General features: G+C 38.3%; 1 long non-coding RNA gene across 1 annotated transcript; it reads right to left on the bottom strand.

Moving 5' to 3' along the window:
• Positions 1–33,256: 33,256 nt before the first annotated feature.
• On the bottom strand, positions 33,257–58,116 carry LOC144333963 (uncharacterized). Its single transcript, XR_013403102.1, has 3 exons — positions 58,014–58,116; positions 44,409–44,468; positions 33,257–33,737 (listed from the first exon to the last, which is right to left on the bottom strand). It is a non-coding gene; the product is annotated as an uncharacterized LOC144333963 (long non-coding RNA).
• Between the last annotated feature and the right edge of the window lie 13,973 nt (positions 58,117–72,089).

Raw genomic sequence — 72,089 nt, 5'->3', positions numbered from 1 at the left:
TTACAAGGCCCAAGGCAGTAGTCTCCATGTTAACCCCTCTTGGGATGCTGTTAGAGTTACAACAAAATTTCTGTCTTCCTTCCTCTATGTTTTCAGCATTAGTTATAGCTGTTTACCTGATATCAGTTTAGTCTTCCTGAAGTAAACAGGAAGTCATTTTTTCTCCAATATATTCAACCATGATTAAAAAACAAGTCACACTTGTAGCTTCAGGTTCAACTAATGTCTTTTTTTTTTTTTTTTTCAGAACATGGCTGCAAAGAAAAAAAAGGATATAATAAACTATAACTAATTTGAAACATTTATAAATGTTGCTGAGGTACCAAGTACTTAGCTTGTGTATCCTCAATTATCAGCAAACCATGGTGACTGTGGCAAACTAAAACAAAGCAAAGGGAGAATTTTTGTTTTTTGTTTTTGAAACTCAGAGACCCTACTTCTGCGTTTTTCCTGTGGTCCCAGGTACTCAGAATGCTGAGTTTCTTCTTGGATTCTGAAGAAACTTTGTAAATAAGGACACATTTATAAAGGTCCTTAGGAATGAAGCCCCTGGGTGTGATTCAGGAGAAGCACAGACCAGCCCTGCTGTGAACGTTGTCTTGTGGGAGGTTCTGAGCACTCTGTCCTCAGGAATGGTCAAATGCCTCTGCTGGGAGATACGAGGATAGAGTCTGAGACAGAAGAGCTGAAAACACAGGGCGTTAAATAGCATTTACAGGTTTATAATCTCATTATAAATGTAATAGGAGAGAATTATAGGAAATTTTACTATAGAAAAATATAACAAAGAAAATAAAAGCCAGGAGTCAACATGGCACCCAACATCAAATATTAATATTCTCATCGGCTTTTTCTAAAAATACGTATACATGCTTACATATGTAGAGTAGTTTTTAAAGTACGATTATAATGTAAATATTTTGTACACTGTTGTTTCTCACTTCCATATACAATAGAAACTCTTCCAATCTAGAGCATTCAAAGTCAGTAACCGGCCAATTAATTTTAAAAGACTGTAAAGCAGAGTTATTTAAATAAACACTTATTGCTTAAACATTGTGTTTTCACTTAAGATACATAAATGTGCATTCATTAACTATGCTTATGATGCAAGGCCAATGCCTTTTTTATAATTTCTTTCGGTCTTTTGTTTTTGTTTTTGTTTTGAGGCAGGGTCTCACTGTGTCACCCAGGCTGGAGTACAGTGGCGCAGTCATAGCTCACCGCAACATCAAGCTCCTGGACTCAAGCGGTCCTCCCACCTCAGCATCCTGAGTACCTGGGACCACAGGTGCATACCACCAGGCTGGATATTTTTAAAACTTTTTTTTTCTGTAGAGACAGGATCTCTCTCTATTTCCCATGCTGGTCTCAAGCTCCTGGACTCAAGGGATCCTCCTGCCCTGGCCTCCCAAACTGTTGGGATTACAGGCATAAGCCACCAAGCCCAGCCAGGCCTTTTTGTTGTGCTCAGGTTCTCTGATGAGAGTTCCACAAAGTTTTCTTCCGAAAGCCACATTTATGATACATGGTCTACAATTTCATTTTTTGATGTCTTTAAATGAGAGGGAGATTGCAAAGACTATGAAGAGGTCATCACAGCTCAGAATCCTAGAATTTTACAATCTTTTTCCTTACCTTTTTTGGTTGTCTTACCAGAGTTTGACAGCAATTATTTAGCACCTCAGCTTCCCAGAAAATCTGAAACTTTTTTGCAATTAATGACTTATTGATTTCACTGATATTTATCCAGTATCAGTTCACTGAGCCATGCAATTACAGTGGCAAGGGCAACCAGCCTCAACATATTTATTGAGTCATAGTAAGGACATTACAAAAAGTGGGAGCAGTATGCACCAGAACAGGGGAGAGGAGCCTGCAGTCCATGAGACAAGAGCCCCGTGGACACTGCTCAGTAGGTTTACAGATAGAGCGTCCAACTTTTATTCTGGTGAGTTGGTTACATGAGGGCTGGTTTAGGCATAGTCTGCAATTTTCAGCTTCATCATGTTTCAGCATTGAAATTGATGCCAGACACTTAAACTAAATGTAAATGTTAAAGAGGTATTGGAAGAGACAAACCATTCCACACTTATATTAAAATTATCTCTGAGTGGTACAATTTGGTTTTAATGATACTGAAACTTAGTAGTATTCAGGTGGGAGACAGGACTTGACTCCAAAGGTGGGGCTTGGACACTGGACCAGATTGAGGACTAGCTAAACAGGGATGAGGGAGGAGGCAGTTTTCTAATCAGACACAACCATCAGTGTGCCACGTCAATTTATCATTGCCATGGCAACACCCGGGAGTTACCACCCCTTTCCATGGGAATGGCCCGATGACCCAAAGGTTACTCACTACCCCTTCCCTAGAAATTTCTGTATAAACTACTCCTTAATCTGCATGTTATTAACAGTGGGTATGAATGTGACTGCTACTTTCTGCTTACGGGGTAGCCCTGCTCTGCCAGAGCAGTCACAAAACTGTAGTAGCACTGCCTCTTCAATAAAGCTGTTTTCTTCCATCTCCAGCTCTCCCTTGAATTCTTTCCCGTAAAGTTGGGCTTAGCAGCGATGTTTAACTCACATGCAGGAATGTGTCTTTGTGGCAACAGAAGACTTTGTTTTCCCTTAAATGAAGCCATTTATTAACTCAAACCAAAAAGCCCATCTTTCAGCTTCTACCACATTTTTGTATTAATAATCAATTTATATGGATGGATTTTGCACAAAAATTCAGCAAGAAATTGATGTCATCTTGGATAAAGTTGAGCTTAAGAGTTTGTTGTTTCTGTAAATGTTCCCTAATATTTCCATTTTTTACTGCCAACATATCTTCTCACAAGAGTCAGCAGTGTTCTAAGTAATTTGCCTGGCCAACGTGCTAACAAGTAATTAACAATGCATTCATTAGTAAGGCAGTTAATGCATCTAATGATCCTTAATCACAAAATGGAATGTTTGCTATGAATGTTTTATTCCACACCCTTTTCCACACATTATTTGCTGTCAATTAGTTACTGTGGAGCAGTGATCATTATCCGAGGATAAAAAGGAATTGTACCAAAAAACTAAAAAACTACATTATTGATAATCCTGCAATTCAATACATATATTTTTAAATTCTGTGTCTGGAACCTTATTCATATGATTCCTTTTCTCACAGTGCATGCTATTTCACCTAGGATATAAATGCCACGTGTTTTAATATGGACAAGCCCAGTTCTTGCATTCATCTATTTAAAACAGAACAGCTCTAGGGCACCTTAGCCTTAGGCTATGCTTCTGCTAACCATTTAAGAAGTCAAACTCTGTGATTGGGCTTCTTTGAAAGACTGCAGAACCTCTGCTTAGCTGGCACAGTTTAAAAATGTGTATATGGTTATAAACATATATATACACACACACACACATAATAGATATATATACATATAAAGTGCATAGTTATGCATATATGTACATATATGCTTTTAGATAACTTTTAAAATAAACTCCCTTCTTTGCTAGTCATCTTTGTAAATCACTCCGCCATCTATAGAAGAACTCACGGAGGTATTCTAAATGCTTTGCTCTTTTATATGCCATATTTAATAAGTCATCATATTAGAATTTTCCCTTAGACATGTCTCTGGCATCTCTATCCTGGGCTCCAACCCCAGTACTTTTGCTCTGGAACCACCATTTCTCATGAAGATGTGTTAACATATTCAAGTTCCCTTAAGGAAAACATTTCATTGCAGCCTCTCCTCTGTCTTAACAATCTATATTTTTATCATCCCTATTTGATATTCTTTTCTGACTAACATAGGAATTAGAACAGTTGGATTGGGGATGATGGTGAGAGTAGGGAAACAGCTCCTGAAACAGGAAGTCATGTCTCAAGCCCAGTTCTTCGAGGAAAGCTGATGTGATACGGCCAATGTAGTGCAAAAAGACAGATGGGAAACCAGGTCTATACATGTTCGTCTGTTTTTTAAGAAACTATAAATGAAGCAAGTTCTAGCTTCAGAAGATCCTATCTGGAGAGGCCTAAAAGAGACCTCACCTGTCATTCAGTCTAACCATGAAGGCAGTTGTACTTTTTTAGGGCTGAGTTGTTTTCCTCATCCTCAAATTTATCTGCTGAAATCCTAACCCCTAGCACTTCAGAATGTGACTATATTTGGAGATAGGTCGTGGCTTTAAAGAGAAGATCGGGTTAAAATGAAGCTATTGTGGTAGGCCCTAATCCAATCTGACATCCTTATAAGAAGAGGAAATTAGGACATACAAAGAGCACACCAAGGAGGCACACTCACAGAAGACAGACCATGTGAGGATACAGCAAGAAGGCAACCATCTGCAAGCCAAGGAGAGAGGCCAAAGAGGGCATCAAATCTGTCGACCCCTAGATCTCAAACTCCCAGCCTCCAGAACTGTAAGAAAATAAATTTCTGAGGCCGGGCGCGGTGGCTCAAGCCTGTAATCCCAGCACTTTGGGAGGCCGAGACGGGCGGATCACGAGGTCGGGAGATCGAGACCATCCTGGCTAACACGGTGAAACCCCGTCTCTACTAAAAAATACAAAAAACTAGCCGGGCGAGGTGGCGGGCGCCTGTAGTCCCAGCTACTGGGGAGGCTGAGGCAGGAGAATGGCGTAAACCCGGGAGGCGGAGCTTGCAGTGAGCTGAGATCCGGCCACTGCACTCCAACCTGGGCGGCAGAGCGAGACTCCGTCTCAAAAAAAAAAAAAAAAAAAAAAAAAAAAAAAAGAAAATAAATTTCTGTTGTTTAAGCCTCCCAGTCTACAGTACTTTGTGATGACAGCCCTAGCAAACTAACACATATTTTCCCTTGCTCCTGGGAAGGAATGCTATTCTTTTGTATATTTCAGCACACCTGACGTTTTCAGGCAAAACAATATGGGAAAGAATAATTTTCAAACTGGAAAGCATTTAGGACTGTGTAAATCTCACAGGAAACCATGATAACAAGAGATTTGCAGCAATTAAACTTTAAAAAGCCTCACAAGATCTCCCAAATTGAATGTGCACATTTCAACGAAGCCAAATACTAACAAACATATCCCCTGAAGCAACACCACTACAATAACACCTTCTTTCCTCCCTTATGATTCTAATTGTTTATTTGATAACCTCTTATCCCAACCATTCCCAATGTGGAATCTGATAGTGGTTGGGTTGAAACTCTAATTTACTATATTGAAGATGTGAATCTAAATGTAAAAAATAAATCCAATAGTTCAAAATGACTTATATCACTGACAAGTTTAACACAAAATTTAGTAAGACAATACTCAGACAGAAAACATGTTTTTCCCCAAGCCATTTGTTCAAGATACGGAGCTCAACTCTGAATGCTATTTTCCTAAATACTTGACTAACGAATTGATTGTCCTCTGACCTTGTGTCATCGCCCTCATTGTCCTCTCATTCCTGCAACAACAGGTTCAGAGACAGAAATATGTCTTCCTGTGATGCCTATTCTGATCCCTGGCTCTGCATAGTATATAATTCAAGGTTCCCACCAGGCCTTAGTGGGCTGATAAGCCTTCAACAGAATGCACTGCACATCAATCTATAAGATTCATTGCTGACTAAAGCATCAAAGTTGGGCTACTCCTCTGTGGGCCTTTCTGATTTTTCCTTTTCAACTTTGAAATTAATTTTCAATTCCAGATAATATTTGAAGGCATTTAAACTAAAGGATTTTTGACTCCTTATGGCTATAGGTTTGCTTTATTTGAATGGTACTACAGTATATTATTTTTTAAATACATATTTATACCCATAAGTTTAAATGTTTATATGTGGATTAGGTGTAATCTCATTTGCCACCTTTTTCATGGTCCTCACTGCCCTCTGTCCTCTTCAGAAGGTATTTTCGAAATGACTCTCAAGGCATTTGAGTTTATGTGGCCCCTGAGAGAGATTTTGAGATCCTATATCCCCAATTCAATTGGAGGACCCAAAGATAAAAGTATTGTCTGTAAATACACAAATTCCAGTAAGCAAAGCAACTCCAAAATGATAATAAAACCTCAAGGGGCCTAGGGCAAGCGTCTTAGGTTTGCTCTACCACCTGGTCACCAAAAGCTGGGTGGTCTGCTAAACTTTGATTTATATTCTCTCAGTAGCAAACTGACTCCAGTGGGATTTCCACAAAGCCTCTTTCTAAAATGCAAATATGTACCCCACGAAGAGTCATAAATTAATTTATGAGATTGGGAATCTATACCATTTCCCAGGAGGAGGAATCTACATATCACCTTTTTCTAATACAGGTCAGAGAAATGCTGATTGAGAATCGAAGAGACCAGGAATAAAAATTTCATGGGAGGGATGACAGTGAACAAGAAGGTAGGAGTTAGAGTTCTTGAGTGCACAGGCAGGGAACCAGAGATAAATGATCTAATTCTATACTACACTGGCAGTTAAACCGTGTGTGTGGCAGATAAACCAACCCTATAATCTAAACTTTCCTGTTCTATCTTAGGTTTAGGCACTTATGTCCTTTTAATATATATATATGTGTGTGTGTGTGAGTATATATATGTGTGTATATATGTACATATATTTTGCTGATTGAACAAATATATACATAAATCAATTTAATTTTTATGTCTGGGATTTTCCATATAAATGGATTAATATACCAGAAAATAACACTTGGTAAAATCAGATGCTTTTATTCAGAAAATATGCTCAACATGTTCTCAGCTAGAAAATAGGCAAAAACATTCTGACCTGCTTAGTATAATTGAGAGAATATAAGGGAGCTACTTTGCATTTTACAGACTTAGAGGATTTACAATTTTATTTTTGCCATCTTGGTTTGTGAAAAGCCAACTGAATAACATGCTAGAGACTGATTAATAAGAGAACATGGGACTAATCTCAAGGAGGCATTGGGTGAGATTATAGCACTTAAGCTACTGTATAACTGCAGAGTAACATTTTTAATAATCCTGAACAATATCTGTCTGTGACACCTTAAGATGAGCAAAATCAGCCTCTTTGTAGATCTCATTAAATAGGGAAATGGTGCTGCACATGCCCCAAACTACCAGTGATTAAATATTCAAAGAAGGGATGGAAGGCTCTCTCTTCTGGAAGCTTCTGTGCTCCAACCTCATGTGGCAAGCAGATGTGCTGGCCCTGGCTACATGGCCACTGTTTGCTCTTTACTCCCTGAGATGGCACCTGTCCCCTGACCCTGTGAACCGGGAAGCAGAACTCCAACCTTCTCACTTCCTGAGATGGCATCTATCCCCTGCCCCTGTGAACCAGGAAGTAGAACTCCAACCTTCAACAGTCCTCTCAGGGAATCCAGTCACACCAGTCATATTCTGAGTTCTGTATCAAAGATCCATGAAGTCCTGGGCAGGGCTCTGCTACATGATCTGTACTCTTGCCTCAGTATCAAACACCCAGGCTGTACATGTGCTGAGGGAAGTTTCTCTTTCCATTTCTCACACATTCTTGTTTCTAGCATCTAAATTGCTATCTGGTTCTTCTCTTCTCCAGTCTGGAATTTCCCTGAATTACTGGTTTTCCCCTTTGCTGTATGTGGAGCCGTTCATCTCTGTAAATTTTGACCAGCCCTCACAGGACTGAGTGAAAGTAACCCCCTCCAAGTAGCCATCACCACTCTTCTTAGAAGCCTGTTTCATGACTGTAGTTCACTACTTGTGCCCCTCTTATTGGATATCACCGCCATTTCAAAATACTTATCAAAATGTGTTTGCAAATTCTCACAATGCTCTTCCTAAGAGGAACCAAGGTGAATAAACTAAAATATTTTAAAGTATAGACATCCTACACAATGAGAGTAGATACAGCAACTGAGAGCGAGAAGCAGAGATGACCCCATAATTGAGTGAGATGCTCACATCAACATGCCTTATAGTCCCTGCAGAATTATGCATTTGGTTAAAAAATAGTGCAAGCTCAGGAACCATGGTCCTGCAAATTGGAATACAGCAAACATGCCTATGGACTGGAATAATAAGTAGAGCTAATATACATATATAAAAGTGAAAAAGAGGCAGGACCCATCCTGAGAACCACCAGCCCAGGACAATCAAAGAATTAAAGAGCCAGCTCTGCTCTAACACCCAGTGCTCCATAGAATGAAGAGGTCTCCATGCATCAAGATTTCCTACGATGTTTACTGTCAAAGCCCAGCTTCACTCTTCACTGCCATGAATGCCAGTCCTCAGCAGCAGAGAACTTCTGTTTGGCTCTTCTAGTTTTCAACTCTTCATAACCAAGCATTAACCACAGTCTCTGAACCATACTAACCAATGTCTTCAAAAGGGCAATTTCATATTCTCCCCATTTACTGATGAGAGCAGAGGAAATGCTACTCAGGGGAAGGAGGGAGATCCTTTAGCATCAGGACTGACTCCCAAAGGCTGCCACACATTTATTCCTGCAACCCCCTCACACAGTCACAGAGCCCTATAGCAATGGTGTTGCCATGGCAACCAAGAGGCAGCCAAGAGGAGAATGGATCTTATCACCCCATAAGTGGTGCTTCAAGTCTTCCATCTCATCACTCTCTCCATATGACAAACTGCGTCATTAAGAGACCCCAGATAGTCATTAATTACTAAGTGTGTCTCCTCTACTCTAAGTTTTGTCATATGAGTATCACCTAAAGGACACAGGAAAAGCAAGTTCCAGATGCATGGTGAAAAAAATAAAAATGAGGTTAGGATGCTGGGGAGGATTCCAGGGAGAGAAGACCAAGGAGGGAGAATCCTGGAGGTCATCTTACTCAGTGACCTTATCACAACCCTCTGTGTGAGCATGGAGATGAAAAATCATGCAGTGTAACTTCTGATTGCCCTTTTCAAATTCCCAGAACAAGCACTATGAATCAGCAATGTCCCTTGGAGTGTGGGAGAAAGACTCCCAAGACTGCAGCTTAAGACTGGCCAAGGTCTCAGGAAATCTATTTATGCCCTGGGTCAGCAAAGGCAGGGTTGGAATGAGAAAACTGGGATAGCTAAGTTCTTTGGGGGCAAGTTATTTTAATAAGGAACCCATTTTGTAGAATTTAATAAATTCTAGGTTTTATCACATGCTTTTTTTCCTTTCTATTTTTTCCCTTACCGTTTTCATTTAAAAAAAAAAAAAAAAAAAAAAAAAAAAAAAAAAAAGCTTTTTTTTATTTTTAGAGGACAAATGGAAAAGTCTCTCTTTCCATGACTCAGCCAGAAAAGTTTGAAGGATTATGGTGTTTTACAAGGCCAGATGTGATGCATCAGGGATAGAAAGCTTGGTGAGGTGGGGGCTTGGGGAGGGATGCCTACTGCCTCACTTCCTTTCAGGTTAAGGAAAGAACGTATTTGGCATCCTAAGTACATGACAAATTTGTATAACTTCACATACATGTAAGCGGTAGGGACAAGAGAAGATGTATAATAGTGAGACATAAAGTCAGCAAGGTAGGCAAAACCTGGTCATAAGCATTTTTATCTAGTTAAATAAAGGATTTAGATTCTGTTTTAAAAGTTGTGCACAGACACTGATCAGATCTAGGTTTGGCTAGATTATCCAGCAAGGCTAGGAAGGCAATTGCAGCTGGGAGTGGTATTCATGAGGTCCTTAAGGGAGAGAAAAAGACATGATGTTCTAGAAAAGAGTTTGCACAAATATGTTGTTGAGAACAGGATGGAATTTTCCCCTTGTAGGTGACAACAGAGCCATTTCTTCACTGTGAAAGATCAAGTTTCAAGTGCACCACAGGGAGAAGGGTGAATGAGACCCATTGGTGGTGGAGTCACAAGAATGAGCTGGTAGGGGCAGAAGAACCACAAATGAGGGAGAAATCTGCTCATTTCCTTCTTTCTTGCCCCAAAGCAAAGCAACAGAATCTGGTCCAAAGGGCTGGTACAGATGGTGGAATAGCACAGCATATGCTCTGCAAGTACTTCCAAGAACCACCTATATCTTGGCACTTAAATACTTCATAACAGAGAAAATGTGCTGATAATTTATATATTCAATATGTGTTCATGTGTGTACATGCCCAACATTCACACACACAGAGCCAACGCTCAGCAAACTCTGCATCACTAAAACTTAGCTTATGGGTCCTGCTTCCGTTTCTTATGCTTTCCCTATTCCTAGTATCATCATACTCTCTTCTTTCGTCAGTCTTTAGCCCTGTTCTTGGGATTGTGTTCTTATATCAGTTTTAGGGAGCCCAGTTGCTAATCCCCATTACGTATAATCAAAAGCCCTTTCCTCTTTTTAGAATAATTTCATGCATAACTAAGTGTGGGAGGGAGACTCTTACTGACCTTGACCTCGTAGTATATAGTACGCTACTTAGTAATTTTAATACTTAGTTTCTGTATACCTAAAGCCAGGCATGGTCATGTGGAGGTACACTGGCATATACACACTCCACGGATACCAAGATCTGTGAGTTAAAACAGACCGACAGAAATGCCTCCTTGTATTCTCGCTCTGCTTCCGTCTTTAGTGCCCAGTGGCTCTGGTAAGTAGGACAGTGGCCGTCATTTCACCACAGCAAAGCAAACAAAGGAAGTGACACTAAGGATACCCTAGATGGGGATTGCCTGTCTTCAAGTTTTAGACTTCTGATTTGGATTACTCTCAGAGCCAGTGTTACTCAATGGACTTGAAAACAAACTCATTCTGTAGTTATTTTCAGGAGAAATCTGTATCCTGTCTCCAATATCCATGTGACTGTAAGCAGGTCACCTCTTCTCCCTATAACCTTTTCTACAAAACATCCCCAACGTCATTGTCTGCTACAAATTTACACTTATTGTAATAAAGTAGACTAGGCAGTGAGTTCATAAACCTCTGAGTGTCTCCATCCTTTGTCAGCAAATTCTTGCCAGCACAACTGTATGCATGACAACTCCCAACTCCTCCTCACACACTGATGTATAACACAATACACAGATACCCAGACCTACACATTCCCATTGTCCCCAAGACATCCAGAGCTGTGCCCAGTCCCACACGGATGCATCTGTACACAAAAATGCACACCCTGGGTGCAAACATAGTCTCCACATATATTTATGCAAGTGTTTTATAAACAGCAAAACCTTGCTAATTCACAAGCCTCTTTGGCTGGCGGATTACTGGAGTGTGCAGATTAGAATTAAAACAAATGATTACAAAGTCAAGGATAGCCCATTGCCAAACACATTCTGTTCTTTTGCTTAGTGTTGTAGTTTTGCCTTAATTTATGGTAATCCTACCCACGCTGCAAGCTAATGTATGGCTGGTTCATAAATGGAGTGCAATCTACTACTCCATTTTGGCTGGGAAGGAAGAGAAGACCGCCAGGTTTTTAAACAAGTCTTTAAAAAAACAAGAATTACAGTTCTGCCACATATTAATGTGAGAATAGATGAGATTCCTCACTGTTCATATATATGGTGTATGTGGACAAATATATACACTCATAATGAAGTCCCAGTTCTGTGAAAACTCTTAGAACAGATGTTGAGTTTAATTTCTGTCATAATATGTGATAGTTTGGTTTAATAAAAAGGAATTTACAGGCTTCAGTAGCTTCATGTGCAAGGGCTATATCTTTGTGCCAACTGTCATTTATTCCATCATGTCTCTCCCCTTCGTTTCACGTTGGATTTCAGACCCATATTGAGTCCTTGACCCTTCTACTCTATCTTGTGGTTTCTTCTTCCATGACAGGAACTGATGAAACTCTTTAATTGTGTCTATCTGACTATATATTACACACAGAATTCAATACAAACTCAAAGTAGATTTTCACCAGAACCTCACGCCAACCACTCTTTCCTTCAATTTCTAGCCAGCCTTGCTTATTCTTCAATCTAGGAACATACCATAAATTTTCTACTTTCTTCAATTTCCTGATTCATCTCCATTGAGTTCAAACATACATGAATTTTTCTTAGCCTGAGTTTTTTCCTTGACTAGAAACAGGTCATAATTTATCTTTCCCAGGCATAGAATTTCTGATAAGTAATATGTATTTCTTCCCACTGGAAAAAAATCCCTGTTATACCTGAATCCCACCCATCTTATGGAATAGCATTGTTTAAAAACTTTGGATTGAGATATAATGTATCGACATGGTACACAGATCATAAGTGTTCAGCTATTTGAATTTTCGGGATTGGAATACACTCATCTAAGTAACCCCCTAGCTCAGAAGAAAGAAAATTACTAGAACCATTGAAATCCCCCTGCTGGCCTCGCGGCCACTATCTTCTATTCCAGGAGTTGATAAAAAACTAACCTGTTGTCTATTACCACCAATTCATTTTGTCTTTTGGGGAACTTTATATAAGTGAAATAATGAGATATTTATTTTTTCATGTCTTGTTTCTTTCAGTCAATGCTGTATTTGAAAGTCAGCCATATTATTGTATGTAGTTGTAGTTCATTCATTCCCATTGCTGTGTAGCATTCCATTGTATAAATAAACCACATTTTTGCTCCTGTTGGTGGATAGTAGGGTAATTATTTTTCACAGTATTACTAATAGTTCTGCTATGTACATTGTTATGCAGGTTTTTTTGGTGAATATATATAAATTTTATAGGAAAATATAAGAAATGGAATTGCTAAGTCATGGGATGTACAGTGTATGGTATGTTCAACTGGAGTACATATACCCAACAGTATTTTAAAGTCAATGACTCTAAGAATGTAAGCCCTCATCATCACTGTCTGAGTGCCCCAAAGTCCCACATATACACCAACACACAGTGTTTAGGATCATTTTTTTAAAAAAGCAATGTTGATGATAGTGTAGTGGTATAAACACACTATTACATTTTGATTAATTCACATGTCCCTGACTGAGCACAATTTTATACATTTATTCATCATTTGATGGCCTCTATTGTGAAGTGCCTAAGGATTTAAAATTAAGCACCTTTTCATTTGTTTATTAGCTATTTGGAGATCCTCTTTCAAGGAGTTACTGTTCAAGTTTTTGCATATTTTCCTACAGAATCATCTGCTTTTGTATGTGTGTGATTGGTAGGAGTTCTTTATATTTTCTGAATAGGAGCCCTTGTTGGATAGGCGTATTGTGAATAACTTCTCCCAATTGAGGGTTGCCTTTTTTCTCTGTTAGTGGCTTCTTTTGATGATATGAAATGACATGTCAATCATAATACAATTCATTTATCATTTTAACTTTTATGATTAGTGCTTTTTCTGTCCTATTTAAGAAACTGCTATGGCCTCACTCTAAGGCAGGACATTTTTAAGTTCTTTTATATCCTGTATTTAATTTGATCCTCAGGACATACCTGTGAAGTAGGCAGAAGAGGTATCATTTTGTCCATGTTACAGAAGAAGAACATAGACTCAGAGAGAAGAATGAATAAGACAGTTATCAAAGCAAGTCTCTGACTCCACCTTCTGAATATCCTGGAAACCAAAGTATACTCCAATCTCTTATGATTCCTAAACTAGGGTCACTATTCATGCCAAAAATGAACCTCTCCATGGCATGGCCTGAAAGGATGCTGCTTGGGAAATGTAAAGCCAAGAAGAAGGTCGTGGTTATGGGAATTTATAGCAAGTGATTCACATTAAAATATGATGGTATTCCCATCACCTAAACCCGAGGCCTCTTCTCTACAAGATTAGATGTATAAGTTTTTAAGAAAAAGCCAAAGTCCACTTCTCTTTTAACCATTGAATGAGGCAGAGAGGAGTGAGATCCCTCCTGTTCTCATTACAGCTATTTATTTAATTTTTTTAAATAAGGAGATGAGGTGGTGAAGAGAGAGGGAAATGAGTGAGAGGCACAGAGAGGAGAATGAAATAAGGAAGAGTAGTACAGAAGGAGGGAAAGAGGAGGAAGAGATTAAGAAATGTGAGAGACAGTGAGTCAGAGAGAGACAAAGATGAGTAAAAATGGAGACAGCAGAGATGAAATAAGAAAGATTGAGAGAGGAAGGGAAAAGGAAAAGAGAAAAATAATTCTTAAAGAAAACTAAAGAGCAAGAGGCTTGTCATGTATTAGCACTGCGATCTTGACCATACTGTTTTATCTCTTTAGTTTTCACCTCTTTAAAATGGAGATAATAACACATACGCACTGGGGCTGCTGTTGGAATGAAAAAGAGATAATGCAGGTAAATGTATTAGCTCAATCACCCCTCTGTGATGGTGGCTTAAATGAAAAATTTGCTAGACAGAACTACTTTAAAAAGCTCCAAGACTGGCCAAATCATGAAGTCAATGATGGATGGTATGTTTACATCTACAGCCTACCAAATAGAATTCTTCGTTTTGCCATCAACAAAAATTGATTTGATGACTCCTTGTAGATAGAAATCCATGACTACATCTGGAGGTATCTGGACTCACTCCATGCTTAGCTTTAGGGATGATGAACAACTTTAAATTAAGTGCCAAAGCTCAATAAGCCACTGAGTTTCATTAACATTCTTATTAATGACGAGGTTACATGCTAAGCAGAGAGATAATTAGTTTCTTGATGACAAATAGGAAGATGTCATAATCACCAGGTATAAAAAATAATACCCCCAGAAAAAAAGATATAAAAAGGGACCAAAGTGTAGCAATTTTCCTTCATCAGACTCTTAGAAAAATTTTCAACTAAGTAAGTTTTGGCACGTGCACACACAAACACAAACAAAACATCTTATTATTCTAGGAGAAATGCCTTCTCTTACAAGGTGTTTGAAATAATTCTGGAATTTTGGAAACTTCTTAGAAACGAATAGACTCTCTATGGCTTGATCACAATTTCTGTTTCCATAAGACTAACACCTTCTCTCTAGCCCTATTTGATTTTTTCACTTTCCTGGGCTCCCTATGTATTTGTCTTTTCTATAGCTGCTATCTTTCTCCAGAATTGTTTCATTCATTTAATCACTGAATAATTATGTATTATTTAATAAATAATCCTGAGCACCCTGTTAGGATTAGAAATATAAAGTTGGAGGAGCAATGGAAAGCTATGGCAGATGTCTTTCTTGGTGCTCAGAGCCTAGCTCAGTTGTCCATTCCTGAAACTGATAAAGAGGTAGAAAAGCTTATTCAAAGAGAAAGCAAGGCCCCTTGTTGATATTTTGCAGCTCTACTCCTAATGGGGAATAGGAGGTGTTTTTTAAAAGCAATTTCAGAAGCCTGAGAAACCATATCTTGACCTCCATAAGCATTGTTGCCTGGGGCAACAAAAGTTCTCAGACTCAGTTCTCCTCTATGCTCAGGGAAATAATAATGCCCTATTATTCTGACGTACAGAACAACAAAGAAATGTCTTTGCATTTACTGTTTCTGATGCTTACAAAATCTTCCCTCTCTCCCTGCTAGTTCTATTTTCAGATGATAGAAAGAGGGATTAAAAAAAAAAATAACATATCTTTAAAAGGTCAAGGGACAACCTGAAAAACTGGAAGTCACTTGGAGACATCTAAAGTCTGCTTCTATACATGAAAGTGCATTTAAAAGAGTTTATAAAAGAAATTTTAAAAAATTAGTATATGCAGCTATTAGGAAAACATTCCATACCTTAATATTGATGTAACACTTGAAAAGGGAGACTTTTAGATGTGCTCAGGGAATACACTAGGTAAAGATGAAGAGCTGCATACACTGATCTCTAAAGCCAAACTTAGAGGAGTCATTGGGGTCCTAACCTCAATAATCCAGGTCAGAAAATGTCAGACGGGGTCATCCCAGGAAAAAGTTGTGTTCTATTTGGTGTCTAGGGAGATGATCTCTGAGGGTGCCTAGGGAGTAGTGTAACTTTAAAGGGGACCCACAGACCTACAGGGAATCCTATAAAGGTGAGGAAGGGATGGAGAGCTATGGTGAGTAGCCTTCCCCATCCAAGTTCCCAGAAGGTCCTTTGCCCAGAGAGAAGCCAGATGGAGGGTCTGACTTCACGGCCAGGCTGTCCTTAATCTTGACCATAGCCCTACCCCACACAGTGCTACCTACAGTCCTCTCTCCCAATGCAGTCCTGGCTCCCTGCTCACCTCTGTGCAGGCAGCACCAGAACATAGTACTGGCTCCATTCTATTCTCCCCAGAAATTCCCCAAATTGACTCTGATTTGCAAAGGTCTGTGAGATTGAGATTGAAGTTACCCTAGAAACATCTCGAAGGTGAGAGAAAAGGAATGAAAAGAAAGTGAGTGGAAATTTGGGGAACTTAAGCATAGCATTTGTGTAGGTATTGCTTGTCTATTTGCCTTGTGGTGTTTTGAAAGCACAGTACTCTCATTCTCAAAGCTATCAGGGGCCCATACACACAGCTGCACTCTCTTCTTGTGTATAAACACACAACACACTATTTTTCACACCAGACAAAAGCATCACATTATAAAACTTTTTAACATTGCTTGTGGTAAGTGAGTTTTCTATAACTTAACTCCTTTTTGTATACCTACTGATAATTTATTTTGATGTACCACTGCTTTTTCCTTTTTTAAGCAAAGATTATGCCTCTCGATATGGAATTGTTATCTCTTCTTCTAGTTCCACAATGAAGGACACACCATATTGTCTTAAAGGGGAACTAACATCACTTTAACACATGAAAATAAAGATCAAGTTCACAATAGAGATTAAAGGACTCGGGAAGTTCTTGAAGGGAAGTTCTTCAATGGTTTGCAAAGCCAAGCTTGGAGGCACAGAGGGTGTATTTGTGGCACTCTAAAGCTGCATTCAACTGACCACTACCTTCCAACCCTGGAGTGTGTAATTACTTCCAACTACATCCCTGAAGTAATTACACAGTACCACAACTTTCTTTCTGAGATGTTGACAGTCAAAACAACCTCCCTTTTCTCCACTATAGAGCTTCCGCTTTCCAAAGAAAATTTTCTCTGATAATTAATTCTCATTTCTCCTCTATACCAAAGAAAGGATGTGAGAATCTTCCTGGAAACATAGGCTGGGGGGTGTCAACAGGTGCAATCTAGAAAGTAAACATAGGTTAATGAAGCATAAATAGTGTTTGCAGCTAAGAATGTCCTTGGGACATTTTAAACCATATCTAAGGATTATGCTTCCTGAAAGCTCTACTGGTCTCCTATCCACACAGCTAATATCACATAGGTCATACTGCAGAGTTAATTTCACTTCCGCCAATTAAAGATCCCCAGCCCCAAACTCTAGAACCTCAGCATCATTACATCACACTTGTTTCTTCTCTGGCCCCTAATGTTAGGCCCCATGCTAGCGACCTCTCTGCTTTGATCCATTTTGAGTCCCAGTTGTATAAGTAGATACTTGCCTGGTGACTTTTATCAGAGTCTCTGCGTATAATTCTGAAAGAGGTAGGAGCTCCCTTACCTGGGCCCACTTGCCATGCTAGCCTTTCTTTATCATAGAGTATGATGTATCTTAGTGTGATTTGTCCTTTTATTTGTCCTTCTCTAGTAAAAGTCTGGTTGGGAGTTCCCCAGGTAAGAAATGGTATTTACTCATTTCTATCCTTGGCCCCCAGATTGTTTCTCGTATGGATGTAATAGTCTATTATGAATCATTTTATATATTAACTTTTAATTTATTTGACCCTACATAGCCATCAGCTTTTGAACTAATTTACAGAAGAAGTTAGATCTCACTCACTTCAACAGTAATCTTCAACTTTGTGCTGAAAATTAAGCACACTCCTATCTTATTTAGCAAAACAAAATGATAAAAGTACATACTTTAACCCACTTAGAAAATATATATGGCCAGAAATATTTGTGAAAGTTAGAAACTCGTGTGCTACTTTATTCATAACTTTATTTCGTACATATTGAGCCCCTGCTATGTGCCAGACATTGTGCATGTTATTATTTTATTTAATGTACTCACTCCTGAACCTTTCAATAATACAGTGCACTTTTTGAATACAAAATAAAGTTTTATAAGGGAAGAAAACTCCTGGATATTTTAAATACCTGGTTATCAATGGCAAATATATCAATTTAATATCAAAATTGAGGTAGGAAAAACAAACACCATTATAGAATCTCATTTTTCATTCCTTTTCCCACCAATTCCCTTGTGGCCTACTCAGGTATTCCTGACATGAATGGCGTTGGAGTGGTCACAGCTCGTAAGCGAAGCCTCTCCTATCCAGATTTCTTTTTTTTTTTTTTTTTTTTTTTTATTTTTTTATTTATTTATTATTATTATACTTTAAGTTATAGGGTACATGTGCATAACGTGCAGGTTTGTTACATATGTATACTTGTGCCTTGTTGCTGTGCTGCACCCATCAACTCGTCATTTACATCAGGTATAACTCCCAATGCAATCCCTCCCTCCTCCCCCCTCTCCCTTCCCCCCTCCCCCCTCCCCATGATAGGCCCCGGTGTGTGATGTTCCCCTTCCTGAGTCCGAGTGATCTCATTGTTCAGTTCCCACCTATGAGTGAGAACATGCGGTGTTTGGTTTTCTGTTCTTGTGATAGTTTGCTAAGAATGATGGTTTCCAGCTGCATCCATGTCCCTACAAAGGACACAAACTCATCCTTTTTGATGGCTGCATAGTATTCCATGGTGTATATGTGCCACATTTTCTTAATCCAATCTGTCACTGATGGACATTTGGGTTGATTCCAAGTCTTTGCTATTGTGAATAGTGCCGCAATAAACATACGTGTGCATGTGTCTTTATAGCAGCATAATTTATAATCCTTTGGGTATATACCCAGTAATGGGATGGCTGGGTCATATGGTACATCTAGTTCTAGATCCTTGAGGAATCGCCATACTGTTTTCCATAATGGTTGAACTAGTTTACAATCCCACCAACAGTGTAAAAGTGTTCCTATTTCTCCACATCCTCTCCAGCACCTGTTGTTTCCTGACTTTTTAATGATCGCCATTCTAACTGGTGTGAGATGGTATCTCATTGTGGTTTTGATTTGCATTTCTCTGATGGCCAGTGATGATGAGCATTTTTTCATGTGTCTGTTGGCTGTATGAATGTCTTCTTTTGAGAAATGTCTGTTCATATCCTTTGCCCACTTTTTGATGGGGTTGTTTGTTTTTTTTCTTGTAAATTTGTTTGAGTTCTTTGTAGGTTCTGGATATTAGCCCTTTGTCAGATGAGTAGATTGCAAAAATTTTCTCCCATTCTGTAGGTTGCCTGTTCACTCTGATGGTAGTGTCTTTTGCTGTGCAGAAGCTCTTTAGTTTAATGAGATCCCATTTGTCAATTTTGGCTTTTGCTGCCGTTGCTTTTGGTGTTTTAGACATGAAGTCTTTGCCCATGCCTATGTCCTGAATGGTACTACCTAGGTTTTCCTCTAGGATTTTTATGGTATTAGGTCTAACATTTAAGTCTCTAATCCATCTTGAATTAATTTTCGTATAAGGAGTAAGGAAAGGATCCAGTTTCAGCTTTCTACTTACGGCTATCCAATTTTCCCAGCACCATTTATTAAATAGGGAATCCTTTCCCCATTTCTTGTTTCTCTCAGGTTTGTCAAAGATCAGATGGCTGTAGATGTGTGGTATTATTTCTGAGGACTCTGTTCTGTTCCATTGGTCTATATCTCTGTTTTGGTACCAGTACCATGCTGTTTTGGTTACTGTAGCTTTGTAGTATAGTTTGAAGTCAGGTAGCGTGATGCCTCCAGCTTTGTTCTTTTGACTTAGGATTGTCTTGGAGATGCGGGCTCTTTTTGGTTCCATATGAACTTTAAAGCAGTTTTTTCCAATTCCGTGAAGAAACTCGTTGGTAGCTTGATGGGGATGGCATTGAATCTATAAATAACCTTGGGCAGTATGGCCATTTTCACGATATTGATTCTTCCTATCCATGAGCATGGTATGTTCTTCCATTTGTTTGTGTCCTCTTTGATTTCACTGAGCAGTGGTTTGTAGTTCTCCTTGAAGAGGTCCTTTACATCCCTTGTCAGTTGGATTCCTAGGTATTTTATTCTCTTTGAAGCAATTGTGAATGGAAGTTCATTCCTGATTTGGCTCTCTGTTTGTCTGTTACTGGTGTATAAGAATGCTTGTGATTTTTGCACATTAATTTTGTATCCTGAGACTTTGCTGAAATTGCTTATCAGCTTAAGGAGATTTTGGGCTGAGACAATGGGGTTTTCTAAATATACAATCATGTCATCTGCAAAGAGGGACAATTTGACTTCTTCTTTTCCTAACTGAATACCCTTGATTTCTTTCTCTTGCCTAATTGCCCTAGCCAGAACTTCCAACACTATGTTGAATAGGAGTGGTGAGAGAGGGCATCCCTGTCTTGTGCCAGTTTTCAAAGGGAATTTTTCCAGTTTTTGCCCATTCAGTATGATATTGGCTGTGGGTTTGTCATAGATAGCTCTTATTATTTTGAGGTACGTTCCATCAATACCGAATTTATTGAGCGTTTTTAGCATGAAGGGCTGTTGAATTTTGTCAAAAGCCTTTTCTGCATCTATTGAGATAATCATGTGGTTCTTGTCTTTGGTTCTGTTTATATGCTGGATTATGTTTATTGATTTGCGAATGTTGAACCAGCCTTGCATCCCAGGGATGAAGCCCACTTGATCATGGTGGATAAGCTTTTTGATGTGTTGCTGAACCCGGTTTGCCAGTATTTTATTGAGGATTTTTGCATCGATGTTCATCAGGGATATTGGTCTAAAATTCTCTTTTTTTGTTGTGTCTCTGCCAGGCTTTGGTATCAGAATGATGTTGGCCTCATAAAATGAGTTAGGGAGGATTCCCTCTTTTTCTATTGATTGGAATAGTTTCAGAAGGAATGGTACCAACTCCTCCTTGTACCTCTGGTAGAATTCAGCTGTGAATCCATCTGGTCCTGGACTTTTTTTGGTTGGTAGGCTATTAATTATTGCCTCAATTTCAGAGCCTACTATTGGTCTATTCAGGGATACAACTTCTTCCTGGTTTAGTCTTGGAAGAGTGTAAGTGTCCAGGAAATTATCCATTTCTTCTAGATTTTCCAGTTTATTTGCGTAGAGGTGTTTATAGTATTCTCTGATGGTAGTTTGTATTTCTGTGGGGTCGGTGGTGATATCCCCTTTATCATTTTTAATTGCGTCGATTTGATTCTTCTCTCTTTTCTTCTTTATTAGTCTGGCTAGTGGTCTGTCAATTTTGTTGATCTTTTCAAAAAACCAACTCCTAGATTCATTGATTTTTTGGAGAGTTTTTTGTGTCTCTATCTCCTTCAGTTCTGCTCTGATCTTAGTTATTTCTTGCCTTCTGCTAGCTTTCGAATGTGTTTGCTCTTGCTTCTCTAGCTCTTTTAATTGTGATGTTAGAGTGTCAATTTTAGATCTTTCCTGCTTTCTCTTGTGGGCATTTAGTGCTATAAATTTCCCTCTACACACTGCTTTAAATGTGTCCCAGAGATTCTGGTATGTTGTATCTTTGTTCTCATTGGTTTCAAAGAACATCTTTATTTCTGCCTTCATTTCGTTATGTACCCAGTAGTCATTCAGGAGCAGGTTGTTCAGTTTCCATGTAGTTGAGTGGTTTTGATTGAGTTTCTTAGTCCTGAGTTCTAGTTTGATTGCACTGTGGTCTGAGAGACAGTTTGTTATAATTTCTGTTCTTGTACATTTGCTGAGGAGTGCTTTACTTCCAATTACGTGGTCAATTTTGGAGTAAGTACGATGTGGTGCTGAGAAGAATGTATATTCTGTTGATTTGGGGTGGAGAGTTCTGTAGATGTCTATTAGGTCTGCTTGCTGCAGAGATGAGTTCAATTCCTGGATATCCTTGTTAACTTTCTGTCCCGTTGATCTGTCTAATGTTGACAGTGGAGTGTTGAAGTCTCCCATTATTATTGTATGGGAGTCTAAGTCTCTTTGTAAGTCTCTAAGGACTTGCTTTATGAATCTGGGTGCTCCTGTATTGGGTGCGTATATATTTAGGATAGTTAGCTCTTCCTGTTGAATTGATCCCTTTACCATTATGTAATGGCCTTCTTTGTCTCTTTTGATCTTTGATGGTTTAAAGTCTGTTTTATCAGAGACTAGTATAGCAACCCCCGCTTTTTTTTGTTCTCCATTTGCTTGGTAAATCTTCCTCCATCCCTTTATTTTGAGCCTATGTATGTCTCTGCGTGTGAGATGGGTCTCCTGAATACAGCAGACTGATGGGTCTTGACTCTTTATCCAGTTTGCCAGTCTGTGTCTTTTAATTGGAGCATTTAGTCCATTTACATTTAAGGTTAAGATTGTTATGTGTGAACTTGATCCTGCCATTATGATATTAACTGGTTATTTTGGTCGTTAGTTGATGCAGTTTCTTCCTAGCCTCGATGGTCTTTACATTTTGGCATGTTTTTGCAATGGCTGGTACCGGTTGTTCCTTTCCATGTTGAGTGCTTCCTTCAGGATCTCTTGTAAGGCAGGCCTAGTGGTGACAAAATCTCTAAGCATTTGCTTATCTGTAAAGGATTTTATTTCTCCTTCACTTATGAAACTTAGTTTGGCTGGATATGAAATTCTGGGTTTAAAATTCTTTTCTTTAAGAATGTTGAATATTGGCCCCCACTCTCTTCTGGCTTGGAGAGTTTCTGCCGAGAGATCTGCTGTTAGTCTGATGGGCTTCCCTTTGTGGGTAACCCGACCTTTCTCTCTGGCTGCTCTTAGGATTTTTTCCTTCATTTCAACTTTGGTGAATCTGGCAATTATATGTCTTGGAGTTGCTCTTCTCGAGGAGTATCTTTGTGGCGTTCTCTGTATTTCCTGGATTTGAATGTTGGCCTGCCCTACTAGGTTGGGGAAGTTCTCCTGGATGATATCCTGAAGAGTGTTTTCCAACTTGGTTCCATTTTCCCCCTCACTTTCAGGCACCCCAATCAGACGTAGATTTGGTCTTTTTACATAATCCCATACTTCTTGCAGGCTTTGTTCATTTCTTTTTCTTCTTTTTTCTTTTGGTTTCTCTTCTCACTTCATTTCATTCATTTGATCCTCAATCGCTGATACTCTTTCTTCCAGTTGATCGAGTCGGTTACTGAAGCTTGTGCATTTGTCACGTATTTCTCGTGTCATGGTTTTCATCTCTTTCATTTCATTTAGGACCTTCTCTGCATTAATTACTCTAGCCATCAATTCTTCCACTTTTTTTTCAAGATTTTTAGTTTCTTTGCGCTGGGTACGTAATTCCTCCTTTAGCTCTGAGAAATTTGATGGACTGAAGCCTTCTTCTCTCATCTCGTCAAAGTCATTCTCCGTCCAGCTTTGATCCGTTGCTGGCGATGAGCTGCGCTCCTTTGCCGGGGGAGATGCGCTCTTATTTTTTGAATTTCCAGCTTTTCTGCCCTGCTTTTTCCCCATCTTTGTGGTTTTATCTGCCTCTGGTCTTTGATGATGGTGATGTACTGATGGGGTTTTGGTGTAGGTGTCCTTCCTGTTTGATAGTTTTCCTTCTAACAGTCAGGACCCTCAGCTGTAGGTCTGTTGGAGATTGCTTGAGGTCCACTCCAGACCCTGTTTGCCTGGGTAGCAGCAGCAGAGGCTGCAGAAGATAGAATATTTCTGAACAGCGAGTGTACCTGTCTGATTCTTGCTTTGGAAGCTTCCTCTCAGGGGTGTACTCCACCCTGTGAGGTGTGGGGTATCAGACTGCCCCTAGTGGGGGATGTCTCCCAGTTAGCCTGCTCAGGGGTCAGGGACCCACTTGAGCAGGGAGTCTGTCCCTTCTCAGATCTCAACCTCCGTGTTGGGAGATCCACTGCTCTCTTCAAAGCTGTCAGACAGAGTCGTTTGCGTCTGCAGAGTTTTCTGCTGCTTTTGTTGTTGTATAGTTGTGCCCTGTCCCCAGAGGTGGAGTCTACAGAGACAGGCAGGTTTCCTTGAGCTGCTGTGAGCTCCACCCAGTTCGAGCTTCCCAGCGGCTATGTTTACCTACTTAAGCCTGGGCAATGGCGGGCGCCCCTCCCCCAGCTTCGCTGCTGCCTTGCCGGTAGATCACAGACTGCTGTGCTAGCAATGAGGGAGGCTCCGTGGGTGTGGGACCCTCCCGGCCAGGCGTGGGATATGATCTCCTGGTGTGCCTGTTTGCTTAAAGCGCAGTATTGGGGTGGGAGTTACCCGATTTTCCAGGTGTTGTGTGTCTCAGTTCCCCTGGCTAGGAAAAGGGATTCCCTTCCCCCTTGCGCTTCCCAGGTGAGGCAATGCCTCGCCCTGCTTCAGCTCTCGCTGGTCGGGCTGCAGCAGCTGACCAGCACCGATCGTCCCGCACTCCCCAGTGAGATGAACCCAGTACCTCAGTTGAAAATGCAGAAATCACCGGTCTTCTGTGTCGCTCGCGCTGGGAGTTGGAGACTGGAGCTGTTCCTATTCGGCCATCTTGCTCCAAGAAAAGAAAACTTTTTTTTTTTTTTTTTGAGACGGAGTCTCGCTCTGTCGCCCGTGCTGGAGTGCGGTGGCCCTCCTATCCAGATTTCACTGTCGTTAGAATTTACTCTATTGCCAACAAAGAAATACTGCTGATGGTTGGAGAAAAACAATTGCCATGGTATCCAAGTGTGGGAGAAAGCTTTGTTTGAGCCAGACTCACTTTTCAGAAGAAAGGATAAAAGGCTGCAGAGTTCAAGTGCGCAGGACGTGCCTCGATTCCTGCAAGGTAGGGTGCAGAACTCATGCACCTAGCCTGTTAAGAAGGCTCTCCTAGAACAGCCTCCCAGGAGAGTAGCCCTTTAGTGAAAAAAAGACAGCATAATATCTCTGAGTGGCCATCCCATGACATGCCAGGCTCAGAGAAACAGTTTCACAGGTTGCTAGTACAGTCAGGCACCGCCTGTAAACATTGTGGTCAATGACGGACTACATATACGATGATAGTACCATAAGATTATAATGGAACTGAAAAATTCTTATCACTTGGTGATGTAGGAGCCATCATGAAGTCATAATACAATGCATCGCTCACATGTTTGTGGTTTTCTGGTGTAAACAAACCTACTGTACTGCTAGTCATATAGAAACATAGTGTATAGAATTATGTACAGTACATAATACTTGATAATGTTAAGAAATGACCGTGTATTTACTCTACTATACTTTTTATGTTATTTTATAGTGTACTGAGTCTTTTTTTTTTTTTAAATAGCTGTAAAACAGCCTCAGGCAAGTCCTTCAGGAGGTACTCCAGAAGAAGGTGTAATTACCTGAGGAGATGACAGCTCCATGTGTGTATGGCCCCTGAAAACATTTCCGTGGACAAGATACGGAGGTGGAAGACAGTGATATTGATAATCCTGACCCTGTGTAGGCCTAGGCTAATGTGTGTTGTTTGTGTTTGAGTTTTTAACAAAAAAGTTTAAAAAGTTAAAAAAATAAACATTTTAAAAATAGAAAAATATCTTACAGAATAAGGACACAAAAATATTTTTGTACAGCTGCACAATGTGTTTGTTTCAAGCTAAATGCTATTACAAAAGAGTCAAAATTTTTTTTTAAATTAAAATATTATAAAGTTACAGCAAGCTAAAGTTAATTCATTATTGAAAAAAGAAAATAGTTTTTATAAATGTAATGTGCCTTATGTCTATAATGTTTATAAAGTCTGTGGTAGTGTGTAGTGTACAGTACTGTCCTAGGCCTTCATATTCACTCACCACTCACTAATTCTCCCAGAGCAACTTCCACCCTATACAGGCATACCATTTTTTTTTTATCTTTTATACCATATTTATATTGCACCATTTCTATGTTTAGATACACAAATACTTATCATCGTATTATAATTGCCTGTAGTATTTAGTACAGTAACATGCTGTACAGGTTTTTAGCCTAGGAGCAATCGACTGTCCCCTGCATCCTAGGTATGCAGTAGGCTACGGCATCTAAGGCTGTGTAAGTACACTCTACCATGTTCACACAACAATGTAATCGCCTAATGATGCATTTCTCAGAACATATCCCCGTCGTTAAGCAACACATGACTGTATCTCATTGATTGTGTCTAATTAAAGCCGGCTAACCAGAACTGACAGTGATTCATTCAAAATAAAGTGTCAGGAAAAATCAAAGCTTGGGCTTCTTTTTCCTGCCTCTAAGCAATACAGACTTGCCTATCATTTTTAATATATGAGAAATGGATGGAAAAGCAACCTTATCAATAACCAGTGAAAGGATGAAAGATGCCTCTCCTTAAAGTTTAGAAGTCTTCAATACTTCCCCACCCCCACCATCTAAATGGTACAGTTTTAAAACCTGCACCTTTTCTTAGTATAAGGCCCTCCACAGTCCCCACCGTCTTCCCCAAATTCAATACGAAGCAAACAAGTCATCTCCCTGGAATGTATCTCCTCTCCATTCTTTATAATTGTCTCTGTTCCACTTAACTTGCAAAGCCGATCTCAACACATACCTTCCTATTGTCACTATGCTGACCACAGTATTCACTGAGAACTCACTTTTCTAAATTGTCTAAGCCACTCTTAAACTACCAGGGCAGCCACTGCCCAACACTAGGTTCTGTAGATATGCTATCCTCTCTAAGAAGATACAAGTCTTTCAAAAGTAGAATCTTCTATTTATTCCCTACGGCTGGCATAACAAAATTCTGAAACCCAGACATCTTAAAACAACATCAATTCATTCCCTCTTCTTCCTGGAAGTTAGGAGACTAAGATCAAGATATCTACAGAGCCAGGCTCTATCTGGAGGGTCTACGGAAGGATCTGTTCCATGCCTTTCTCTTTGGTTTCTGGTATTGCTGGCAATCCTTGGCATTACTTGCTTACAACTGCATAACTCCAATTTCTACCTCCATCTTCACATGGCCAACTTCCCTCTGTGTCTATATCTTTCTAAGCCCTCTCTTTTTCTTATAAGAACACCAGTCATATTGGATTTAGGGCCCATCCTATCCAGTCTGTCCTCATCTTACCTTAAACAATTACATCTGCAAAGACCCTGTTTCCAAATAGGGTCACTTTCTGAGGTTCTAAATACACAAACATTGGGTGAGGGGTGAACACTATTCAACGCAGTACAGAGCTATACCTCATCCTGCTTTAATGCTTAGTGTCTTCCTTCCACTAGAAGAATTCAAGGACTCAGCTGCAACGATGCCACTATTTGCAGAGCACGCGTTGTATGAGATGATGTGCTGGATTCTGCAGTCGACCCTTTATGTACCAACTCTGACACAGAAGGGCAATGAAAGTACCCTTCCAGAAGCCTTGATTGTGCTAAGAAAAAGCCAATGACTTTGTTATGGTAATCGCTTTTGACCTGCTCTTCTGGGAGGCCTCTGGTAAGGTACAATGGAGTTCACTTAAGCAAAACTTCAGTAGAAGAGATCAGGAATAATTAAGGCAGGGAGGGTGGGGAGAGGAAGCAATCATGGAGAAGTCTCATCTTCAAGCATGGGAAATGTCAAGCTGGATTCACTCTGTGTAAAGGTCAGCCCTAACATGCCAACCTTTTAAATTTTTATTTGAAGGACTGTGTTTAAAATACCATGCTACAAATTTGCTAAAAAAAAAAAAAAAAAACCATTCACTCTGAGAGAACCATGTATATAGCCACAGAAGACAGAGACACTACATTAGGGCACAAAACTAAATAAGAACAATGGAAATTCCCTGAATTTTTAGGGAAGCAAATAAAAGAGCAGAGGAATTTTTTTAAACATCTAGGAGAAAATTTTGGTGAAGGAAAGCAAGCAAACGACAAACGAAACTTCACTTCTCTTGGAGCCAAGAAACTTGTTTTCCTGTTTTAGTTTGCTATTTGCTGGCTTTGTGACATTCAGCAGATAAAGACATTTCACTTTTCTCTACTATGGAGTAACACTTGGCTTACACACTGTAAATGATTGCTTTGTGCAACAAAATGAGTCAAATGTTTTCAGGAATTCATTAGTCATTCCACAAATACCTGTGATTGTTTTGATACTTTCAGATAAGTAGTTATGTATTATCTTAATGATTACCAACATTGCAACCAAATGTTGTCTGCCATTTTGAAATAATACAAATCTGTTCTTGAGAAAGGTCCTAAGGGATCAGCCCAAACTGGTTGCCTAGGAGAGGCATTTTACAAAAGGTTATGCAAAATTGAAAACCACCATCAGACATTTAAAAATAAGGTTTTAAAAGGTGACCTAGTCAGTGAACAAACAGACATGCTTATTTAATACCTACTATGTGTAGGTGTTGCCTAGGATTGAAGGAGAAGCAGAGCTGAAAAAAATCAGTTTCCCTGAGCCTAAAGAGATCAGAATACAGCCATACACTATTACAAAATGTCAAGGTAATATGTAAAGAAAACAGAGGTAAGGAAAAATAAGAACTGGTTTATTTTAGAGTCAAAAGAGATCCCTATGAATATAATACTTTGTTAAGGAAATATTGTAGAGGAAAAAGTGGTAAGCTAGATAGTAAAAGATATCTTGGTGATAATTTTGATTCCATATAATAGAAAAAATACTTAAACACTTAGGTGGAGTAGAGGTTGGAAAGTACGAGGATGAGGAAGGAGGGAAACAGAGAAAAAAGGTTTAGTTTTAATCCTAAAGGCATTACCAGTTTAAGCACTTCTCTGTGACTAAAGTTATTATCCACAATATCAGGGTGGACCCTCATGTCAGACTGAAGCCAATGGGATTTTAGCAAATTACCCAGACCTAGAAGAAAACTTAATGAGAGATGTTAATATCTTTGTGGTCTGTTCATTCTAAACAGGAAAGAAGATAGGAGGTGAAGACTGAACCCACTTGCCTTAGAGGGAGCAGGACACTTGGAGAGCATTCTCACTCTTTGTGGCCAAATGAATTAATCCATCTATTTCTTATCATCTTCTTAATGGTAAAATATCTGCATGTGTAAAAAATTATTGTTTTATATATTTACACACACACATACACTCGAATGTATGTAGATATATGACTACACTAGTATCTGTGGGAAAAAGAGAAAAAAATCCTTTATGAGAGATGAAGTATAAAAAATCAGAATGGAATTGAGAGTTGCAAAGTGAATGCTTTTTTAGAAGATTGAACAGAAGAAAACGATCAGACTGAAATTAGCTGAATTGGAACAATGCTGTCTAAAAAGTGACCTGTTCTGAGATGGGAAGATCATACCCCTTCAAGAAGAGGCAATCAGCTTTTGTGTGTTATGTCATTGTAAAAGCCACTTCCAGCAGAGAGAAACGCAGCCCAGCACTTGCTTTTGAGAGGAGATGGTAAGACGACAAAACTATGAACTTTAATGGACTATCAGATATTTTTAAATAGCATTTTTCATTTTAAATGTGGATCCAAAACCAATGCTTATAGAATGAGGGCTGAAAGCTTTAGTTCAAACCAGCAAAGCCTTCTCCAGTATCTGCACCGAAAGCTCTCTGACAAGAATACACTTGATTTTCAACCAGTAAGAGACTAGTTATTCCATTTAGGGAAATAACCTCCTGATGACCTAAAATTACCCTTGCAGTTTCTGCAGAATGTAGCTTCAGCAATGTGTCTATTCCAGGTGGCACAAAAAAAGAGTTTTGCTACGGCTTTTGGAGAACCCTTCCTGGGGGGTATCAGGCTTTTCCCAGCTTCTTTGCTAAAGGTGACACGAAAGTCTATCAACATGGCACTTACCAGCCACCAGGGTTGGTAATTCATTTATTCAGGAACAGTTTGTGAATGTTTACCATGTGCCAGACTCTGTGTTAGATACTGGTTATACAGATTAAAAATATAGTGTCTGCCCTCAACAGCTTACCACCTTTTGGGGAGGAGAGTCAAGTGAACAAACAATTAGAATACAGCAGAGCGATGGCCAGCTAACTGGATTCCTGAAAATGTGTTTGACTTCATCCTACCCTCTCTTTCTTATTCATTTCCTAGCACTGCAGTCTGGCCCAGGCTCCTGCCTGATACTGATCTTCCAGGACTACACAACCTTCCAATCCAATGGTCAGTTTAACCTGCACCACACCCATTTTCCAACAGTATTTGTCACTTGGCGTCACCCACTAATTTTCTCAATTATCTCTTTTCTTGGTCCGCAGGACTGTGCAATACCTTGAATTTTGTCCTTATAATTTTGAAAAAAAGTTCCTTCTAAATTTCCTCTTGTAGAGTCATTTCCATTATTTGGTCCCTAAACGTTAAGAATACATAGAATTTTATTCAGTTCTTTCTATGTATACTTTCTTTATATAATTTCATCTCTTAGCGTCCCAAACAAAACAGAACCTCCAAATCACAACCATATATATTCCATTGTCAGTTTTGTCCATGAGATTTTGGAAATGCCTCCAAGCTTCCATTCAAGATGGTAAACAGAGCTTATATATTTAACTACACCATAGTAAATTTCCACTTATATTCACAGTGTTATGTAAAAACATATACATTTTAGAAAACTGCATCAGTGTTACCAAACAGGGAAGGATGCCATTCACATATTCAATATTGCGAGGGTGTTTTTCCAAGATTTATTATAGGTCTTGGATTACTAGATTGAAAAATTACTAGCCTATGATTCAATGCCTGGGAAGGCAATCCCCCAGATCTCCAAATCACTCGTGGTAACATTGGAGAAATGGGGAAGACCTAGGCAAACAAGAGAGCTCAAATCTCACAATTTGAATGACTTCAGCATGGACATCAGCAAAATCCTTGAGAGTCCCAGGCTTGGACTCCTACTCTGGGGCTCTTTGACAACAGACAGTCTCACGAGGAATGCCAAATAAAATGGGGACATTTTCCCAACAAGCCACTGACACTGGCCTGGCTACTCTGTTCTATTTCCTGTACTTTTATGTTGCCAGAGAAGGGCACCAGTCCTTGTAAGTGAGGAGCAGGAAGGGAGCTAAAGTTACAGGCATTCATACATTGGGAAGGTTTGATTCTTCTGACATGGGTTTATTTCTCTGTTTGCGGATGTTTGTCACTTGCATTTGTTGTAGCAGCCAAAATTTACCAGGGCCTCGGTTATTGTTTACTGGACAATGCAAATGCCCATGTTGTGAGACTCTTACAGGAAGGCTTCCTCCAAACCAGGCACACCAACAGGGCAGGCTCTGTGTGCCTCTGTCCACTGTCTGCTCCAATTATATTTCTAAAAGATCAAGCTTGACCCCAGTGCCCCACCCCTTCTCCTCCAGCTCCTGCTGCCTGCACTGATGGACCTTACTGCCTGGTTGGCATATCACTTAGTTTACAGCAACTGGAAAGAGGAATATAATGTAACAAACCTTGCTGCTATTTACAAAATAGTTGTTTCTTTGTTTTTACTCCCTGGAGTAGGTTGTAACACTGAAGTTAGCTGGACTACTGCCTCTTCTCCCCAATTGAAATGACTTTGCTCATGGCTGTGGTTTGAATGTGTGTGCCATGGTTTGAATGTGTGTGCCATCACCCCCAAATTAACATGCTGAAGCCCAGTCAGCAATGCGAGGCTGTTAGAAGGTAGGGCCTTTGGGAGGTGATTAGATCATGAGGGTGGAACCTTCATAAGTGGGATTATGTCCTTATAAAATAGGCCCAGAGGGTTGCCTTTTCTATGTTATCATATGGGGACACAGTGAGAGGATGAAATCTATAAATCAGAAAGCGGAGTCTCACCAGACCCTGAATTTGCCAATGCCCTGATCATGGACCCTCCAGCCTTCAGAATTTTGAGAAATTTCTGTTGTTTGTAAGATACATAGTCTATGGTATGTTGTGGTAGCAGCCCAAATGGACTAAGACACTCATCGACAAACCCTCTTCGGTAAAGTCCTACTTTAAATAGCGTGCACCCTATGCCGTGGTGTATCAGTCAATTATTACCATAATCATTTTGTATGACAAACAATCTCAAGATCTTAATGGATTACAACAGCAACTACTTGTTTTCCTTGCTTCTGTGAATCAGGTATGGCTTTGCTAGGAAAGGATGGGCTTGGCTGCAGGTCAGATTTGCATTGTTGCAATCATTTTTTCTTTTGCAGGTAACAGACACCTGAGCCATGTACTCCTCTTGATGGATCACAGGAGCACAAGATGGTAAGGCGAAACACAGAATACATCGCAAAGCCCATCCTTGAAACTGGGACACTGTCCATCAGCTACAACCCTGTGATTAAGTCCATCAAAGGTGAAGTAGATGGAACTCCATATAGACGAAAATAAAGAAGACAGGAAATGGTTGAAGTGGCTGGGATAAAATTCTAACCTTATGAATAATTTCAGGAATATAACAAGTGTCTTTCCAAGTTATGGTTAGCCACGTATGATAGATTTATTTATTTATCCTAATTTTTCCCTCCCTCCAAGCTATGGGATTGTACATTTAACCCCTTTGTAGCATGACTTCTTAGTTACTGGATCTTGAATTAGTCTAGCCTGCAATTTGATACTGTAAACAGGACATTTTATACTGATTCTTTTCTTATCTATGCTGATGCAAATTTCTCCTAATATGTATCTTGGTGTGATACACACACACACATTATTTGACGCCCATATGTCTATGTATATATGTATATGTCTGCATATATATTTGTGCAAACATAAATTTGTAAGGGAGGGGAATTAAATGCATAAGGCTCAAATTGCCATGTTGAACTAGAAGACATTTGGGTGTAATTTTTCCATGTTGTTTAAGTGTGTTTCTCCCAAAGAGACTGTATATCATCCTGGTATCCTAAGCACATAATATTGTTCCTGGACTAGTCATATATACACACACACACACATATATATGTGTGTGTCATATATATGTGTGTATATATGTGTGTATATACATATATACTCAACACATGTTCAAATTAAATTATTAATCAAATTAATAATTTGGCTACTCTTTCCAAACATTTTATGATGATAAAAACTTAAATCCTGTACTAAAATCTTGCATCTTTTCATCCTATTCATTCTGTGACCCAGTAGCTTAATCCAGCCTTGCTCACCTTGTATATTCTCTAGTTTCATGATGCCTCCTTTGAGGTGGGGTGAAATATGTAGCAAATAACTCAGGGGTAAAGGCACAATTGTCTGTTAACAGAATTTAAGAGATGTGAGTTTTTATCAGAGATGGTACATAACAAAAGTTAGTATCAGTAAACTGTAGTTCTGTCTTTTCTGCTACCATTGGACTTTTTAAACCCCTTCACCTCTCTAACCTCAGATTTCCCAAAACAAGATGAAAACACATTTTTAGAAGCTGCCTTTCCTCCCCACCTTACCTGGCTATATCAAATGAAATGTTTGAGAATGGGCTATGAATAAAAAGTGTTACAAAAATATGATATACAAGTATTAAAAGAGAAATTTAATAAATCCAGAGACTATTGTTTAGAAAGTAATTATGACTTGTGTCTTTCAGGGCAAAGAGAAGAGAACAGAAAGATATGGAGAAGCTATTTATAGTTCACCCCTGCCTAGACGAAATGACTTTAAACACAGTATATGAAACTCCTCAAGATATAAAATGCTCCCCATATTACCTCCCCCACCACCCACGTCCAAGAATCCAGGATGGGGGCAGGTAAAGGGGAAAGAAGATCAGCAGCTTCGGAAGGGGGTCTCTATGGGAGGGCATTTTCAGAGTCTGTCAGCCTCACTCAACCTTCGGGGTTCCGGCTAACGCATTTTGACAGGGAAGAGAGTTGATTCTGAATAAATGAATCCTTTTATGTAGAGAACTTCTGGGGAGCAGTGCAGAGTGAGAAAAACCAACACCCATGACTTCCTCTTGTGGAATTCTGGGCTGATGCTCCATCTGACTCCAGGTAATTGTGGGGCATTTCTTTCAATGCCATCCATATTCCTGGACTGGAAAAAAAAAAGTTTCAAAGACTAAACCCCATGCCGAGGAGCTGATTTCTTATAACAATAGTTAACGATGAGTGTTCTTGAAACCCCTTTTTAATCAAAGGACAGGGATTGTCAGTGCAGATATCACTGTATTAAGGCCAAACTGAAAGCCTGGTCAGGGTTTCTATACTGTAGATAAAACCACTAATAAAGGCAGCTCTAAGATATTTCTGTGAAAGATTCAGAAAGAACACTAATTAACCCAGACAGGGAATCTTCCAAAGATGTATTCCTTCTGCTGAAGAATATCCTGTATTGGCATTTTTGTGAATCATTCTTGACATTTTGCCAGTTCTGCTGTCAGCTTTCAAGGGATACAGAAATAGTGAGTAGATTTTTAAAAGCAAAAATCTATAAAACAAAGTCTGATTACAACACTACTGGCTGGCTTAAAAACAAAACACAGAGATGATCATTAAAAAACAAAACTTCTAGCAAAGTCTCCTGTGGTAAAATAGCTTCATCGGTTTGGTCTGAGACCATGTCTGAAAGAGCCAACTTAGATTGAATTATAGTATTCTCTGGATTACAAGTGTAAAAGTGTTTTGGGTTATTGTTTAGTGAACATGTCTGGGTGAGCAGACAGTCATACATATGTACATATATTCATTCAGTGAATATTTATTAAACACCTATTATGTGCCAGACACTGCTCATAAACTCTTACAAGAGCTACTGTTACTACTTTTTATAAAATACTAGTAATTGTTCTAAAAAGAATAATTGCTAAATGTTTATTTTATGCTTCAAGTAACTGAACATTGTTAGACATAAGTAGTATGTACAAGCTCATTATTAAAAAATTAAAGTAGAATATCGACTATTAAAGTGGAAGTAAAGTATCTATTCATCAGACCCTGACTTCCATAGCCCCAATAACCACTTTCTGTATAAATATTATTCATGGAGCATGATTTCAAGAGTATTACTCTCAAACATTCTTGCCACCCAGAATTTGCTAATGACATTCAAAAGTGATGTAACACAAGTCACATTTCACACTTGTACTCTTTCTCTTTATTTGCATAGTACATATACTACTCTAGAAAACAGTATTTTTAGCTCCCTCACTTTAGCCCCTAAAATGACTGAGAATAAGAGAAGATCAAAGTCCCCTCCCCTGCCCTCCTTCCCTTCCCTTTCCTTTCTTCCTGCCGCTCTCCCTCCATCTTTCTTTCTCATTCTTTCCTTTTTTACTTCTTTCCTTCTTTCTTGTTATTGTTTTTAAATTACATGCATAGGCCAATGTAACACAGACACAAGTTTGCGGGTTGTCAGGAAAATAAGAAAGAGGATATTTTGACTAACAACTCCCAATTGAACCAGAATAGAGGACACAGTGCATTTCTTTGTAACTTGGAAAGTTGGGTTATGGAGAAGCTACTGTGTAAAATACGCATCTAAAATTTTGTCATTAAAGAAGACTCTTGCTCAGCCAATGACATGTGGACTGCCTGGATATCCTCAAATTCTGATTCCACATTTGTTTTTATAAAAGTAAACAAATGAACAAACAACCACCCCATATTCACCTGCTACATGCCACAAAACACGGGCCTGAGAGAATTTATGAGCAAAGGCAGGATTTTTACTTTAAATATGTTTGTATAGCATTTGGAATCCTCAGAGAATGGGGCCTGAGTAAACAAAACACTACTACTAATAATATTTCACAAAGCTGGGTGAGAGCGTGGCTGTGGACCCTGGCCCTTCCCTGGGCATACCTGCCTCTTATCAAACTAGTATCACAGTCGGATGGGGTGTCCCTCTCTTGCGCTTTCCATTCAATAACCCCTGCAAGTGCAGAAGAGAATGGGGATTTTAGGGAAGGGTCAGGATTCTCTGCCCATCTCCATTGCTCCGGCACTCAGCCCTGCGGTCACCTCCCGCAACTAGCATTGTGCAGACCATCGTGGAAGAAAAATGGTCCCTGGGCAGAGTCTGTCAGTAGGAGTTTGGGCCGAGGAAGAGAGACAGTTCTTGTCCAGCATCGTATTTCTTTCTCTACCTTCGTAATAGCCAGAGAATACTGGAAATGACTGGCTGAGTACATTGCTTTTGGAACAAATGTGCTCCCTCCCACTGGTCTCCTTCTTCTCTTTTTTTGGTTTCTGGCTCTCTCCCCTGCCTCCTCATCTCCTCCTATCCCTCTGTAAGCAGGAAAATCTCTCGTCTTTCAGATGAGACAAAGCTACTGTCAAAGCTCAGGAAAACATATGCATGTACATGTGTAATATGTAATGTTTTCCTAACAATTCAGGATGTCGCCTTCAGCTTTCTTGGTCATGAAGTAGGTGTGGTCTAGGTCAGAAAAGCCATCCATCTTCACATTCATGCAGCCACGCCAGCAGGTAAGGGCCACTTGCAAACATCACTGACCCCATAACACGGTCTGTCTCTTGAGAATTATCCACAAGCATTAGCCTGAAGCCCCTTGGCTGGTAAAAAATGATCCTAAGCAGAGGAGATAGTTCAGATTCCTGACTTGGTGCGTTCCATAGAATGAAGTCATTAATGTTGCTGCCACTTCCAGCTTCCCTCTCACTCCAGCCTAGGTTCTCCTCCCTGAAACTTGCTCTGGATTCCTTTGAACAACTTTGTTATCAGCTGCACAGATCCTGTAACCCAACCTTCAGGGAGTGTGTGTGTCTCCAGTAGTGGTTAAAATTACACAAAGACACACTTTTATCGGGAGTTACTGCTGTGAACTTCCTTTATACTAGGGAAATAATACAACTTATAAAGCAGGTGTCTGCCAAATTAATGAGCACAGTCTGCACTGCTTTCTGACACCAACAACAAATTCTCCGGCTCTCTAGACATCAACTAGATATCCTACAATTCAATTCTGTTCTGACAACTATCTACCAAGAGTTAGCATCAGAGCCCGTGAGTTAAGGGCTCAGTCCCACAAGACTGTGCCCACTTTAGACACCAGTCCCAAGTCCCAGGCTGTCACCTGAACTTCTGACTGACTGGATATAAATTCGAGGGTTTCCATTATCCCCTTTTAAGTTTTGCTAATTTTCTAGGACAGTTCATAGAACTCTGGAAAATACTTTATTGTTATTGTAAAGGATACATCTTAGGAATAGCCAAATAAAAGAGATACACAATGCAATGTATTGGGGGAGAGCATGTGCAGTACTCCCACGATCACTCTGGGCATGCCACACTCCCAGTACCTCAATGTTTCAGCAACTCAGAAGCTCTCCAAACCCCGCTGTTTAGAGTTTTTATACGGGTCTCATTGGATAGGCATAATTGATTAAATTATTGATCATTGGTGATTGGCCTCAACCTTTAGACTCTCTCCCCTCCCTGGGGGTCACTACTTGAGGCTGAAAATTCCAGCTTCTAGTCATGCCTTGATCTTCTTGGTGAGCAGTGCCATTCTGAAGCTGTCTGGGGCCCCAAAACACCAGTCACATCGTTGGCATACAAAAGACAGTCCTGGAGATTCCAAGGACTTTAGGAACTGTGTGCCAGGAATCAGGGACAAAGACCCTCATATATTTCTTATTATGCCATGGGAAAAAATATAGTTTACAAAGCGGGGTGTCTGCTAAATTAATCTTAATTAATGAACACAGAGATCTACGATTAGAGGTGTTGCCATGTGTGTCCCCACACTCTCCACCCACATGCACTAATGTCCCTTAGCAAACAGCCTCCTGCGTTAGTTTGCCAAGGGTAATAGCCAAATACTGCATGTTCTCACTTATAAATGGGAGCTAAATGATAAGCACTTATGAACACCAAGAAGGAAATAACAGACACTGGAGTCTGCTTGAAGGGGGAGGGTGGGAGGAGGGAGAGGAGCAGAAAAGGTTAACTATTGGGTACTGGGCTTAATACCCGGGTGATGAAATAATATGTACAACAAACTCCCATGACACATGTTTGCCTATGTAACAAACCTTCACATGTACTCCTAAACTTAAAATAAACATTAAAAAAATAATCTGTACTAATGCAGCCAGGCCTGGCCTTGTCTGGATCTAGGAAAGATTAACTGAGAGGCTGACACCTCTAAAGGTCTGAAAAGAAACACTGACCATCTTTTGCTCTGAGGGCTGCTACCTGTGAAGTATCTACGTAAAAAGACAACCTTACCTAGTAAAGCCTCCTCTTTTCTCCCTTCGATAACCTGATTTGTCATCATAACCCATTCTGGGCCATTCTCTGAAACCTTATTTTTTCTGTAACCTGAAGACGGTATATAAGCTTCTGTACCCTGTGGGGGGATGGGGTTGGGTCTTCATTCTGAAGGCTCCTGTATATACACATTAAATAAATTCATATGTCTTTTCTCCAAAAAACAATCAAACAAAAGCCTCACCGGTGAGTTAACTCCACACTCCAGGACCTACCTCATCTGAGACCCAGTCTTCAGGGACCTCTCTCCAGCCCTGTCATCTGATATTGTTGAAATTGATTAAACTTGACTTTCTGAGCTCCTCTTTTGGCACCTATAGCCTGCAGCTCTGCTTGTATGTGCCTATGTGATTTCTCATTCCAGTCAGATTACAAAGTAACTGAGACACAGATCTTGTGCAAAAATTTTCTGCTGCCATCTCAGCATCTACTTCAGTGTCTTCCCAAGCATCAGTAAATGTTTGCTAATTAATTAATAAAATAGATCTATAAAATCACTATTACTGGGAATAATATTACTGACAAAATAATAGTTAAGTAACATTTATATCTTGCCAGGAACTTTACTAGACATACATTTAATAATTAATTTAATTTATATGAACCAGCTGCGAAAGAGAGTTAACATATTCTCTACACAGGAAAAAACCAAAGTTTAGAGAAAAATGCTAAAGAAACTGACTCGGGGTCATGCATAGAAGAGGAAAAGAAAAATAGATTCCTGCCTCATAATCCCCAGAATGTTGAGCCAAAGTAGAATTTTGAAGGTATCATTAATAAGATTTTTCAATGCTCAGTAGGGAAGATTGATTTTCTCTAACAAAATGGAACTCTCTCTTCACAAACTCATACAGAAAGTTCTCTTTATAAGTGATCAGGATTTGCAATGTGCTTATCCAGGTGCTCCTAGATTTTTAGTAAAAGTCATCTGCATATCACAGAATAACTGAGCAAGGAGGACTATAAAAAATAATCCAGTTCCAAAAATTGTTTACTTTCAGCCTCTAGTTGATATCTTTAAGCTTCTGTAGGCAGAAAATACTTCAGAGTATGAGTGCATGAACATACAAATGGTCTCTGACTTTATTTTTCAACTTATTTTTGACTTTATGATGGTACAAAAGTGATACATATTCAATAGAAACCATACTTTGAATTTTGAATTTTGATCCTTTCCAGGGATGCTAGGCTATGATGGGGTGCTATTCTCCCTCTCTCTCTTTTGCTGTCTCCATGCTGGACACTGGCAGCGAGCCACAGCTCCCAGTCGGTCACACGTTCATGAGGGTAAACAACTGATACAGCCATTCTGTTTTTCATTTTCAGTCCAGTATTCAATAAGATACACGAGATATTCAGCACTTTGTTATAAAACAGGCTTTGTGTTAGATGATTTTGCCCAACTATCGGCCAATGTATTGTTCTGAGCATATTTAAGCTAGGCTGGGCTGAGCTATGATGTTTAGTAGGTTATCTGTATTCAATACATTTTTGACTTAAGATATTTTCACCTTACAATAGGTTTATTGAAATGTAACCCCATCATAAGTCAAGGAGCATCTATGCTTCAAATGGTCCTGGGCAAGAAAGAATTGAACTTTGCTCTACGCCCCCACTATATTCATGCTTCCCAGTATCTTGGCTGTGTCTACTAATTCTCACTTGTAGGCTTTACTGTAGGGTGGTAGTTTTCAAGATGACCCTTTTTGGGGTATTAGTGTCTTCCAATGTTGTACAGATTATGTCTAGTCTTGCCTGTTGACCACAGTCTAGCAACTAGTATCATAACCTAACATACCTCTAGCTTCCAATTTGGCTAGGTTATATATGTCTCAGAATCTTGGAAAGATGTATAATTTGTTTATTTATTTCATAAGAAGTGGGGATTAAATTGGATCTTTAATCCACAAGTCATATTCTTTCTTCAGTGCCATGGAATACAGTCAGTCTCTTTGTCAGTGGAGAAGATGCTCGTCAATACAAAGCATTGGTGAAAGGAGGAGGTACAGATGTATGAGATGAAGGAATAGTAGCTAATGAATTATTTTATGTTATCAGTTAGCATTCAATAGTCATAATTCACTTAACGAGAATAAACTAAATCCTATACATTTGATATTGGTTTATACCTGGATTTAATTATTCACAGAACCTATAAAAATTGTGACTCCATAATTATGGGGATCTTGACCTGAATAAAAGAGAAGCAAGGACACACACACAAACTGCTAAGGTAGAAGAAAATTGAAGAGATTGGCTGGGTTATAATTATTATCACAAGAACAAAAACAAAGACACAAGAAAATTAACAAAACATAAAAACAAATTCAGAAAACCTTTGGTCTGAGGCCTCTTATATTAAATCAGCTCAAACTTCCACCACAACCAAGATATAAAGGTGGATGGACTACACTATCTGTATCTTTTGGTACCTGTTGTTTGTTCCTCTGCAAGACTCTTTTAATATTCATATAAAATGGTGGGTGACCAGAGAGCGCAAGGTCACTTCTCCTAAAGATCAGAGGCACACAATGTCCTCAACCTTCTTGCATAAACATGCACCTACTTATCTCCCCCAACTCCAACCACAATTCCACCTGCTTGCCCAAGGTATCAATCATTTAACCAAGTTCAACTGTCTTTAGGTAACAGGTTACAATCTTGTGAGGAGGTCAGATTGGGATTATGTGTTTCATAAATGTTTGGTTGAGTTGACCTACAAAATGAATGCTGTTTTCTTTGGAGAAAGATTTAATACAATTTTCCTTAATGAATTTAAAACCACTGATGCCTTTTATTTCTTGTTATATCTATTTTTGCTCCTTATATTTGTCTAGAAATTTATTTCCTACATATATGTTCTGAATGTGTTAGCATTTCATTACTTTAACCTGTGTTTATCTGTAGTTATGGCCCATTTTTTATGCCTAATATTGTTTATTTAGGGTTTTCTCTCTAGTTCATAATGAAAATTGAATTGTCTATTTTGTCTTTTCAATGAACACATTTAACCTATTTTTGTTATTCTCTCCATTATATTTTTGTTTTATTCTTCACTAATTTACTACTACTATTTTTTAAAATTATCTCCTTCTTAAGTTTGTGCTCACTTTATGTGGTAGGCAGATTTTGAAAATTGGCTTCCAAGGTTCTGTTTCCTAATCCCCAGAACTTATGAATATGATAAGATAGCTCTCCTGTGATTATGTTACACTATATGGCATAGTTGAATATAAGATAGGGAGATGATCTGAATAAGTGTAATGTAATCCTGTCAACCCCTTTAAAACCAGAGTTTTCTGCAGGTGGTAGTGGAACAAATAGAGATTGGAAGCATGAGGGAAATTTGGTTTACAATTGTTTAGATTGAAAATGTGGCTAATTGTGTTTATGCGGCTGAGTTATGAGTTCTGGTCATTAGTGTGAGTGACAGTACTGTAACGAAGTTCTCATTTCCATGTATTCTTATTAGTAAGAGAGAGTAATAGTTAAGTAACGCTAGAAAACATATATCAAGAATGGCAGAGGTTTCCTACCCCTTATAAGCCATTTTTTTTCTAGACTACTGTAGAAGGAAGATATAAACTCTTTTTTATATAAACCACTGTATTTTAGGGTCTCTTAATCACAGTACTTTGGCCCTGTACCCTAATCATTACAACATAGTTAGAAATTGCCCACTTAATCTTCTGCATTTTAACTCTCTCAATTTTTCTGCTTTCTCTCTCTAATTTTCTGTTTTCTCACCTTCCTGTGCAGCATTCCATTGTCATTTTGTATTGTCAGATCTATCATCCAGTTGGCTAATTCCCTCTTCAGCTACATCTCATTGAATGTTTAATCTGTCTATTGAATTAATCATTTCAATCACCGTGTCTTGCCATTGTAACTAGTTCTTTTGCAAATATATCCCCGTTGATTTTAATAGTATCTGTCATTATACTTTAATAGTCTCTTTTATTTATTTAAAAATATAAAATATACTGATCATCTCTGATCTCATAACCAATCTCTGTAATTTGTTATTTCTGTCATCTCTTGCTCATGACAGATGGCTAATTTTATGTTTTGTTTAATAACTTTGTATTGTGAATACATGTTTTTTGGTGCTCTATCTGTGAGTATTTGTTGACATGAGATCTATGTTTAAAATATGTTATTCCAGAGAGGATAATCATTTGCCTTTGACTAATGCCTGAAGTACTAGCAATTTAGAACCAGTTTAAATTATATTTTTGGTGGGAAGGGGGTTGAGAAGCACAGAAAGTATGAATTATAAGTCTTAGGACTTGAGATAAGTCTTGTGAGTTGGACTTCTCGTTAGATTTTTTTTTTTTTACAATAATTATTATTTAGACACAGTGCCAACAGGGGTAACAGTTCACACATTTCCCACTGTAGGGTGCATTTATACTTTCTTTAAGTCTTCTGAGAAAGTTGGCTCTCAATCCACCTAGATCCATGTAATTGCTCCAACATTCCATGTGTTAGGTCATCAATAATAAATAAAATTTCCCCAAGCAATATCAATTCTTGCTTTCTCCTGATTTGGGCTTTCTTATATTTCATAAGCTCTAAAACAGTTTTTTAACTTTTCTTTTAGCTCAACAATGCATTAAGAAATATACATTCAGGTGTGACTTACTAGAAGAGTGTAAAAGTCTTTCTTTTTGTTCTACAACTATTAACTTTCTTTTCTTTCTTTCTTTCTTTCTTTCTTTCTTTCTTTCTTTCTTTCTTTCTTTCTTTCTTTTTTTTTTTTTTTCTGAGACTGAGTCTCGCTCTGTTACCCAGGCGGGAGTGCAGTGGCACAATTTCGGCTTACTGCAGCCTCCACCTCCTGGGTTCAAGTGATTCTCCTGCCTCAGCCTCCCGAGTAGCTGGGATTACAGGAGCACGCCATCACACCTAGCTAATTTTTGTATTTTTAGTAGAGACGGGGTTTCACCACGTTAGCCAGGCTGGTCTTGAACTCCTGACCTAGTGATCTGCCCAACTCAGCCTCCCAAAGTGCTGGGATTACAGGCGTGAGCCGCCATGCCCGGCCTACAACTATTAACTTTCATACTTTCAGATAAGCTTTAATTTTCTTCAGAGCATACATAGTTGTGTTAAATTGTCTTCTCTTTCTTAAAAATTATTTTCTATCTCTCCTCTTTAGCATGCAACTTCCTGAGACAAGAGGCGTGGTAGTCACATTTACTGCTGTATCTCAAGTGCCTATGGCAATGCCTGGCACATAGAAAATGCTCAATAAAAATTCCCTAAATAAATACATTATAAGATATATATACACACACATACATGTATGTATTATATACATGTGCTATAGCAATACATACACGTGTATATGTATAATACCTATACAATTTGCGTTTGAACACTTTTTTGTTTATTAAACTGCTGTTCTAACTGGTCATAGAATGCTTCAATTTTATTGTGTGATAAGTAAAATATTAAGGTTAAATATGCACCATAAAAAATTAAGAAACATTGCATTGACTGGTGAAAAGGTAAATGGTAATCCTTTGGACAAAATTGGTTATTAACATGACAGAAACATCAGATAAATACCTACTTTTGCAGTACTGAGTTATTGTAATATACATATATAGTCACTAAATGTTAACTGTAATTTCATGTTGTCATTCCAGTTTGCATCCTTAATGCATCATTTCTCTAGTGGGTTTGAAAGCTGCTGTATTAGAGACTGTCATTTGCAAGTTTGAGGCACCTGAAGTTACTGTAGAATGACTGACATGAGCACTGAGCAGACCCTCATAGCCTCTGCCAGCAAGTCTTTACCCTGAGTCAAGGGAGCAGATTAGATAATTGATTGGTTGAGCAAGAATTAATGTATATGTACTTGATGGATGCAAAAACATGTGTTCAAGAATGCAAATTTGAGGATAAACCTTGTTTGCTACAAGAAAAACACTGAGATTGGGGTTTGGAGACTTGAGTTTTAGTACCTATAACTAGGTTTTTTACTTAACACTTCTGGACCTCAGTCAATTTATCTGTAAAATAAATGACTGTTGTAAATTTCCCTTCCAATTCTACAATTCTATTATCAAATATTTCTCACATATATAGGCCTCTCTGAAAATTAAACAAACATTTTACAATAAATTATTCCTCTTCTGAGAAATTCAGTATAAATTGGGCCTTTGCTGGACTTTTCAACGTCTGAATTATAAGTACTACATGATGCCTGTCTCCAAGTGTTTCCCTAACGTAGTTGATAGTATAACCAAAACTAGAGCTCTACATAGAAAAAGCAAAACTTTATTCTATCACCTGGAGGGAAGAAAAGCTAGGGAGCCCTCTAGGGCACTTAGGGTTATAGCACTGTCTCTAATCCAGCCTGAGGTTCCTGGACTATGAATGATGCTTCCTAGTTGGAGATCAGCACTACTCACCTTCTGCTTTCTAAATCTCTTTGTCTGTTGTGTTTTCACTATCGCTTACCTCTCTGGTTTGATTCTATTCCTTCTCCTCTTTCTTCCTCTTGCCAATTATGTCCACCCACTGAATGATAGAGAATGACAGCACTACCTTCTTAACATACGACAATCATAGCCCTTCAAACAGTGTAGCAATACATCAGCTCTGACCTGTTTGCTTCTCACAAGCAGAGTACAAATAACTAATATCAGAAAAGAGAGAGCATCAATACTGATACCACAAACACTGAAGAAGATAGTAAGAAATACTATGAACAACCCTATGCCCACACATTTTATTATTAGCTTAAATGAAATTGACTAATTATTTGAAAGACATCAGCTGCCAAAACTCACACAGGCTCTGTCCCCTTAACAATATGGGAAGAGGCAAACACTATATTATCGGCCTCTGTGCACTAGCTGATGGCAACAAGAGTTTGAAGTAGTACAAGTAGTACAATGCCAAGAAACCTAGGGGCACTCTCTTCACAGCTTTTCACTTGTCTATCATGTTGTCTCATGCTGCTTTCACACCTAGAAATTGAGATTCTCTGTGACTACAGCTTTGCAAACATCGGCATTATTTAGCCAATACTTGATCTTCTTCTCATGATCTTTGTCTCATGGACTGTGCTATCTGTACTCTTACCTGTTGATGAAGGCCATGTCATAAGTAGATTGATTGGCCAAGCCCAAAACGCCATCGGTAGCAGCCTCATTCATTAAATAATAAATACTACAATCTCACCACCAAACTCACTAAGCAATGTGTTTCTTGGATTCCTCTTTGGATATCATAATGTCCAACCAGATCCATTTTTGTCTACCTCCTTGTCCTCCTTTCTGAGTTTCCTTTCTATTGGCCCATCATGACAATTTCTAGGTATTGCCTGTATAATGGCATAATGTCTCATATTTTAATCTACAGGCAGAGTAAGAAGCAAAAAGCAGTTTAATGCCTCAGCCATTGGAGGTATGTCATAGGGGTCAAGAAGGGGGCAACACTGGAATCACACCTGGCTTAGATACCTGATGCTGCCTTATACCCTGTATGTAAACTTAAGCCATCACTCATTCTCTTTGTTTGGTCAAGGCTAACCTGAGGATACAAATATCAAATTCATATGGATTCTGTAAAAAAATTATATATATATATATATATATGTGTGTGTGTGTGTGTGTGTGTGTGTGTGTATGGAACATATCACGGAAACTGCCTAAATGCTCAACAAATAGAAATTAAAATAAAGCCTGACCTAACATTTGCTTCACAAATAACTACATCATCTGTCCACTAGAAGCATTGTATTTGAATTAATTCTGTTCCTCCCAATATCTTTTTCCTCCTCTCTTCTATATATAGAACTTAAAAGACTCTCAGGAACCATGTGTTGCCCTTTTGTTAAAGAAGGGGTAACAACTTGTTCAATGTCCCATTTTGTGTTGAGGGCAATTATAATTAGAGCCCTGGTCTATACCCCAGGCTAAAGCATCTGGGAGGCTGGTGAGGATGGAGTAGTGCCACTGAAAGCTGGAGCCCTCTTTTCCATGTACATTAGAAAGCAGGAGTAGATCCCCGCATTCCTGTTCTTTGCTGGCCCTGATGTAAGAGAAAAGTAGGAGGTAGCAGAGAACCAGAGAGGCAAGCACCTTGGTTATGTAATATACACCAAATACAGTTCTAACATTTATAAGCCAATTATATGTTTCTCAAACAGCCTGTGAAGCTTCTCAAAAATATTTTTAGCAACATAATCAGGTACTGCAAGAAAAACAGGTAAGCTAGAACCACCACACCTCTGCCTGTAAAATGCTGAAAATTCTAGGGTTTAGTTCAAGGCTAACCTTAGCTAGGAAGCTATTTTGAATTTTAATACGAAATAATGCAAAGAGAAAGGAAGAGGACTTTGGTTAAACAGTTACAATTAATAGGGTGGTGAAGTCTATGGAGAGCTGGCAGGGTGCAAGTGGCTTCCATGGCTAGACATGGACAAATTGCCGCAGGTGGAATGAGTATTCTGTGGCAAACTGCCCTGGGAACCCTAGCCTCTTTGTCTCTATCTGTGTCTGGGATCCATGCTGAGATAATCTTAATTAGAGCTAAAGTATAAAACTGCTTCCTTGATAGATTTCCTCCATGGTCCTCTTCAGAGTAGGTGGAACCAGATATTGTTTTAGGAGGATTGAGGTCATCATTACCATCATCTTGACCAAATGTGTACCCTGACTTTAATGCAGAGAACCACCTAATATCTTCCTCACAGACTAACACGGGGGGAAGTCACATATTGGAATCTGTTAGTTTCCGTATGCAGGCTGAATACTATCTTAGGCCTGAGAACCAATTTTGTCTTGTTGAGAGAACTAATGAGTTTCCTCTCTAGAAGATGGGCAGTCTAGCACCAAGTCAGCCTGGGAGTAGTTTTGGCTCTAGCTTGAAACCCAGTCCCAGGAGAGAACTTTTTACTTTTTACTATTCCTTATGGGCCAAGGTCTCCTCATCTCTTTCAGTTCCACTTTCAGTAATATGGGTCCATCTGTCCCAGTTCTTCTCTACCCTGAAATTTCCCACCCCTACCATTCTAACTATAGAAACTGCCTTAGCTCTTACCAGTCCTTCTGGGCAATGGTTCCTGAATGCTGCCCTTAATCTTCTATTCATATGCCACAACTTTCCATGTTCTTCCTGCCTGGACTCTCCACCTAACCTTAGATCCCACTCCCATGACACAGTGCGTCATCTACTTGGCCAGCCGCCACCTCCAGCAGGCTGCCGGCTGCCTACCACCTGTCTGGACTGCTGTCTCCAGCTCTCAGCCACCCTCCTTTCACCTTTCACCTTTCACTTATTTTCCCCCTTCTTGTCACTTTCTTTCTTTGTCCTTCTCCTGATCTCTCTTTCCCCTGTCCGAAGCTCCCTATGTCCTATTTGTCTATGGCTCACAAGTCTGTGCAGTCCAATTGGACTCTTCAAGGCAAATAATTCCTCCCTCCACAAAAGTCGAATTATAGATCTTGCTGGGTTATAGTAATAGCAGCAGGGCTAAGTAGGAAGGAGCAATTAGGTACACAAATGAACTAAACTCAGCTCTTAGACTGAGTCTTAGTATTTCATTGGATAATGTGGCAATGAAGAAATTAGTTACAATGAAAGGCAAATTATACCAAAAGACATTAGAGGTGAAAAATTTAAAAACAAAAAAAAAGGTCCATGTTTCTAGCTTCCAACTCCTCTGCTCATTTCATTTCTTCTATACAGTATGCTCTGAACCCATTTATTTTGCAGAATGATTACAAAGCTTCCTACAGCACCGTTGTCCACCTCAGCCCTATCTGTGGCACTACACAGAGAGGACTTCCTCACGACAAGAAAACAACACCTTTTACTCTGCAACACACATTTCCCTCCCTTTCATTCAGTATTTGGGATCTACATACTGAGTTCAGGCCCACATACTACATTTTCCTCTTTTTTTTTTCTTAAATGCTCAGCTCATCTCACAAGTAAAAAAAGAATTATCACTTCTGCCTCCCACATCATAATACAGCACAAAAAGTACTCCCATCCTCCATCTGACGTCTATCTTCTTCAAGAATCTGCACCCATCTACTCCATAGAGAGACATAAAAAGTTGACTTAGGAATGAGTCATGAATTGTTCCTTAAAGGTTAGATCGAAGGAACTTGTAAAGCCCAGGCTATGAGAGCATGTGTACAGTGTGTGTGTAAGGCAACAAGTGAATGGTTCAGATGCAAAAGTCTAGGAATGGGACCTGGACCCCTCGTTGCTGTTACTCCTGCCTACAGATGAGCATGAGTGACAATCTACAGGGTGTTGTTCTGTATACAACCATATAATTATGTAAGTTTGAGAGAAGATGGCATGAGATAAACAAAAGTGACAAATGTTAAAGACATTAAAGTCATCTCTTAACCTTATAGTTATTATCAACCACTTACCCTTCTTATTACCCCTTTGAGCACTAGATGCTTAAATATAACCCATGGATTGAAATGTTCATGAACCCACTATTAGAATAGACCATAGGGTCCTTTGTATTTCTACCATTTCTTGTACAAATTTATATCCCCTCTGTAACATAACCATCGGCTTATGTTTTAGTGTTTCTTATTAGGTTGTGAATAATTTGAGGGTAGGGCATGTGTCTCGATTACCTATGCAAAACAGATAGCTAGAACAGTGCCTGATACCAGATAGATGCTCAATAAGCAATCATTGAATGACTGAATGGAAGGATGAAAAATGTGGCATTCATTGAACTCATTCTTCATGAATGGAAGATTACATTTGGTCCAGAATGTTTTATTGATCCTGGAAGTTCTCTGTTTTGCAAGGAAAGTGTCAGCAGCAAAGGAAACCATAATTACTGAGGTTGCTAAAAACCTTGGTTCCCCCAAAGAATGCTTTATCTACCACCATTACATTTTCCTTGTAGGTGAGCAAGTTTAAGAGGTTTCCTGGTTCGAATAGGAAAATGGACTTCAAAACCGAAAGGAAGATAGCTCCAGTAATTGCTTTGTCATCCCTGCTGGTTGGTGACTTTGAATGATATAACATTTTAATTTCTTGAACACCTACTCCCTTTAGACACTTGCTAAGCACTTTATATATAAGAACCAATTAAATTTTCTCCTAAGCTCTGCAAAATAAATATAATTATGCCTGTTTTATAAGATGATGAAATTGAGGTACAGAGAGATTTGAATAAGTTGCTCACAATCGCACAGCTAGTAAATGATGGACTCAGATTTTTTATTTCATTTTGTTAGAGACAAGTTCTCACTCTGTTATCCAGGCTGGAGTAAAGTGGTGTGACTGTGGTTCAGTATAGCCTCAAGCTCCTGAACTCAAGCGATCCTTCTGCCTCAGGCTTCTGAGTGTATGGGACTACAGCCGTTGACCACCACACCAGGATCGTTGTTTTCTATTTTTTATAGAGATGGGGGTCTCGCTAAGTTTCCCAGGCAGGTCTCGAACTCCTAAACTCAAGTGATGCCCCCATGTCCTCCCAAAGTCCTAGGGTTACAGATGTGAGCCACTGCACCAGGCCTCAGAATTTGTTTTTTTTTTTTAATGGCTCACATTTACCAACCTCTTCTCTCAGGGATTAGACAAAAAGTTTTGAATGACTTTCAGTGTAAACAGATGGCCTGCTAATGATCTATGATCTTATTTTAAATGGAAAATATTTTCTTTTGACCTAAAGAATTAAATGCAAAGTATTTGCTGTGATAAAAGTCTTGGAATCCACAATACAAATATTTTTACCTACCAGTCATGACTGAGCATGGGATGACCAATGGGTTACAATCAGAGTTGAGAAGGTGGATCGTTATGATGTCATCTGGCATGTGATAATATAAATCAGGCCTGCATTCCCATGATTTGGGGATAGCCTGATAGAAATGACAACCATGATGTTAATACTAACATATGTATTACATGGTTTGTTTGTTCTTTCACTTAATATTTTCAGAGCACCTACCTATTACAGGCACTGTGTAAGTTGCTAAGGATACAGACATTAATGTTTTATTCATTCAACCTCCTCAGTGTTTCTTTAATCATTTCTTTGCATCCTACACCCACTGTTTCTAACATGGCCTGGGTCCTTAGTTATTCTTTCTCAGATAAAATTCTCCTGAATCGCCTCTCAACCTCCTCACTGGTCTCTCAACCTCCAGTCTGTGTCCTTTCCAATTTAATTTCTGACTAATATCAAGAGTTATTGGAGGCTACTCACTGCTCTTTGGGTAATATTCTTAACTCATAACATGACACACAGGTTTCTCTTAAGGGCACCCATATCTCCAAGACCCTCCTGAGCACCTACCTATTACAGGCACTTTGTTAGCTAGTTTGGTTGACTCCCTCTGCTCATATACCCATTCCTCTCTGATACTATGTGAAGCTGGATTTAAACTGTTAGTTAATTGTCAGTTTCCTAACTACCCTATGAACTTTTCAAGAAAAGGGATTTGAATACATACACTTCATCTCCATAGCACTTCTCACAAAACTGGGACAACTCCCTGTTTATCCAACATCTGCTGGCTAAATAAAGACATGATCTTCACCTTTCGGGATTGTTAATTTAAAATGGTTCCATAAGAGCAATGCAGAGACAGAGATATTTGGCAGCACTGCAGTTGATGATTGTATGACTTTTCACAAGGTATTTTGGATGAGTGATCATTTTAATGATCTTGTTTCAAATGGTCACACTCTACATTCATCAGGACATTCTAGCCTTTTGCACCAAGACTTAGATGTACAAACATGCAGAATTCAAAGCAATTAACCCCTACCCTCATTCTTTAGTCTGTTCTCTTTCCTGCCTTTGTGGCTGTCCCTTACCCCTCCCTTCTTTCTCTTTGTCATCCTTTTTTCTTGTCCTGGATAGGATTACTTGACTATTTGATTATTATGATAGAGTTTTCCAAAGATTCACCATCAGAATGATTTAACTGACATTTAAACATATTATTAAGGAAGTAGGATGTCACTTGAAGGTCATAGTTTGGATTCGAAGTTTAAAGATTTTCATACTGTTTAGTAAAGGTATCATAAATGCCATCTCTCCAGAACTAGTATTCCCATAGTTAATGACAATTGGATTTATTCAGGACTTAGATTTATTTAGCTTTGCCATGTAATATTTGTCAAAAAAGATTGCAGTTTCCAGGAAGTTCTTGTTTTGCACACTTGCTTCTTTGGCTAACCTTGGCAGACACCCGAGGCCTGTGAGGATAGTCTGTGTGAGGTGCTGTACGTCCTCATGCTCCTTCTCAGATAGAGTGGAGGCACACACTAGACCATAGCTTCCCATTTTCTCAGAAGCAAACATCTACATCACAGGTGTGATCTGGGGTTTAAAGTGGGAGAAGGTTGGTGGGGCAAAGTTGATTTATTAGTCTAAACCCAACTAAATAGCAGACTAAACTCTATCCATGGAAGGGCCATTTGAATGAATTATCAATCATAAATGGGGTCATGAACTAAAACTTCTCACTAAATTAGGTTTGCTGTATACACAACATATTCCAAAGGCTACTGTCTGTATTATGTCCAACAGGTATTGAGGTATGGATGCTTAAATCAGCTGCAGGAAACAAGAAAGAAGAAAAAAGGAAAGATAAAAATTTAAAAAATCAACCTTGGTCCTTCCACCAAGACCCATTAATTTCCATATCATCATCTGCATGAGAGGTAAGATTCCTACATAACCAGGTTACTGCAAGGATGTGAATTTTGAATATTAAAATATTATATACAATTGGAAATAACTGAAATCTATGAGTGTTTTTACAATCCATCATATTTACAAAAATAAATCCATCAAGACATCCAATAAATTAGTCTTGATGAGATTTGTAATGAGGCATTAAAGATAAGCTAAGTAAATTGTTAGAAACTTAGAAAAATATATTGTAGCATAACATATCTAATCTTAGCTCATATTTTATGCAAATAATTAGGCAATAAATATTTAAAATAAACAATAAATTTAAATCTTAAAAGAAACTAGACAAAGCAAATTTAATATTTTTGATTACCTAGCAGAGTTCAAAGCCGTTATACTCTGAGTAGAAATTACAATAGTTGGAAAGAAAATACTTTTTTTTCCTTGTTACTCAAATCTATTGATTCTGTTTTAATCACGAGTGAAAATTAAAGATTTTAGTATAAATGAAGTCATATTTAGCTTTTTAAAATTCCAGGGCAGTGTGGAGTTTAATATACTCTCTGGTTTCCGCAGAAAACTGCTCATTACAGGAGCTAATAGAATAAAAAATAATTATTCCTATTGTTTCAGTTGTGCACCCATAGATATCATTTCACGTAACAGTCAGAACTGTTGATAAGATTCCTAAATGGATCACGGAGGATCCTTGTGAGCAAATATTCTCATCTCTTCACAAAGGTCAAAGATATTTTCTTTTTGTAACTGGATGGACTTGCATAAGGTAATGAGCTTCATCCAGTGATAGAAAATGGTTGCAATTACAAGTTGTGTTAGGGAAGTGTCTGCCCCAAATGTCATGGGTCTATATTGGACACACTGACACTAGATAAGTAAGACTACTCTGAGATGGAATGAGAGCACTCTATATGTTGCTGGAAGAGAACAAAGACACAGCACAGGGAGTATCACCACAATCCCTCTCCCAGCAAGTCACTCCTTTCAGGAAAGTCTCTGTTACTGATGCCTTACCTTCCAAACCCCACTGTATACATGGACATCCCTTTCCTTTGCCCACACAAAAGGTGACATTAGCTTCGTACTATGTCTCTAGCACAAAGACAATCCCACCAATGACAACAACGACCTAAAATCTTGCTACAACACAGTCCCTGTTCTCTACAGATAAAACTTGGAGTTGTGAGAACTTTAAAACATGTGTGTCTTGTGTGTGTGTTTGAGAATAGCTCAAGCATCTCCTTTCTATGCATGCCTTCCTGACCCCATAGGCAGCTTCAAACCTCCATCATTCACATTCAAACCCACTGAAAACTTCTAAAGGTTTAGAAGTTATTTTCAGCACCCTGAGGTACAAACCTCTCCAATCAACAAATCTGGACTTACATCTGAGGATAGCAGACATCCTCAGGAGATTTTACAATGTTTTGCTCCCAACTGAGCTGAAGATATAAGAATATAAGAATCTTTTTCAATTTCTTCTCTCTGTGCTTGTATGTATTTTCAATGCAACTTCTTCACTTCCATTGCAGATTATAATGAAAGACAAAATATGCTGCAGTTGGAGTGAAGAAATTGAAGGAGAGAAACACAGGTGAATCTAGAAATTTGAGAAGACATCTAAATAGAATACTAATTTTTGCAGGCCTAGTGTTTCCGCTAAATCAGACAAGGTAACATATGCATATGGAAAAGGAAAATGATCTTAAGAACATGAATGGTCTTGTCCTTGGACTAGACATTCAGAGAGGGGCCCTGTGCCAGAGATCGCCAAGCCCACCCCCACGTCTAGTGATTTGCTAGAAGGATTTGTGGGATTCAACCATCATTATACTCACAGCTAAGATGTGTTACAGTGAAAGGATACTGTATTAGTCCATTTTCATGCTGTTGATAAAGACATACCCAAGAGTGGGCAATTTACAAAAGAAAGAAGTTTATTGGACTTAATGGTTCCATGTGGCTGGAGAAGCCTCACAATCATGGTGGCAGGTGAAAGGCAAAGAGGAGCAAGTCATGTCTTACATGGATGGCAGCAGGCAACAAAAAAGCTTGTGCAGGGAAACTCCCATTTTTAATACCATCAGATCTCATGAGACTCATTTACTATCACTTATCACAAGAACAGCACAGAAAGGCCCGCTCCCATAATTCAATCATCTCCCACCAGGTTCCTCCCATGACACTTGGGAATTGTGGGAGTTACAATTCAAGATGAGATTTGGGTGGGGACACAGCCAAACTATATCAGATATAAAGCAAGCACAGCAATGGGAAAAGACACTTGTGCTAAAAGCACTAGCTTCAGTCTATGCCAGTGGAAGTCACACAGGACTTAATTCACCAGCAATGAGCTGTGGCAATACAAAAGAAGTGTTGTCCATCAGGGAAGTACATTAGAGACTCAGTGTCCAAGCTTTATATTGCAGGACGTTCACATAGACACCTTCTGCATAGCACATTTTAAAATGCCAGGTGCACAGAAACAAAGCAGGTATACAGCATGAATAAATTGTTTATACCATTTCTGTACAGCAAGCCACTCTGACCATTCAGGAAATGTTTAATATCAGTGTGAGCAACTCTTTACCAGTCAAGTTCCCAGACACCAGTCAGTCAAAGATGGACCTTGTAAGAAGGCCTTTCTAAGGAGAGGCAGGCTCAGGCCAGCTGCATTCACTCTTTTCTGCTCAGCCCCCTAGCTCCCAAGCTGCTTTTTTCCCATACTTTGTGCAGAGCTTTAAGGAGACCTCATCTCTACATAGTTTACTATTCACATTTCAAAAATATTCACATTTACTATTCAGATATATTCACATTTGGAAAATACATTTCCCATTCTTTATTTAATTGCTTTAAGGAAAGAAGGATTAGGGAATCATGAAAGAGTTAGTGCTTATAACAGAAGTTTCTCTTAAGATAATTTTGGCACTTCTGAGATTTCAGGTATAATTTGAAAGCTTTTGAGACTTTTTGTTTTAACTATGAGAAAATTTACTAAAACTCTCAGTTCAACCTAGAATTCCAGGGGGCCTCAAGGAGTTTTGACAATTTGGACTCAGCTTTCCAGACTTCCTGTTTTATATGGTTTGAGTTCTTCCCATGATAACCTATGGCAGAGCACAGAATACTCCATGTAGCCTTGACTGGGCACCCTTATTTTTTCCATCCACATTTTGGGCTCCGGGAGTCAGAAGACAATGCAGTCAGGGACAAGGCTCTAGTGTCGTCAGCACAATTTCCAGTTTCTTCTCCCAAAGAGGAATTAAACAATTTTGGCCATATTCCTCCCTTCTCACCTGGCATGTATCTGTCTAAACGCCATTTTCTCTTTTTCTAAACTAACAGATTATGGTTAAATACCTTTTTGAGAACTGGTCCCTGATACGTGACTGCAATTTTCCTACTTCCTCTGAATGTCCTGCCTCTTTTCTCCGTGCCTCAAGTAGGATATATAAGACAAGTCACTTCACGGGATCACCATTTTGATATATGCATTCAATTCCTACATAAATGTGAAATTCTGCACAACAGAGCCTCTTCAGATATGCAACAATATGCCCTCTGAGAAAACTACATTATACCTATCACTTAAGTAAGAGAAAGATAAAAACAAAATCAAAATAGGCTTGAGCAGGCAGGCATCAGGAAAGGGTGGGCAGAAACTACACACTTGTCCACAAATTAGAGCTTGGAGTTGGGAAATAGAGGAATGATGTACAGATTAACATAGCAAGAGATGTCTTTTCTGGGGGAAGCTGGAAATCCAACTTTGTAAGCAAAAATTGACATCAATACTAACAAAATTATTTAAGGAGTCAAGACAGGAAAAATTACGTTTCATTATTTCTCACCTGATCTATTAAATAGTCTTGTTTCATGTCAAAGAAAAAAAAGAAAAATATTCATTTCCAAATAAGTTTGATAAATATTGCATACTACATTCCATTACGAGATATCTGTAAGAATGGAATGTAGTATGCAACATTGTAAGGAATCATCATTTTAAAAGCGTCCAGAAGACCTGTAGTAAAGGTCAAATTTATTTCATTAGAAATGCACCATCTTACTTTTTAAAAAAACTTCTTTACTTTGTTTTTTATTAACAGAGATTTAGGTTCTATGGAACATAGCTTGGGAAACAGTGTTATCCATGCATTCTTAAAATCAGTGTTTTATTATCCTTGGTCTCTATGAAACATCAATCTATCAGCTGATTTCTGCCCATACAGTTTCATGAGTCTTGCCTCAGACTCATAGTTATTGCCTAATAAGTAGTTGTTTTGTGAGTTAAATAGTGACCTAATATCATCAGTGGAGTTGCATAAAAAAATCAGGCTGTATACTTGGACAATCTGAGTATAAAATGGGAAAAATCCAACTCCAAGAAAGAAAAAAAAAATAGATTTATTTCATAATAAAGTCTATTCGAGGGCTAGAAAGCCCTATATTGTCAGAACCACTGACATGTGATTAAGTGAGAGAATATTGGGTCTACTTTCTCAGATGCTGCTGGGTCCCAGGTTTTAAAATCACAGTCTGACCCAGGATCCTTCCCCAGCTTTGCGATTCATTTGCTGTGAAACCAAGTGTAAGTTACTTGATTTTACTATCTTTGGTTTTCTGATCTATAAATGAGGGTAGCAGTGCACACCCATCACAGGCATGGGGAGGAAATTAACATAAGTGACTTCAGCCTCTTTGCAAATATGAAATCCTGGTGATCTGTGCTAAAAAGACTAACTCTGTCTTCATGCTCCATTTCCCTTTCTCACTCCCTCAGGGAGACTTATGCTTCTCTCAGGGCACTGGAAAAAAAAATCATCACACAGAAAGGTCAGTGTGTGTGGCCAACCAAATGTGATATCCAGCTAGAACTCCAGCTTATTCTGAGTGTTAGGTAGAAACAAGGTCTCTCAGATGGCTGTTCCCTTGTCTGATCTCTCAAATGGCTATTCACTTTTCTACAGATTTCAACTAGGTTTCAAAGTTTGTCTGAAGTGGTGATCATTTCTGTCATCTCAACACCTTTGTGACATGAGTAGAACCAGCATTAGATTCGAACAGATTATTTGTTTTTCAAATAATAAAAAGTGAACCCAAAGGAATTGAAGGAATTGATCAGTAACACAGAGTAGAGTACTAACCTTAGACTTGGCTTCTGAAAAAGAGACACTATGTAATGCACCTCACCTTAAGTTGTCTTACAGTGGCCTCATTCAGGATCGGGGCTTAACCATTAGCACACATGGGTGAGGGTAAGAGAAATCATTGTTCCTCAAGCATCCAAAAATATACCCAATTCTCCATTCTTCATGGCCATGTGGAAGAAAAGTAGGTCCCAAAACCCTAAGCTGTCAAACTCAGAACTAAATGGAAGTCTTTTGAAAGCTTTAGTAGAATCACAGAATCTCATATTTGAAAAGGATCTCAGAGTTTATCTGTGCAGCTTTCAGGCCAGTGCATTCTGTATGGTACCTTGTTGCTTGCTCAGTCTTTGTTCCTGCTCTGTCAACATTTTCTCCATCTCTCTATCAACCACCAGAGTTGTCTCAAAGCTCTGCATGTCTAACCCTCTCTGTAAACAGGGTTGTTTATAAAAGTATGAGTTATATCACTCAGGATAATGAACCCCAGTTCAATCCATGTTGCTGTGAAGGACATTATTTCATTATTTTTTATGGCTTCATAGTATTCCATGGTGAATATAAATGTCACATTTTCTTTATCCAATTAATTGTTGATGGACACTTAGGCTGAGTCTATGACTTTGCTCTTATAAATAGTGCTGTGATAAACATGTCTTTTTGATGAAAATTTTAATTTTCCTTTGGGTGGGTAGCCAATAGTAGGACTGCTGGGTCAAATGATTTATCTATTTTCAATTCTTTAAGAAATGGGTACACATGGACATGAAGATGGAAGTAATAAACACTGAGGACTCTAAAACGAGGGAGAGAGGGCAGGGTGTGAGGGTGGAAAAACTACCTATGAGGTACCATATTCACTGTTTGGGAGGTAGGTTCATGAGAAGCCCAAACCTCACCATTCTGCAATACACCCATGAAACAGACCAAAAAAAGCCTAGAATAATTTTTTTTAAGTATGAGTTTTATTTTTCTGTCTCTGTATTCTCAGGAACTAGTCAAAATCTGTTCCAGAAGATGTGTCAACAAATAATTTGACAGCATCTCTTTTCTCCCAAACTAAAGCAATTAAATAGCCTTTTATTCTTTTTCCTACTTTCACCTAATGGTTTCCCTTAGTACAGCTTTTTTTTTAATCCACAAAGCAAACAAAATGATTTTATAAAGTGCAAAGCAGAATATGTTGAAATCTGTATATTTCTTAGAATATACTAATATAAAATTTAAGCTCGTTACCGTTATCTACAAGTGACATACTTTCCACCTGATATTACGTTTTTTGCTTGGAGTCCTCCCACCTTCCCCCATCACTTGTGATTTTCAAATCAGGGAGGTTGCCTTTTTGCAGATAAAACACACTACCCTTAAGCCAACCAATGGGCCTTACATTTATGGTTCCTTCTGCCTGAAATTCTCTTTCCCTGCATTATGACATAGCTGGATCCTTTCACCATTCAGATCTTTGGTTTAACCCATTTATGCCTAGTGTTCCGCTATTGGAACACTAAGCTTGTGGAAGTTATTTATATCCTACTGCTCAAAGTCATCGCCAAAATCTGATTTTTCACACACAAAAAATTACAACCTCTGGCATAAATGCGTTAATGTTCATTTCCCTAGAGGGGTCTCCCCTGACTACTGTAGCTTACATGACTGTCCACAAATGCCTCATCACACTCCGTTATCTTAGCTTGATTTATTTCAGTGAAGTAAACTTATTTTTGCAATAGTTTACTTGTTTATTGTACATTTCTCACAATCAGAGAAAAACCTGGTAAGAACAGGATCTTGCCTGCCCATTCACCAACCTCTCAATCCAGACCTTAAAAACAACTCTCAGCGTATAGTGAGTAGATGCTCATTTACTCTCTTCTGAAAGAATGACTAAAGGAATGAATAATTCATTCAATGCTCAAATCCCTCTCAAACATACTTATTGATAGCTTAACCAAGGACTATCCTATTTTTCCATAAGTAGAAGCAGTGATAAAGAACTCAGTAGTTTTCCATTTTTTTTAACAACCTTTGAAACTACACAAGTTTTCCCTCATTTAGTGTATGTTTTCTTTCCAATGTGTTCTTCGTATTGATGAACATCCCCACCCTTTGTAAAGACACAAAGCAAGTCTACTCCCTTTTTCACATCATGGTTCTTTGATTATTGCCTTTTGAATCCCTTGTACAGGATCTTTTATGCAGGCTAAGAATACAAGGCCAATCCTCCATTTTATATTTTGTACTTTTAAATTTCCCTAACTTTTTCCTTATGAGTATATTCATATATGTAATATATATAGACATGTCTCATACATTTTTATCACATCTATAATTTTACTAGTACACAGTGGATACGTGTGTGTACATTTGCGTGTGTGTGCATGTGTATATTTGATGTCACCTGTGTTAGTCTGTTGTCACACTGCTGACAAAGACATACCTGAGACTGGGTGATTTATAAAGAAAAAGAGGTTTAATGGACTTACAGTTTCACATGGCTGGGGAGACCTCCCAATCATGGCAGAAGGTGAAAGGCACATCTTACATGGCAGCAGGCAGGAGAACTTGCACAGGGGAACTCCCCTTTATAAAACCATCAGACCACTTGAGACTTATTCACTATCACGAGAATAGCACATGAAGACCTGCTCCCATGATTCAATTACCTCCCACTGGGTCTCTCCCATAACACATGGGAATTGCTGGAGCCACAATTCAAGATGAGAGTTGGGTGAGGACACAGCCATATCATCACCTAATATCACATAAACTTTTACGGCAGATACATCATACCGATAACTTACACTGTTTACAAACCAAAAACAAAACCAAACAAATCCCCAAACTATTTTTATGGAACTACAGCAAGTCATGTGTGGTGACCAGGCTCCAATGCAGGCCCAAGGATCCCTTCTGGCTTCAAGCCATCCTGTAGCTTCCTACTATATTGCATGATGATTGGGTTGGTCTATGTGACATAGAACACAACACAGGTGAAAGCTTCTGAGGCTAGGTTATAAGTGATATCTGGTATGCTTCCTCTTGGCTTCCTTACTTTGGAAGAAGTCAGCTGCTATGTCATGAGGACATATCATCTTAATGGAAAAGCCCAAACGGTGAGAAACTCAGCCTCTCATCACCAAGAGCCATGTGAATGAGTCATCTGAGCAACAAAATCTTTAGCCCCCGTTAAGCATTGAATATAACCTTAGAAAGCAGAACTACCAAACTAAACATCTACTGAATCTGTACTCTCAGAAACTGTGTAGAAATATAAATCTTCATATTCTAAGCTGCCAGTTTTAGACTAATTTGTTATACAGTGATGGATAACTAATAAATCATGCCTCCCCCATCTGATATTCATATAGATTTTTCAGATCTAAATTTTTATTTTCATATATTCTTACTAATATCACATCATTACCTTTGGTTCTTTTCATTCCACTTAGGATTTTTAAAATAAATAATTAAATAATGAACAGATTATGATTTACACAATATCATCCAACAATTTGGAAAGTCTGTTAGCTTTCAAGTTAGTACTGCCACTCAAATTACTGATAAAAATGCTAAAATGGAAAAAGTATTCAACAGCATCCTGCTGGCCTTTAGCAGTCTCTCCAGTTCATAATTTTCTAAGCTCTTTTCAAACATACATTTTACAAGCTAATAATTTATTTTTTTCTTTGTAGCCACACAATGTCTCTACACTTAATCTACAAAGAAATTAAAATACTTGTGTTATGTCTGTTGCATTTTCTTGAATTATAAGCCTTAGCATTAAGTTAAAAAGGAAGAAAAAATACTTCAATTTGGACATGACTGCTGCTTAGCCCATTTTGGTTTCTGGAGGTATTTTTTTTTTTTTCTATTCTAGGGGCTCAAAGGTCATTCATTGTCTTCTACAGTTTTAAAATAATGCCATGAGTTGGCATAAAGCTCATATGCTTCTCCTTTTAAATTAATATGAAAAGGGCATTTGCCCCTTTTTAGTCCTGGGTCACCTCCTCAATCCTGCACTGTTCACTAACAATTACTGCTTGCGGTCCTCAGGTCTGTACACATTGGAAATCTCCTTATGCATTTTGGAAGGGTCACCTTGCTTATCAAGGTAGTCACATGTCTACGCACACTTATTTAAATATGTTTCATTACATTGAATTAATCTGTATTTTCTTTTAGATCCTACTTACTGGTACACCACCCAACAAAAAACAAACCCACAATGGATAAGAGAATAGATTAACTATTACATATTTTATAAACACTATAAACCCTGGCAAATAACATTTGTGAAATTAGTGAATGAATGAATTAATAAATGAACATGAGTGTGAAGCATCCTTATGTAGAAAATCCTGTTCTGTTCATTAACACTTAAAATTCAAACACATACGTGCATCTGGTTAATACATTCTTTAACACAAGATGAGGGTGGTCATAACTTCTTTTTTTTCCTGCACTTTCTTCTGAAATATATTAAAGTTTTCTGCCAAGATTTGAAATCAATAAGCAGAATACTTCTTCAATTACTTACTGTGCATGAAAAAAACAAGGAGACAGAAATAGAACACAATTTTGAAAAATATAAACCAGTTTTAAGATATTTCCAGATTTGATATTTTCCATTATTACCTTTAAATAAACTCTATCAAAAAAGGAGTCTTTTGCCTATCAGCAAAAGAAATTCTGTTATATGCAAGTGATAAGCCAATCTGAGAATATATAAAAGATATATAAAATAAGTTATTATGCAACAAATATGTCATCCCCAATCAGTGTAGAAGGATAAGAACAATAAAAAGAGCTAGGGTAATAGAAATGGAATTTTAAAAAATATGAATCCTGCTATTAGTCTATTTCTCAGAACACACTCCAGATGCAATGAAGTGCTAAATTCTTTATATGAATATATAAAGACACCAGTAAATAAATGGGCAATGGACAAGAAGTCGAATTCCTCAAAACAGAAATAGAACACTTCAACAAACACTTGGAAAGAAAGACGCTCACCCCCATGAGGAATCAAATAAATAAAAAAGTATAATATTAATACATACTTTTTAATCTAACAAATTAGCAATTATTTAAATTTAATACACAGACAGCAATGCCAGTTGGTGGAAGATGAAAGAGGCAGATTTATATTAACATAAATGAAAGTATAAATTACTTATAAACCCTACTGAGAAGTCATCTGTCAATATCTATTTTAAAAAGGCTTAAATGTATTAATTGCCTTTAACTTACTAATTCCATTTCTAAAAATTTCACTAGGCTGGGCACAGTGGCTCACGCCTATTATCCCAACACTTTGGGAGGCTGAGGCAGGCGGATCACCTGAGGTCAGGAGTTCGAAACCAGCCTGGCTAATGTGGTGGAACCCCATCTCTAGTAAAAATACAAAAATTAGCTGGCATGGTGGTGCACGCTTGTACTCCCTCCTAGTTACTCAGGAGGCTGAGGCAGGAGAATCACTTGAACCTGGGAGGCAGAGGTTGCAGTGAACCGAGATTGCATCATTGCCTTCCAGCCTGGGTGACAAGAGCAAAATTCCGTCTCCCCCACCCACCCCCACAAAAAAAAAATCAATAGAATGATCTCTCCTTTTTTGTGTGGGAATGTCTTAGCAAACATTATATCATCTCCCACAGCCATTTCACGCTTCATTCTTTTTCTGGAGCTTACTGTCCCAACATGGAAAATACCTTCCTCTACCTTGTTAAAGCTGGTCTGGCCTTTCAGGAGAGGTCTCTGATTATTTAAAAGAAAAACCTGCGTGTTTGTGGAAAGGGAAAGGAGAGGGAGATAGGATACAGTAAGGAACTCACATTTCCATCAGGAGTAAATGAGATGCTCTTTGAAATAGTGAAAGGCCCTTCAGTCTTAAGAGCAATATAATCCTGAATTACAGAAGAGCAAGGTTAGAGCTAACATAGCAGAGAATAAAGGAGATGATAAGAAAGGTAAAGGTGTCTGAATGAGAAAGGCCAAGAAGATGAAATCAGGAGTGAAAAAGATCCAGGTTGAAAATGTTGCTTTCAACTGGAGTGATGAGATAACATTTCAGGAAACAACTGTGAACCAACCTTGGAAAGGCAGGCAAGATCGTAATCAGAGTATTAAGCTGGTGGGAAGGAAGTGAGTTCCAGGCCATGCTTTTCTAGATACTAAATGAAGGGTCTGATTCCAAGCCTCACAAGTTGGAAGGGAAGAGAAAACTCACAGAAACTTCAGAAAAGGTTTACATAGGCATGGAAATGACCTGAAGCAAAAACAAAAACAAGAACAACCACTGATGGGCTTGCACACACATACACACACCATCATACACACGGTTCTTATTTCTATGTTGTTTGTCCATCTTTCTGAACGTCAGGTACATACAATTGAACTATTCATATTCATTAGTCAATAATACACTATAATTGTTGGGAGAAAAGCTGAGTGTTGGGAGAAGCTGAGGCAGGGCTTGCATGTCTGACATAATATAAAAGAGTTTTGGAATATGTCCGGGTTCTAGGGTCTAAAATCCCTTGTGACCTTTGAAATACCAAGCTCTGTGCCAAAGGGTTGGAAGGCTACCCTGACACACCACAATCTAAGCCCAGGGCATAAAATCCCTCGTGGCTTGGATAGAATCCAGGGCTCGTGGCTCTGGCATAGACTTGCTGGCTCCTTGCTCCTTGCTCTCCCAGGATCCATTGTATCTTGAGTTAAAAGAACCTGCTCCCCATTATCTCCAGTAGCAGAACAGATGCTAAACCCTCACAGCTGTAAATCATGTGCTTAATGCAATGCGCCCTTTCGACCCCCACATTCTCACCATTTCTTTCTTTGTTTGATCACCAATAAATAGTCTAGGCTTCCAGAGTTCTGGGCCTTCACAGCCTCCATATGCTAGCGATGGCCCCCTGGTTCCACTTTACTTCTCAAATTGTCTTTTTCTCAATCCTCTGACTCCACCTGACGTCGTCGCCCCCCACGACCTGGTGTTGGGTCTGATCACCCCAACAAAAATTATCAGTCCAAGTAAAGTCACTGTTCTCATGTCCCCTCACCAAGCTCATTATGCCATATGCCTCTCTCCAAGTATACGGATTATGTCTTCATGCCTGCCTTCCATATGTTTAGATATAGATATTTCCTTGGAAAATATAAATCTGATATTCCTTAACTTGAAAACTCATCTAAGAGAATTAGTATAAAATATTAATTTTATGTCAGAGAAGGATAAATGAATATTATCTTGTTCTCTATAAATTTCTGTATATTTAAAAAATTAAAATACTAAAATTATATGTAGTAATGTGTGTGGTTTTCAAAATTCACATAAATGGCAATGTGCTGTAATTCTTGTGCTGTTTTCCAGCTTTTTTCATTAATTTCTATGTTCTTGGGAGCTATGCACACTAGTTTATGTAAATATGTTCCTTGGGATTAAAACATTCTGGGCCATGCATAGTACACATTTTATATACCAATAATCATGTTTTCAGCCCTTTACTTCAAGTGTCTTGCTATGGATCTAAGATTTTCTGTGAAGTCTTGCTGGTCCCCCAGGTGCACATATTCAATTTCAACAAGCTCTACTAGAATGGCTATATCAGTTTATACTCTTACCAGTAGTGCATGGAAGTTGCCACACTATCTTATGCCCTTAATGTTTTGAGGCTTTTGACTTTTACCATCTGGAACTATGCAAAGGGGTGTTTCAATGTTTTAATTACTTTTCTCTGGTTACAGTAAAGTTGAGTGTTGTCTCATGTTTTTATTAGTGATTTGGATGTCCCTCTCTTTAAATTTCTTTTTCATATTATTTGCTCAATTTTTCTACTGGAGATTTTACCTTTTTTGGCTTATTTAGTGTTGTTCTTTGTCTTTTCTAGATAATAATATCTTCCCAATTTTACACTTTGCAAATGCCACCACGCAGTTTTCATCCTTGTGTTAATTTTCCTCTGCTACCATTTGTTGATCAGGCTTCTTTAATTTTGATGTATATATAACTTGTGTGTGTTTTAGATCTTTTTCATTTTGTTCATACAAAGATCCATTCTTCTACTTTTTTATTAATATCAGCATTTATGTTTCACATTTAGGAATTTAATTTTATTTGCATAAATTGTCACTAATTAACTAATAATTTCATCAACTTCAGAAAAAGAAACAGCCTTAAGGAGATCTCTATGCAAAGCCACAGAAGTTAAATGGCATTTGAAACAATATAAAAGCATAATATTCTTCTGGAATCATTTTTGAAATGGATCAATGCATTTATTTTTACTCTCAAAAATGAATCATTCGCAATGTGTGAGGTTAGCAGCTTAAGCTAGAGGAGTCTAAGGAAGGGAAAGCTCAAATTCAATAATAAAGTAATAAAAGTAAACTATTAAGTAAAACAATTACTTTTCCAAAGCAGATCAAAATCAAAGATGAATCAAAGGAGAACTGTGGATCTTTTGTCAAAAACTATAGCAAAGAAAGCAATATTCTAACAACCAAAGAAATTCTGCCATTATGGGTTGATGATTTTTTTTAATTTTTAATATTTTTTTAAAAGAGTAAAGGTGGGCAACACTATTAGGAGAATGTGATCCCCAAATTACGCTGCCCTTCAGAGCACATTATATCTGAGTCACCAGCAGAGCCAATCTTGAGTATATTGGGGCAGGTGGGCAACCGTGTCTCAAGAGAGGCAGCTGAGCACATTTCTGACGCTGGGACCCTGAGCAAGTCCGTTCCTTTTCGCCTTAGTTTTTATATCTGAGTATAACTTTAAAATTCAGCCTCATACATAGCAAAGGACAACCCAAAGGCTGAGAAAGTAAAGTTTTATCCCAGAGCAGGTGCTCAAGTGCTTGCTCCATGACTATGTGAGTGGTACGTGGTCTTCCCGAGGCAGAGGAGCTCGGATGGAGCAGCCTCCTCCACGATATCAGCAGGCCTGGAACAAGCTCCTCTTTACCTGATCAACTCACTCGTGAGTGGAATGAAGTTTTGATGTGAGTCCAATTAATTTTACTTTTTAACTGCAAAGCCTGGCTTCCTTAGCTATGGCCTTGGTGTTTGAATATGCTTTTTCTGTGATAGCTGATTGGCTACTATTGTCAGTATGTCCCAATGAGACTGGTCAGAAGCTGAACCTTGAAATATATGTTCTTCAAATAAATGTGAAAGTATATGTGTGTGATTTACTCAACTAATTTTTAATTAGTTTCAATTAGTTTTAATTGTGGGAATATCTGAATGCCACCATCAAAGGCACTGTAATCTACTTGGGACAAGAAGATGATTAGTTAACAACATGGGAATTGAATGATAAGGCTGGAGAATAACAGGCTCATTAATAAAAGTAATTATATTTTTAATTTCTTCCAATTGGTCAAAGAGCAAAGTTGTATATGTCTCTGTAAGGTACTTCCATTGTGTCAGATGCTAAGTTCATGGCAATGTACCTGACAAACACAGCCCTTGTCCACAGTAAGAACAGATATCTGATACAATGATATTAATTAAAAATAAGTTTTTAGATAAGTGAACAAACTACTGAGAAAGAGAAATACAAGATGTTCTTAGGCACATCATGTAGACCCTAAGGTAGTCATGGTTGGAAGTGGAAGGTGGCAGAAATCTACTCCTGGGCATTCAAACAGATAGCTAAGAGATGAGGCAGAGTTAGTTATGAGAAGAGGAGAAAGAAGAGTATTTCTGGCATCAAAAACAGCAATTGTGAAGCCCCAGAGGTCAAAGAAAAAGAAATATTGCCACAAAGTTTAACAGATGCTGAACTGTCTGTCCCAAAAAAAAAATCTGATTCACCATTTTTATCCAAGATGACTCCATCATAGGCAGATTTGAATTGACTTTATCCATCCCTCAAGGGTTCAAGTTTTAACATCCAAAACTTTATGTTCAGATCAAATTCATTATTTTTAAACTCTAAAATAGCCTTTCTTATTATTCCTTTTTAAATTCATTTTATAATTTCCCCAACAGAGCCCAATTCTCCTATCTTAGCATAACTCCAGATCAACCACCTAGGATTATTTGATGGAGTTATCTGCATGAAGTAATTACTTTTTTTTTCTTGCAACCATTTCATATTCCAAGATAAGTCTTTAGACTTAAAGGCACGTACTATCTGTTCAGTTTGCAAATTTTCTTGGAAGTTAAAAGAGAAGAGTCAGCAATTTACTTCACTGACTGAAAAAGAAACTTTAAAAAACCATTCCACCTCTGCATCTTTTGGCACTTAGAAAATCTTGATTAATTCTTTAAGATGTCAAAAATGGTAGTTAACTGTATGTCTTTTGTTGAAGATTAGAAATCTTTGTTCAGGGTATTTGAATAATAGTTTTATGATAATGTTCAATTGTGATGAAGACAAGTCACACTGAATCCTTTACTCATAAGCTGAAACCTAGGAAACTGTCCTGCATGTCAAAATAATAGAAAAGTGACTTCTGAAATGATATTAGAGGTAAGGCATTTTATTTCAAATCTCTCTGATAACAAGTATGAAAGATTGGAATATAATAATTTAGGATATATTTTCTTTTCCTCAGTAATTCGTAAGTGTTTACTACATTGACATTTGAAATTGGACTTGCAGTTGTGTCTTCTTTCACAAAACAGATGTCTTCCTAAAAAATATATAGAAATTACTGAAAAGGAACTCACATTTTATATGTGCTGGGGAAACTTCCAATTAAAAGACATCTTATGAACTCTCCTTGACAAATACAACCAATATTTCTTCTATGCAAATGATTCATATTAATTGGTTTAGTTCATGAATTAATATATTTATATATTGGGCTTTGTTTAATATGTGCTCAACCAGTGTGGAACATAAATCTGACAAACGTTTCACCTTTTGAAACGTTACTTAGACCTTAGGAAAAATATGTCTTTGCTGAAAAAAAGAATTGAAAGGAGAGAAGGAAAAGAGAGTTAGACTGAAGGAAGAGGACAATTAAAAAAAAGAGAAAAATGATTTGTATTATTCTGCTTGTATATTGAGCTTTAAAGCAACCACAGGCTGAGAACAACCTTGTCTGTAATCTCTTGGCATTTTTTTAAGATTAAAAAAAAAAATTTTTAATTTTTCTTTCAGATGTCTGCATCTTCATGAAGGGCCATGTTTGTTACTAAAAACCTGATAAACACTTTCAATGGCCATCCTCTGGCTCAAGCCATCTGCACTAGGCTAAGAGGTGGCATATACTGGGTGGGAAAAGAGATGTTTATGAACTTTGAAGTAAGTTGAAACTACTTAAAGTTCAAGCCTTAGGATCAAGGAAAAAAGAAAAGAAAAAAGCCAAGATGAAAACAAACAAGCTCCCATTCAAGGACTCCAAAATCTGCCTTTATGGCCACAGATTGTACAGGTTTCCCAGCATTTTTTTTTTGCCCCCATTTTCTTGACAAAGACCAATTTCTCACTGATAACACTGCACTGATCATCTTCAATCATCACTTTTAATAAACAGCCTGTTATTCTCCAGTCCTATCATTCAATTTCCAAGTTTTTACGTAATCATCTTGTTGTCCCAAGTAGAATACAGTGCCTTTGATGGTGAGATTCAGATATTCCCACAATTTTCAGAGCTGGAATTATGCATCAAGAATATCACTGTGTTTTAAACAAGGCACTAGTTCATTTAATGCTCACAAACCCTGAAAATAGGTATTATTCTTCTTTCCATTTTCAGAGGAAGCAACTAAGATGTTAAGGATTTAAATAACTTGTCCATGCTTTTATAACTTAGAGGCAAAGCATATTTCAAAGGCATGTTTCAAAGCTCTTCATCTTTCCATGATGAAAACATGATGGACAAATAAAAGAGTCAATACTTGAGTAAATGAATGTTTGAATAAAACAACTAACTATAATTATCAAAATAAAGAATTAAAAACATCTGTGTAATTTCAGGGAATAAAAAAATATTTGTTTAGCTGGAAAAAGTGACCTCTCCTCTCATACTCATTCTTCAAGTCTTTCCAACTCAAATGGGAAAGAATTTATCAGCTTCTATTCTGTGTGCTGAATTTCTCTCTTATTCACGTCTTCCTTCCCTCAACTAACAGCTCTACCTGAAGCTGTCCAAATCCCCCTCCCTTTGTAATGTATTTTCCTAAAGTATCTCCTGTCTAAACTATGCAATCTTGTGTCCACCCTCTATATCAGATGCCTGTACAGTGCTTTCCATTTAGAAGGGTCTCAATTAATATATGTCAAATAAACAAATAGGCAAAGAGATAACATATTTTTCAGTCTTTCAATAGTGTCATATTTCTTAAGAGTAGCATGCACTCAAAGACATGGCAAGTCTCACAGATATGAAGTCCTGTGTGTTGTGTGTTCTTTTTCATTTCCCTCTCTGCACCTAGCTCAGAACTAGGTAAATTTAAGACACCTAAGCGCTGGTCATTTCATATGCAACCTCAAAAGACATTGGCAGATAGATAGATTCCGTATTCCACTAGATGAAGAAACGCCATCACAAGGTCACTAGCACAGCAGTTAGTTATCACAGTCTCCTTTCTGACCCCTTTCCCCTCTTTCTTATATTTCCCAAAAGTATCCTCATGCTTCTGAACCTCCTGCCATACAAAAGGTTGTTCTTGGGAACGACCAACAGTAGTGCCATGAGTGGAGTCATTTGAGTCCTAGGTTCCAGCCTATGGTCTGCATCGAAGCAAGGATATCTCTTCTCTCTCCTAAAGTGAGGGTTTTTAGAATCTATTAGCAAATACAAGAATATTCTGGGCAGTTGAATGTCCCTTTACTGTAGTTGTAAAACAGAATAACTAACACTCATGCACAAGGTTACCTATCTTAATTGAAATCTTAACTGGTGGGCTCCAATATCTACTGTTTCCCAAGCAAGAAATAGTCTCTGATCTGTAATCACATGCACCATTTACACTGTGCATGTCATGGGTCACCAGCTAGATTCCCCCACAATTCTTCTTGATTGAATTAACTGAAGAAAAACAAAATGTCACCTACAGTTGGCCTAAATTAACCAAGAAAATGTGGCAATACCCTGGTGACAGTGTTTTCATTTGTTTTGTTTTGTTTTCCTCAATGAAACCAAAACCTATTCTGAGCGTCTGACAGCAAGAGTGTACAAGCTTTCAAGGCTCAACAGTAAAACCAAGACACAACGTCTGCAAATACTTATCTCTAATGGGCTTTCAAAGGCTTAATTAACTCCTGCAGGAGTAGTTCTTTGTAATGTTCAGATTGCATATATTCTCAAAGGTCAAAGATTATGAAGATGGAAAGGAATGATTACTTACTATACATGCCTCAATTGGATCAGAAGAACACTTTTAATACTTTAAATCTTAGTGATTGTTTTATTATTAAAATCCTGGAATTAACTGATTACCCTTAGAAGGTTCAATTCAAGGAATACATCCTAAGTGGTCATGTTTGTTTGTTTTGAATATAGCGGTGGATATATTTGCAGGGCAAGGGGTGTGGTGAGGGATTCCTTTTCTGCTCTCTCACCTTGTTTCCATAGATCAGAAACAATTAACAACACATATAACATCTGAGCAGAGATTTCAGCTCTGGTCTTTCTTACTGCAAAAGTGAATTCACAATGTTTGCCAAAGAACCTGTATTGTTAGACTATTTTGAATACTTCCATTGACATCATTGAGCTTCCTGGTCAGGCTGAAGAACTATTCTAAAAAGGATTTAAAGTTGTTATTTATTGAGATCCTTTTCATGATTCATTCATTTTTATGCAATAAAATAAATATTATTCAAGAAAATCAAATATCTCCTCCTGCCAATCTCTGAGGGGAAAAAAAAGTGTAGGGAAGATTCAATCTTTTTAAAAGTCCCCCAGTTTCTTACAAAACCAAGACCAGTATACAGAGAAGTGTGATATGTGATCAGAGAATACAAAGGGTCATATTGGGGCAGATTAGAAGCATGGGTCAATCACATATTGGTGAGAAAGGCATATGCTGATCAGAGTAATAGACATTTTGGCTAAAAACTAAAGGAAAGAAGAAGCTGATCTGGTAGAGATGGTTGAAATCACTTTAATCAGAAAGAAGTTATGCAAAATCCTTGAAGTGAGAGAAAGCATGGGGCATTTGGGAACTCAGGAAAAGCCACTCTCAGTATGCCTAGAGCCTGTATCAGAAGGAAAAGCAAACAGGGGCCATTCACAAGGAACTTGCATTTTATCTGGAGGCTCGTTGGACTCATTTAAATATTTCCATTTTAAAAGTAACAATTTAAAATAAAATTGCACTTTATAAACCTGATACTGGCTTTTACAAAAGAGTATATATGAGGGAGAAAGCCCAGGATGTGTAGAAATTGGTTGGGTAAAGTTCTTGAGGAAATAACACCGTGGTCTCATAAAGTATAAGGCAGAGGGAAAAGCAGAGGGAGTAGATTTTAAAGATGTTTAGGATATAGAACTAATTGGATATTTGGTAGACTAGACAGAAAGGCAAATGGAGAGACCAAAGATCAATCTCGGTTTCTGGCTTATAGATTATTATAGGTGTTAGAGGTACCATTCACCAGGGATGGGCACATAGGAAGAGCAGGTAACTGTCCAGGGATCATTTGTTGTTGTTGTTGTGAATGGAAGAATACTGGTATATATCTTCATTTCTCTTTAATTTTTTAAATATGGAGCTAAAATACAAATTTTGCCAAATTCACTTTTCTAGCCTATTAGTTCCTAGGCCCCAAAGCCCTAACTCATCACAGAATCTTTTATAAGGTAGTTCTCTGATCAATAGAGCTCATCAATTAGACCTTGTGGTTTATTACTTATTTTGAAATACAATTAATGTGCAGTATATGATATCTTTAATCGAGGTTATACGATTCGAACCAAGCTTTTCCTTTTAACAGGGTTAGAATATTTTCAATAATCCAAAAATACTCTCTGTTTAAATAAGAAACTACATGTCCATCTTAGCTTAAATTTTCAACAGCTCTTCGATGAAGACAGAAAGGGTTCTGATATTTGTGGTTATAGTGGAGAGAACACATCTAACAGGCTTGTGACATGGCCAGGGTGACCCACAAGCAGAGACATTGGCTCTGAATCTCAGTCTTTCCTGTCCTACTCTGGGGCTCATTTCTCTTCCATACGATCTGCAAAGGGCATGCCCAGAAGTTGAATTCAGCAAACATGCATCTCATTGACCATTAGAAATCCAGCACTATCACTACCGTCATTATTTTTTGGCCTTGAAAAGTTTTCTGCTCTGACCAGTCTTCTGACAGGTGTAATTCTCCTTATAGTCTAAAGCAAAATACAAAAAAAATGCATTTAAAAT

The sequence above is a fragment of the Macaca mulatta genome, chromosome 13 (genome assembly GCF_049350105.2).
Source record: "Macaca mulatta isolate MMU2019108-1 chromosome 13, T2T-MMU8v2.0, whole genome shotgun sequence".
Lineage (NCBI taxonomy): Eukaryota > Metazoa > Chordata > Mammalia > Primates > Cercopithecidae > Macaca > Macaca mulatta.
This window is presented reverse-complemented; position numbering and strand designations above follow the sequence as displayed.